At 36.7% G+C, this 72,089-nt stretch overlaps 4 protein-coding genes and 1 long non-coding RNA gene across 9 annotated transcripts in view; 4 read left to right on the forward strand and 1 right to left on the reverse strand.

Annotated features, from left to right (window-relative positions):
* The first annotated feature begins 17,192 nt into the window (after positions 1-17,192).
* Positions 17,193-20,760, forward strand: LOC130716563 (protein ANTAGONIST OF LIKE HETEROCHROMATIN PROTEIN 1-like). 5 transcript variants are annotated; one of them, XM_057566527.1, is made up of 5 exons: positions 17,194-17,287; positions 17,639-17,664; positions 18,007-18,362; positions 18,455-19,740; positions 19,810-20,760. In XM_057566527.1, exons 4-5 carry the CDS (start codon positions 19,198-19,200, stop codon positions 20,518-20,520), a joined length of 1,254 nt encoding a protein of 417 aa, XP_057422510.1. In that variant the 5' UTR covers positions 17,194-17,287; positions 17,639-17,664; positions 18,007-18,362; positions 18,455-19,197; the 3' UTR covers positions 20,521-20,760. The 5 variants fall into 5 exon arrangements, 4 of the variants coding, with proteins under 4 accessions (XP_057422509.1, XP_057422510.1, XP_057422511.1 ...); XM_057566528.1 differs by having other exon boundaries at positions 17,196-17,287; positions 18,056-18,362; XM_057566526.1 differs by having other exon boundaries at positions 17,193-17,287; positions 17,639-18,362.
* Positions 20,761-41,583: 20,823 nt separating this feature from the next.
* LOC130719671 (uncharacterized) lies at positions 41,584-43,471 on the forward strand. Its single transcript, XM_057570282.1, has 3 exons — positions 41,584-42,069; positions 43,006-43,204; positions 43,410-43,471. Exons 1-3 carry the CDS (start codon positions 41,584-41,586, stop codon positions 43,469-43,471), a joined length of 747 nt encoding a protein of 248 aa, XP_057426265.1.
* A 13,762-nt stretch (positions 43,472-57,233) lies between these two features.
* LOC130719672 (F-box protein CPR1-like) lies at positions 57,234-58,016 on the forward strand. Its single transcript, XM_057570283.1, has one exon. The coding sequence runs from the start codon at positions 57,234-57,236 to the stop codon at positions 58,014-58,016; it is 783 nt and encodes a 260-aa protein (XP_057426266.1).
* A 2,531-nt stretch (positions 58,017-60,547) lies between these two features.
* LOC130720560 (peroxisomal membrane protein PMP22) lies at positions 60,548-63,903 on the reverse strand. Its single transcript, XM_057571213.1, has 7 exons — positions 63,745-63,903; positions 63,461-63,559; positions 63,083-63,184; positions 62,861-62,936; positions 62,392-62,462; positions 62,221-62,306; positions 60,548-60,834 (listed from the first exon to the last, which is right to left on the reverse strand). The coding sequence occupies exons 1-7, from the start codon at positions 63,814-63,816 to the stop codon at positions 60,783-60,785; spliced, it is 558 nt and encodes a 185-aa protein (XP_057427196.1). The 5' UTR covers positions 63,817-63,903; the 3' UTR covers positions 60,548-60,782.
* Positions 63,904-71,053: 7,150 nt separating this feature from the next.
* Positions 71,054-72,089, forward strand: part of LOC130720441 (uncharacterized) — a 3,113-nt gene continuing 2,077 nt past the window's right edge. Inside the window, exons 1-2 of the long non-coding RNA XR_009013057.1 lie at positions 71,054-71,301; positions 71,392-72,089. The exon at positions 71,392-72,089 is cut by the window's right edge and continues 818 nt beyond it. This is a non-coding gene — a long non-coding RNA (uncharacterized LOC130720441). The remainder of the gene's footprint in view (positions 71,302-71,391) is intronic.

Below are 72,089 nucleotides of genomic sequence, written 5' to 3' on the forward strand. Positions count from 1 at the left end.
AAAGAAATATTATTTGATAGATAATGATGCATAGTACAAATATCACATAACAATGTGAGCAAAAGACCCTCCAATCCTACAAATTAAAGCAAAATCTAAAATCGAGCTCGTCCCATAAAACATTACAAGACAACAACATAACCTAGAGCCGCAACCAAAAGGGCCTAACGTTCTGATCAAGCACTAAAACAACCAACGAGAAGTGGCATCCGTCGAGGACCTAGATGCGGCGAGAGAAAGCCTCGCAAACCCAACAAAAAGATAAGCGCCCATCTCGGCATTGGGGGAAAGCGAATTAGCACAAGATATCGACCAAAGGTAGCAACCTAGAAAGCATGAGCAACGCGAAACTCACTGCACCCAAAACCATCGCCAACAAGCCCAACCAACACACCTCAAGCCCATAACCGCTAACGACAAGCACATAACACACCAAAAACCCCGAACAAGAACGCCCAAAACTGAGCAAAGAACCAGCTTATGCAAAGGGAGCATCACCCTTGCCATTAAATCTCTAGCTCATACAACCTGACACAAGAGAATCACGGCGCAAACCAAACAACGATGCATAGACTCATTTGTTTAAAAAATCCTTACATTAGTTTCTAGACCTAAACTTATTTGAACGAATAAATCTTTTAAATTGTTGATAGGGTCAAGCCCTAGGTTTTTTTACCTTTCTTAGGTAACCTTTTCCGCATAAACGTTTTTTCAAGTTAATGTATTGTTTCATATTCTATAGAAGCCTAGACAGAGTTTATTCTAAAAGTAAGAAAAAAAAAGGCTTGGATAGAGGATAGTGATAATTTCAGAAAATGGAGTTTTAAAAATCAGGGATTAGACTGTAAAAAAAAAACAGGGATTAAAAATCAAATAATGGTAATTTTACATGGATATTTTTGGGTACATATTCGTACATGGAATCCTTTTTTTTTTGAAACTCTTACTTGGAATCAAAAGATACGATTTCTAACTATCTGATTTTTTTTTGTGGTACCTGTATTAAGTAATTTAATAGATTATTATCATGTTATTCAAGGTAAATACTACATATTTTTAGATTTTACTTTACTTATCAATTAATTTTATCTCATGAAAGTCATTTTTTAATGAAAAATGAACGAGTGGTGGAAACAAATGATGGTGATGGAGATGCGCGTAAATTGAACAAAATCAAAATTTTAACTGACACATGAACCTTTATTATCGAATCAACTAATTTTGGGTACCTCGCCTTAATCTGGCTTAAGGTACCACAACAACCACCTTCCAATTTTATCATTAAATTGATTGATCGTAAGTTTAAAATTGATCCAATCTAAACCATCTCGATTTTAACTATTTTTTTTCAATTTAAAAATCAAATGATTCTTTTTTAGTTTCAAAAAAAAAACTATGATTCTTTTTCTTATATAATAACGATTGATTTATTTACTGGTAATAGGGAAGATGATAAACGTTTCGATTTGTTATAATTTCAAATGAAATTGGATTTGATTTGAATTTGAAAATTAAATCTTACATAATGATATTTTCTTAGTTAAATATTTTACATATATTTTTTTTTGTTACATAAGGAATGAAAATATTTTATATTTTACTAAAAGTAAAATATTTAAAGTTGTTCAATAATAAATTTTCCAAAATTAAATTGGATTTATCTTGAATTTGAATTTGCCTCAAAGAATTTGATTTTAATTTTGAATTTACCTTAAAATAAAACAATATCTTAAAAAAAATATAAACTAGAAAACCAAAAAAACTAGAACCCTTTTCTCTCAACAAGAGGAACGCTAATGGAAAACCCTAGTCTCCCCCACGAGTTAGTGGTAGAAATTCGATTGAGGTCGTCGGTGAAATCTCTTTTACACTTCAAATGCGTGTGTAATCCTCATTTCGCTAAATCCCAATTTGACCTAGCGGCTGTTGTCACCCACCGTGTTCTTCTTAGAAGAAATTTTTGTTCTTTTGAAATTGAATCTGTGGATGTAGAACCATCGCTTTATGATAATTCTGCTTTTGTAAATCTCAGACTTCCAGAACCCTGTAGAGACCCTTGTTTTCAGATATTTGGCTCTTGTAGAGGGTTTGTATTTCTAGCCCATAAAAGGTCAGGTAATATCACTGTATGGAACCCATCAACCGGTACTCACAGGAAAATTCTAGTGTCCGGAATGTACACTAGACCATCGTTTGATTTTCTACATGGTATTGGGTATGAAGAATCAAGTGATGACTATTTGCTAGTTGTTATAGGATTGGGTGACCCTCCTATTCAGGTTTTCTCATTGAAAACCAATGTGCCTCCGGTCATTCATGGTCAGTGACGGATTCAGAAATTTGATGTTGTGAGGGCAATATATACATATAAATTTATATAAAAAATTTAATATATACTATTATAAGTGAGTGCATTTTTTACCAAATGGGACACAAGTGATGACATTTTTTTACCAAAGAGATCATATAAAACCATATACTTTTACTACTCGAGTGAGAGCATTTAGCAATGTGGAATACAAGTGAGGGCATTTTGCAATATGAAACACAAATGAGGACATTTTTTTACCAAAAAAGACATAAAAAATCACATACTTTTACTACTCAATTTTTTTTCTAATGATATTTAAAAAAATCAAGTGAGGGCATTTGCCCTCATAACTTTGTACATACATCCGTCCCTGTCACTACTAGAAAAACTACTTTTAACATCAGGCCAAAATCACTTTTTACATCGGTTCATAACCGATGTAAGTAAGGGTGATGTAGTATGTCACCACCTTTTCACATCGGTTGTACAACCGATGTGAAAAGTAATTTTTCACATCGGGCGAATCAAATAACCGATGTGAAAAGTATACATTTCACATCGGTTGGTAGGAAATAACCGATGTGGAAAGTTAGACATTTCACATCGGTTCTTTTCGCAACCGATGTGAATACTCTTTTTTTTTTTTATATACATATTTTACATCAGCTGATTTTCTAACCGAGGTGAAATGTCCTTTTTTTTCCTTTTTTTTTTAGTTTTTTTACAGTAATTTGAGCTGAATATTCATTGATCATTAATAATTGATCATGCATTGCCAAATATTTTTTGGAAAAAACCAAGGAAACGGTCCAAAGCCAAAATACAAAGTAACCAAAACTAGCTAAGCTAAAGATAAACTAGCTAAGCTAAAGAAAAGACTAAGGTAGTAAAGTCTCGAACTACTAAAGCAATAAGATAGTAAGAACTCTAAAGCTACTAATCCAAAGGCAACAAACTGCCCAAATGTTACTGCCTATCCCAAATTTTACCAAGCCTCCAAGACCACCAATACAACAAAAAGAGATTCACTACCACTTGAAATTCTGAGCCACGCAATTCAGCAGAAAAAGTGCCTCATATGAATCCATTCAATCATCTCTCCACCAATCTACTGTCCATATCAGCAAAATTCCCAGCAATTCAATCAATCTAGCATAAACAAACTAATGATATGATCAGTATATCAGCTAAACAAACTCAACAAGCAACATATAGCCAAAACAAAGACAAAAGAGAATAAAAAACTAGAGTATAACAAGGTACGTACGCACGCATCAAGTGCAGCAAAGACAAATGCAGGTGCAGAAAAAAGCACAATACAAAGAGAGCTAAGGTTTTTCAGACAGTTTAGGCATAAACCTGATAAATTCTAAGGTTTAATCAACTCTAGAAAACAAGTTGCCCAACTGTTTCGCAAATCATACAACTCTTCTTCTGTTAATGTCGTTGGATCATTGAATACCTACAATTTGTACAATGGGTTAAAATACAAGGTTTGTGACATTTTGATGAAGAACTCAAACAGTGAGACAAACTAATTAAGAGACAAACATTTAACTTATCATAAAATTAAAATACCTCATTCCAAGACTTAGTAATATTAGCAGAGACAATGTCAAGCATATTCTTCATCACATAATATCCACAATCATTCCCATTAGGCTGCAACCTTGCCTACAAATGAATTCGATGTTTATACACTTAATATATATCAAAACAACAACAACAAGATGCAACCATAATCTACCCTACACTTACTTTGGGACGAACCAATTCAGCCCTTTTTTTACTACCCTCAGCCAATTGATAAATCTCCATAGCTCTATATCAAAAAAATTGAAAACAATCAACAAAGAAAATTAAACATTTCAGGGTAATAGGACATAAATATATAACAAAAGCGACATAAAATATACACTTACCTCATAACAATATCCTTCATTGGTGAATGAAGATCCTTGTGTAATGAACAAAGGAGTACTAAGGTATTGTGTTTAGGACAAATGATAATTAATTGCCAATGCCCATTGTAAGCGTTGAAGAACAATAAGTCTGTCAAGTAAGATATATTTGGATTAAAAAAAATAAAAGAAATGACAAATTTACATATACTTACTCAGCAAGATATGGTGCTAAGTAACACACTTTGTTGAAATCACGTAACTTAGATAGTATGTGTGTTTGAACTCTCCTTTTAGACTTTTGGATATTTGGACCTGCTAAACTCAAGATGACTGGGTCCAAAATTCCAAACACATCTGATTTGTTTCTTTCAATACATAGACGATGGATATACCTGAATAAATTTGAAATTAATATTGAATATTGCAGTTATAAAAGATAATAGTAGAAATGATAGTGTACTTACGTGCACCAAACTTGTAGAATAGAAACGTCAAGCCAAGCCGAACCCACCAACAACTCTTTAATACACTTTGGTGAAATCCAAAAGTTTTCTATCTCAGCTTCATGTTCTAATGGTAAAAATACATGTTTTTGCTCCTTCAAAAACATAAGTAACACTTTCTGAACATTGTCAGCGGTTGAGACTATCACAAACATTTTTCTCTACATGCATCAAATCAATACAATGTCTTACATCAAGACTTGACCAATATGGAAGATCAAAGAACACCGACCTCTTTTTCCATATATTTTTTTCAGCAGGCTTCTTTTGTTTCTTTCCAAAGACAACATTCACATGTTGTTGTCGTTGATAAACTTCCTCTCCAGTCAAGGGTTTTGGAGCAAGACCATGCTCTGCTTTTCCGTTGAAAGCTTTCTTCATTTTACGATATGGATGATAACGGTCTAAGAATTTTCGATGCCCAAGATAAACAGTCTTCCTTCCATTATTAAGTTGATGGTAACTTGTATCTTTCTCACAAATAGGACACGCTTTATGCCCTTTAACACTGTAACCAGACAAATTACCATATGCCGGAAAGTCGTTGATGGTGCAAAACAACATGGCACGCATATTGAAATGTTCACCGGAATACGCATCAAGAACATCAACTCCTTGCTCCCACAACAATCTTAAATCATCAATCAGTGGACTTAGATAAACATCTATGTCGTTTCCTGGTTGTTTTGGGCCCGGAATCATCATAGATAACATCATATATTTACGCTTCATGCACAACGAAGGAGATAGGTTGTAAATTATCAAGAGAACAGGCCATGAACTATGGTTACAACTTAGATTACCATATGGATTCATTCCATCGGTAGCAAGTCCAAGTCTAAGGTTTCTCGACTCTTTGGCAAAATTCCCATCAATATTCTTCCATTGCAAAGAATCAGCTACATGGCGAATTTTTCCATCATCAATTCTCTCTTCTGCATGCCATCTAAGGTTCTTTGCGTCATTTGCATTAGAGAACAATCTCTTGAACCTTGAAATTATTGGTAGGTACCATAACACTTTTGCAGGAGGACCCTTTGTGCTCACATCATCATTGGAATCACCATATTTCTTTTTGTAGCGTGAGGCCTTGCACTTCGGACAATGATCATAGTTTTCAAACTCTTTTCTGTATAAGATGCAATCATTAGGGCATGCATGTATTTTTTCATACTCCATGCCCATCGGACACAATACTTTCTTGGCTTCATAATGACGATTCAGCATTGTGTTACCTTCTGGAAGCATTTCTTTCAACAATCCAAGCAAATCAGTGAAACTTTTATCACTCCATCCATTTTTCGCCTTCAAATTAAACAATCTTAACACAGCTGACAACCGTGTAAACAATATACTTTTTCTAGTAGTGTGTTCATGGTGATGATGATGTTCAATTTGAATATCTGGATCTCGGATATGATTTCAGAGCTGGGATACTATTGAATGAGTCGCTTCATTGGTTGGTTTTCTCTCCGGCTACAAAGCTTCATGTAGTTCTTGCCTTTCATTTGATAGATAGAAGTTTATCCGAGATTCCTCTATCACCTGAATTGGTGGCGGAATTGGCGCGAAAGCCATATTATCCGTCACCTGAATTGGCACGAAGGCGATATCATTTGAATGTAATGGGAGAATACCTCTGTCTTTGTTATGAAGGTAGAGGTGATTTAGATGAAAAGGCTGAAATCTGGGTCATGAAAGAGTATAAAGTGGCGTCTTCTTGGACTAAATCTTTTGTTTTACCGGTTACTAGTATTGCATACAACCACTTTTTACCTACATGCTTCACTAGATGTGGTGGTCTTTTTGGATCAAGTGGCTCCGGAGAACTAATGAAATAAAATTTTAATGACAAGGCACACATTGTTGAGTATCGCATATGTTTGCCCTACAAAGGTTTTGTTAAACATCATGATTTGTACCGAGAGAGTCTATTACCACTACCACTGCCTAGTAACTTTGATGAAGCAAAGTATAAAGAGAGTTATGACCCCAAGAAGCAAAACAAGAAAGTAAACAAGAAGAGGTATTTCCCCTGGAACTGGAAGTGAAACAAGGAAGTTTGAGTAGAGGATTGAGTCCTCAATACTACGGGAGTGCTGAAGATTTGCTCGTGAAGATGACCAATGGTAGCGGTCTAAGAAAACAAGATGGAGATGCAAATGTTATTTATCACCTTTGTCGTTGTTTCCTGTTAATATTTAAGTGTGTTTGCATTTTGTCATTTTGTCTCTCCGATCATCTTTTACCTAGTTGATAGGATCAAGCCCTAGTTGTTTTTACCCATTCTAAGTAATTATTTATGGAACAACTCTTTTTTAAATTAATGTGTTGTTACATGTTTTGTCTATGGGTGTAATCAGATAGGATTGGTTCAGATTTAGGGTGATAAAATGTCTGAATCAATTAAACATGTTCGGTTTAGGTTGGTTTGGATTTCATGATTTATACTTTTAAATCCGAATCAAACCAACCGGATGTCAATCCGATTTGTTCGGTTCGGATGGTCGGATTTGAATTAAAAAAATATTATTTGGATATATGCACGAAAGTTATTCTAAAAACGTGAAAAATTATAAATAATATAGAAAAATTCAACATTTTTAAAGAACGAAACATTCGATAATTACATAACTCATATAATCTAAATAAAACTAACATCTCTAATACAAATATAAATATGTAATGTAATGGGCTGAAATTGTTTGAGCTTAATGTAAAAAATTCTCAGTTCATTGGGTTGGTTCGGATTGATCGGCTTTTCAATCCCTAAATCCGATACCCGAACCGATGGTGATTGGATTCAGTAAAAAAAATCTGAACCAATCCACTGATCCAATCCAACCCACCATAATGTGTTCGGTTCGGATCGGTTTAATCGGATTCACGGATCGGATCATACCCGCTTACACCCCTAGTTTTGTCAATTCTAGTGCCCTTGAAATCATTGGTGGTTAGAGGACTCATCGACAGTCTAAGCTGCATGTGCATCTAGCATATAACATGGTATTTTAATTTTTAACATGCCATGTATTGGTCTTTGTCAACTTTAGCTTATGCTAATTGATCAATGATTCATTGAATGACCATCTTATACAATAATTAATATGACTAACCCCCATATTTTTAACTTCTTTCCTACGACTCTACGAGATGCAAAATGATAGTTCACATAATATTCCAATATTTTGTTCTCATCTTCTCGGAAGTTATTTCTTAGTAAGTTATTCAATTTTATCAATTTGTTTTTTCGACCTCCAGCTTGTGGGAGGGTGTAAAAGTATAGGGACTAGAAATGCTAAGTAGGAAGAGTTCAAGGCTCTGAATGTAATAATACCTTGATTAGTTAGTGTCGGTTAGAGTAATTAGATGAGCTGGTGGCATTACAACTGGATAGTTAGTTAGGGAAAATGGAATAAGAAAGAGCATCTCCAATGCTAGTTCTTAATTCTTAGTTCTTAGTACTATATATTCATGTGGGTCTGTATTGCCACATGTGCTTAAGCAACTCTCAAGCAATTTTCCTCCAACCATGAGTTCTTAGTTCTTATCACTATTCATTTGGTCTCATCAACCACATTATTTATACTTTTTATTTTCATAAAGTAATAAAACGAACTCATAAAGTAATAAAGTAATTTGGATGAGAGAAAAAATAATTTTTTATGCTAAGAACTCAAAAAGTAAAACTCCTTATATAAGAACTGAGTTCTTATTTTTAAGAAGGCTTAATTGCACTTTTGGTCCCCCAACTTTGGTCTTCCTACAAAAATCGTCCCCAAACTTCAAAATTAGTAAAAAATAACCTTGATGTTTACACCCGGTTGCAAAATTGGTTTTCCGCTAAATTCCGTCTAAAAACTAACTGAAAATGATGACATGACATTTCTAAATTAATTTTAACTGAAAAAAATAATTTTTTAATTAAATGACATTTAGAATAGTAAATGATTAACACTATTTATAGTGTTCTTCCCCTGTAATCTGATTAGATTCATAGAGTAAAATTGATATTCAGTTGAAGGTTTCTTTCACCTTCCTTACTCTTCTTCTCTGAATTCTTTGAGTTCATAACTGTGCTTGTTTCTAATCGTAGTTCATGGGCATTGTTATCTGGTTTCACTTCGAGTGTTCACTCCGTCGCCGATGTAGACCCTAATCCTTTATTCGTCCTTCATCGTTTGCAATTGCATAAATCATTTGAGCCTTACTCCGCCACAAGAATTTTTTTATCTGATTAGAAGCAGTTCTGCGGCAAGCCCCTTGTGAGTTTTTAAAATTTAAGCCTAAATACTCGCACCTGATGCCTGACCCAGAGTTTTGAACTGCGATTGCGATTGCAGGTGCTGCGGTTTCAGACATTGCGATGTTGCGGCGTGAATAGCCTATTGCAATGACAAATATGTCTCACTCTCAATTAAACACTCAACTCAAACATATAAGTACAATCTGTAACATCCCACTTTGAGACCTACTAGCTTAAGAATAATTAAATAATAGTTAGAAATAATTTTACATATATTCAGAATTTATTTCTAATATTTTTATGACTTAAGCCCTTATTTTTGAGTTAGCAATTTCTTTAGGGACTAAAGTTTGAAACAAGGAAGAACGTAAGGACTTTTATTTGAAAAGTTCTAGAGTTCAAGGATTGAAACGTGAATGCAGCACCTAATCCTATTGTTCAACCTCACATCACCATACTTCTCTTCATCATATTTCTGAACATGGTGATATGCTTGCATGAAATTTTAATGGCCAAACTCATACTACAAGATCAAAAACTCTATTTTTATGATATGAGTTCTATTGTGGGATAAAGCTTGACATATAAGCTTGGGCCCTCTATATAAAGAGGTGTTGGGTGGAAAATTTTCCACACAATTCAGAAGCTTCCTCTTCTACTCTACTCAATCTGTTCCTCTCTCCCTCTCACACACTATTTTCCTTTCATCTCTCAAACTTCTCAAACCTGCAACTGCCTCTCTCTCTGCTCTTTGATACCCACTTAACGAGATCACCTCCATTGTGTTCGTGAGGAGGAAACGAAGCCAGTCCTACCCTCCACTCGCTCCACCGCCGCACCGGCCGCCGCACACCGCCATCTTCTCCGGCCAGCTTTGCCGGAGTTCGTCTTGGAATTCGGTAAAAAGACCTTCTCCTGACTCTATTCGATGCTCTGAGTCCGAATATGATGTTTATTTTGCGAAATTCAAAGCCTTTCCTAACGAACAGAGAGCTTTTATAAAATTCGAATTTTGCTCTCATGCATGTCCTTACCTTCATGACCAATGTATTCTAAATCATTTTTTGCATTACTGGACATGTATTGATCATGAAATAGGTTCTAGATTATGATTTTATGCAGCTTGTGGGCACAGACCTGGAAAAGAGGGTGTGATGAACAAGTTCATCACCTCCCTTGCTCTCTTTCACGACACGGGAAGGAGGAGCACGAACCAGAGGTTTAGAGTCTCTGGTAGCTCTATTTTACAGCCCACTAAGGTCTTAATATCCTCTGTTGCTGGTTGATTGTGTCGATAGATGAGTTATTGATAATTAATCAAACTTAAAAATGCTTCAATTTGACATAAAAATGAGTTAAGTTGCTGTATTAAGGTGTGTGCAGGTTTGGACCAGCATTAAGAGACCTTATTATGGTCTGAGAACCCCTGACTTCAGAGATTAATTGGCTAATCATGTTCAGACCTTGATGATTGATTTTTATATGACTTCAAAAAGGGCTTAAATTGGTTTAACATGGTTTAATTTAGCATTTTACGTTATGTGCTAAAGCTGGACAGATTTGGAACATGTTAATGGACTCACATTAGACTATCATATTAATGAATATATGGTTTAAGTGCTTGTTTATGTTATGACCTTGAAACATGACCTTTAAAATCACTTAAAGAGAGCTTAATTTGGACTTAAGTGAACTTTAGTTTGTGTGGTTAATTTAAGTATTGTGAATTGTGTATATTGCAGGTCAGGAACAATCCACTTCACTTCCTTTGGGTAAGGGGAGTTTACAGGCTACAAGGATATGATGATTATATGATTCTCTGGCAGGAGGATCGCGTTTAATTATATTTAATTAGCTATTAATTATCATTGCTATTCGATATGGTTGTAACTTTAATACAGGTGTTGTGTGTGAATGCTGGATACTTGTATGGTTGATTGATGCATTAGACAGGTGCAGGTTATGGCTCAGAGAAAAGAAATACAGGGAAATGGGTCTTGGAGGCATTTATGTGGCAGGAACCATGGAATAGTTATTCAGTGATCAACAGATCTATCTTTAGCTTTCAAACAAGGATTTTGCATTTAGGAGAAATTGATTAGAAAATAATTAGGTGATAATGGCTTAGAGTAATAATAAAATCGTTTATGCATGAATCTATATTTTTTTGTTGATCACTGAATAACAGGTATTCCAGGTGATGGTTCGATTACGAATTCAGAATGCCTCCAGGATAACTACTCAAATATGAGTAACCGAACCTTGTGTGGTTCCAGGCAGGATAAGGGGGAGATGGTTGAACGATGATTGAATAATTTTCATGCATCATAACATGAGCAGGTAGGATAAGGAGTAGGAACGAGCGGCAACTTCCACCTGAGACCCCGGATGTGCACCCGGTGTGGATGCCCGAGATACCTGAGGTGGCACGTAAGACCATGAGTGGCAGTGCAATTTGAAAACGCTAAAAGAGTATTCAGACTCGGTAAAGAGTGGGCCGGTGGCGCCATATTCCCGAGTGACGTTCCGAAGTGAGAGGCTTTGAGAAGCCAATGGGCCCAACAATCATATGTGATATGTGTTTGTTGATACGGTGGCATGCATAACATAAACTCATATTTGCTTATGTAATTTGTCTGTGATTGTGTGTGGTTGCAGGATGATGATTGATTGCTAACCGAATATAATTATTTGCCTTGCTTCTGACTGATATATTATATATGATTTATATCTAAGTCGTTCTGTAGCTCACCCTTACGCTTTATTTTTCTAGATAACACAGAGATAGCTGAGGGAGATGGACCTTCCAGTTGAGATGATACTAGCGGACTTTTCCTCGTCGGAGGGATGGTATATTGACCCTCACACCGGTATCTGTACATATGTAGGGATGTCGTTGTTCTGGTATCGCCATCTCGATAGACCTGTACCTGGTTACCCAGTTTCTTTTCCTCGGATGTTCAGTTTCATCATGCCCCCACACTTCCTAGCTCAGGAGATCTTGGAGGAGCCTCCGCTACCACCTATGCCAAACTTCGCCGCTCCTTTGGCAGCTGTACCACCACCACCGGAGCCTCAGCCTGACATGCCCGTGGAGAATGGGCATGTGAAGGAGGTACCCGGTAGGGACACGAGGAGGAGTAGAGAGGGACACCCCCGTAGGTGGGATGTGGGGCCTAGCGACTAGAGGAGGAGCTAGTGATGGTGTCTGTTTATATCCTGTGTTCTGTCTTTTTTTTGTTCTCTGATGAAGATGTACTCTTATGACCGCTGAGCTATTTTTGTGGTACCCTTGTATGATGAGCTAAGCTTAGTAGGACTCTGATGACAGTCGTGTGGTTTGGCTTAGTGATGTATGTTTTAGGTGGCGGCAGACTCTGCGATATAGTCGCTGCGATGATGTGTACTTGTTGTGATGTATATATTTGTGTAGGAGTGTGTTATCCCAAACCTAAATATTACCACTTACGCTTTATTGTTCCGCTACGCTTATTATTTCAGGCTTTGGAAGTCAATGCTTAGGTGAAAGTCACACGCTTGGTGTCGAGTAGCAGAGTAGCACCCAAGAGGGTAACTAAAAGTACCCCGCGAGAGAGTGACGGCGTATTAACATACAACGTGGGGACTCTCTCTCTAGCAGTGTGCTTGGAGTTGCGCCCTCACACAATCCATAGTTATCAAGTTCGCCATATACTTCGTGGTACGGGGTACGAGTACGCGGTACGCGATTTATAAAGTATGCAGTACGAAGGGGATATACAAAGTCAGTTGTATATATAATTTGATTTGAACTTAAGTTTTACGTTAAAAAATCAAAGACGGAGTGTAGTAGAGAGGATGCCAAAGAGAGTCTTATCACATTAAAAAGAGTCTTATCACATTAAAAATTATATATCACCTTTAACCAATATTAAATATATTAAAACTGAATTCAAAAAAAAATATTAAAACTGATTAAAAGTTAAAATTGTGATAAGAATGAAGGAGGTTAGTAAAAATTTGATAAGTTGCTTTTTTACTCAAACAAAAGATGAGGAAAAATTACAATTGTGTTGTCCCAATTGAACTAACATATACACTTGAAGGCCCAAACTAAACTAAAGATAAAACTTGACCAAAAAAAAAACTAAAGATAAAACAATTAGAAGAAACTAGAACAGTAGCATAGAAGCTAACATAGTTTATTTTGTGAATTTTATCTATAAGCCTATCCAATTGTGATTTCTAGTGAGGTGGCATAATAGCAAAGGCTTATCACTGACATAAACAACACTTCACACTTTGACGGTTTGACCCAACATTTCACTAACAGAAACAACATTTCCTTCATTGTTTCACTTCTTCTCTTCCATTGCAAAGTGCCCATTTATAAAAGAGTAAACAATCATTTTGGTCCCTGATTGTGTTCACTTATGACAGACCAGTCCTCATACTTTGGAAATAGTCTTTTTTCATCACTGAATTTATCGTCGTCGGTCAAGTTAATACTTGATTGAGTTTTCCGTTGGTCCCTCAAACGGAAAAGTTCAAATGTCACTATTTTTGCCACATTGGCTTGACATGTCATCAATGACTCATATCTTATGTCAATTTAGTCCCCTCAGAAAATTAAAAAAAACTCTGAATTTATTAATTCAAATTACAAAATACTAGTGTTTTTACCCGCGCGTTACACGGGAAATATGTCTATTGTATTTGATACATCAATTATGACTTTGATTATTATAAATATAATAAACAACAGATGAAATAGAAGAGTCAGAAATGATGAGCAAAGTGGACAAAAAATATTTTCTTCTAAGCTTGATTGAGATCAACGGGAACTCGTTTGACATTCTTCATGAACATGACGACAATAGCACAAATGATAGATATGAGGAATTACCAACATATTAAACAACAGATGAATTAGAAGAGTCTGAAATGCTAATTGGCTCAAGGTGAAATCCAACAGAGTTTCTGAATAGCAACAAAAACCCATTACACATGAGAAATTCAGATAAAATTAGTGAAACATGTTTCAATTCAATGCAGGTAAAGGATAACCATCTTCTTTGCTACTCTACTGAGTATTTTAAAAAAGAATGCCTAAGAGAATAAATTAGATGAAAGATAATACATGTGCTGCATAAAAGCGTATTATCCTCGAGACAAATCTGTTGGGAGACAAAACTCTGCTTCCTCCCAGCAATCAACAGTAGAAAGTAAAATAAAATGGGAAAGAAATGAGAAAATAGAGAATGATTGATGAGAATTAGCCTGAGAGAAGGGAGGAGAAGAAGAAATGGTGGAGAAGAGAGGAGAATAAATAAAAATGAAAAAATTCACAGCAACAAAGCAACCTATCAATGATATTGCTACAACACCCACTGCCACCACTTCCGGCTTATATAAAGATGAGATAGGTGCTAACACTCAATAAAATTTTCTCTCCATATTCTGATTTGATAAACAAAAATATATTCTACTTCTGTGAACCATAGGGTCATCAAATATTTTACTCATACTGCAGTTTTACAAACTCAGTTGAGCAGCACATACATAAATAACAACAAAATCAGTCAACCATTAACAACATAAGATGCCAAGAAGAATCACCAAAATGGTTAATATTGATTTGTCTATTTCCTTCCCCTAACAATTCTAACTCAAAATATCAACTGACATTCACAACTATGAAATAATCAGAACTCTAAAAGGATTTTACCTAGAAATTAAATTGTATAAATCCTTTAGCATGTATCATTCTCGTGAATCAGATTTCGTAGGTGGTCATAAACAAATCACAATGAAGCCTAAAGACATTAGTTCTGATGCAACTTTCTCTTTAAGCCCCAACCACCATCTTCCAGATTTATGAGATATTGGCATAAAGACATTAGTTCTGTTGCAGTTTTCTCTTTAAGCCAACTAAAATCTTCCAGATTTTTGTGAGCATAAACGACTCCCAAAAAACTCTTATATAAAATATCAAGCATGCACATGACAATTCAAGAGTAATATAGGCGCTTAGGAAAATAATTATACAAATCGATACTGATGATTAAATTTCAGATTTTTTTTCTCAGGTTTGAATTTCAAAAGGTAAAAAAGGGAAACATATTGAAAGAGAAACGTAAAACCTGCGATATGCACAGAATAATACTAGGTGATTTTAAACTTATCAGTCAAGAAATCAATTAATGAGGGGAGTAATTTATGGTCAAGAACAAATTTGAGTTCAAAAACACTAATTTCTTAGAGAGGAATTAACAAGAGATGATATAATATCTTTGAGAGAATAATTTTAGATGATACCTGCAAGTCATAACTGAGAAATAAACGGGATTTCGTTTTCAGCCACCAAGCAGTTCCAAAATCAGGGAAGAAGAGATAAGCTTGGCAGCTCAAAATTAGGGTTTGAAGTAGCTCTAAAGGACCATGAGGTGAATCAGTGAGCCTGTGAGTAGCGGCGACGGGGTTGCATTTTTCAGTCTCCAATCTGTTCGAAAATTAAACCCACAAATTTTGGTTAAATTATGTAATTAGTTATTGAAATAATAAATGAAAAAGAGGTGCACCTTAAAAAGATATTCAATTATGAAATTAGAACAAAATATCTTAATATATTTAGGAGTATTTCCAAAACCCTCAAACAACGGTTAAAATATAGTCTAGATTTTTTTATTTGATAGAATCAAATAAATTTTAAAAGTCGTTAGGTAAATTCGGTTTTCAATTGAACTAATTTAGTTGCTTTCAACATCTTCCAAAAACTCTGTTAAAAACGACAAAATTAATTTTCGGTTAATATCTCCTAAATTGATAGCTTTCTATTTTTTTTAAAAAAAACGGCTATGTTTTAAAAGTTAAATTTAAAAAAATAACACGATATCAGTTGATAATAGAATCTAATATACTTTCAAAAAAAAATAATAGAATCCAATATAGGTTAGCGGACTGTGATAACGACACGCGGAAAATGAGTTATGAAAATTAACCTTGTTTCGACACATGGAACAGAATGCATTAGGAGTTGACACGTCACTAATTTGCTCTTCTAACCCTTGTTCCTAAGGATGTCAAAACTCAAACAAATGTTAAAAATTAGTAGCAAGCATTGTGTCTTATTAGTGATATGTAATCAGAACTTAAGTTGTTAGAAAACCGAAGAAGAAGGTTAATTTCTGACGGAGAGATTATTAAGCATTTATCTATGAGGTACAAAACGATAAACTCCAAAAAATTAAAATCACACGTGGCTAATGTTTTCCCTTATATCTATGTTTCACCCCTGGATAGCTTCTGTTCAATTTTTATATTTTGATTTTGATGCGGTGGGTTGACTAATCAAATTACACGGAGCTCAGCCACTTGTATGAGAAATTCAAATCAAAAGGTTTGTTTTCTGTTTTGTGTCATAATCTAGGAAAATCTTAGATAATTAAGGAAAATCTTTTAAAATTTTAATATTTTATGAAAAAGTTTCTCAGATTTAAAATTACCTTTAAAAAATCGGTTTCAAGATTTGTTATGAGAATAAATTTTAGGTGAAGAAAAAGTTTATTTTTAGAGTATTAATTAAATTTTATGTTATTTTTATTGAATTTTCAAGATAAAATAACACAACATAAGAGAAGTTATATAATGGAATGACACGTGAATTTTTTTTTTATGAGAATTACCTAAGAATGACACGTCACTGAGAATTAACCTGAGAATGACACGTCACTATAGAAATTCTTCTTTTCTAATATCTATTGATATTGATATTGATCACTTAATCATCATCTTCAACCTCATACCGGTTCTCTCACCAGTGTTGGTCGAGACTTTGGGGATGCGATGGGCTCTGGGTATGGCGAAGGAGCTTGGTTTCCGGCGAGTTTAGGTCGAGACAGATTGTTTAGTGCTTTACAATTGTTGGGTGCGGCGTGAAGACGGTTTGTCGCACTTGAATGTCGTTGTTCGTGATTGTCGTTTAATGCTTTCTAATTTTGATGTTTTTAGTTTTACTTTTGTTCGTCGAAGTGGCAATGTTGCCGCGGATAAGTTGGCTTGTTTAGGGCCTGTTCGGGTGGTTGCAAGTTTCTAGTTTATGGTTTTAAAAAGTGATTTTTGAAACAAAACCTGTTCGGCTAAATTGGTGCTGAATTCAGTTTTAAGCCCATTTCAAAACAGTTTTGACTGTAATTTTAAAACAATAAAAATAGGTTTTAGGTTATTTGTTTTCTGTTTCCTCACTTTGCTCGCTGAAATCGTGCACGCATATCTCGCGCTCACGTATCTCGCTCCCTCCTTCTCTATATTACGCGCGGTTTTCCCCTTCTCGTTCTCCATTGCTGTAAGCTCCCGTCTCTCTACTGAGTGTCTTCTTCACCTTACTTTTCTTCGCTCCTTTTTATCTCTCTTTAATCCTCAGCCTTTTGTGTCTCTCTACTCTTTTCCCTCTTTTCCTAATCTGCGATATCTTCTTTGATTTTTTTTTCAACACAGAATCGAATGCAAAATATTGATACCAAGTTGATTTCAAGAATATCCCAAAAAAAATCTGCAATTTTGTATATATTCATGTATGGGTTAGCGTAATATTGATACCAAGTTGATGACAATAGAATAAGCTGTGATCTTTTTGAATAGAACTGTTGCTAATTTGGTTTTCATGTGACTTAATTGGGATTTTTTTCTGTTGCAGTTACATAGAGGAGATTTCTGCTACTGGTTAGTCTTTATCTTTTGTTCATAGTCTCTATATTAAGTTTACTTACATTAATAGAATTAGTCTCTTCTTTGGTTGAACATGCAATTCATAACTGATAAGGCATATTGAGAGTTTATTTGATCAAATTTGTGTTATGATGTCACTGATTGTAATTGTACTTTTAAGCTGCATAATATTAATGATAAGACATTTTTTACTGAACATTCAATTAGGGATATGATGATTTGCTTTCTTTTCTATTTCTAACTATGGTGATGAAACATAACGTTTTAGTTTAGGCTAGTTTCAACTATTCTTTTTTGTCTAGGCTAGGTTCTTTCTCTAAATTCTACTTTTGATAGATGGCAAATGAGAATGAAGGTGTTGGGGATGAGGTGGTTGAGGTTACAGGATGCAAAAAAGATATATGGCCTCCAAACATAGAATCCTACTTTATTGGTTTAATGGAGGAGGAAGTTAAGAAGGGTAATAGACAAACCACTACTCTAACAAGGGATGCATGGAGGCGTATCAAGGAGGAGATGAAAATCCAATTTGGCAAGGAATACACATATGATCAATTTAAGAAAAATTCAATCAACTAAGGGGAAAATGGAAGGATTTTAATAATCTGTTGAAAATGGAGACTGGACTTGGATACAACTCAGCCACTGGCAAAATTATCGCCACGGATGATGAGTGGAAGAAACTGTGTGAGGTATGTTCCAATTTGATATTTAGTTATTGTGATAAATTATTGTGTTATCATTTTACAATATACTAATGAAGTGATTTTTTTTTCTTTTTTAGAAGTACAAGTTTGCAAAGCAATTTAAGAAGAAGGGTTGCTTGAATTATGAAAAATTGTGTGTCATTTATGGGGACACTACTGCTACTGGTGCAAATCAGCACCCTTCTACCAAAAGTCCTTCAAGTAGTAATGATGATGATAGTGAAGGAGACTTTGACAAAGATGAAGATGACCAACAACCTAAAAAGAAAGCACATGTTAGTAAGGACACTAGGAAAAGGAATGCAAGAGAGAATGCTCAAGTGGCATTTGCTAATGCTATGGCAATTTTTGGAGAACATACTAAAAAGAAGATGGAGAGGATGGACAAGAGTCAGGTTGGACCATCAACTAATTCCACAGAAGCAGTTGGCCAGAGTAGTGAGCAAGATATGGAAAAAACAGTGACTTGTTAAAGGGTCCTTGAAGGACTTGAAAGCATTGATGGTGCTTCTTTTTCGAAGGCTTTGAAGTTCTTGAAAGAAGATGCTATGTGGAGAACTTTGTTTATGGAACTAAGTGATGACCGGAAGAAAGACTTTGTTCTGAATCTAGTTTAGTTTGTGATTCATTGTATTTTCTTTGCCTATGATCTTTGACATTTTGCATCTTTATGCTTTTCTTTTGATTTTGACATGTTGGATGATTGCTAGTACCTTTTGTGAACATGATGACATGGATTGTTAGAATTATTAATCTTATTTATTCATGGTGTCACTTTTTAGTTTAGACAATTAATAATTTGTATTATTCATGATCTGTTATGAAAATATTGTTTACTTGCAGGATTATGGTGATGGATGTGATAAATAAGAACTTTGTAGATGACTCTGATGATGATGAGGAAGAAGAGTTTCTAACTATTGTTGGTTTTTATATCAGCATGGAAGATAATAGTTTGTTTAAATCAACACCCCAACCTCAAAGGATTTCAAAATTGAAAGGACATGCATGGGTAGTTGAAGTATTAACTGGTCATCCAAGGAATTGTTATGATACATTTCGAATGACACCACCTCAATTCATTAAACTGTGTGATTTGTTGAAAGAAAGAAATAAATTGAAGGATACTAGGTTCTTAAGTGTTCAAGAGCAAGTTGCAATATTTCTACTCATCATCTGCCAAACAGTGCGATCTAGATTTGCAGCTGATCGATTTCAACACTCAGGGGACACTATTCATAGGCATTTCAAAAGAGTTCTAAAAGCCATTTGCTCTCTTTCCAAATACTTCATTGTTCCTCCTTCCTTTGATGAAGTTGCTCAAGAGATACGGTTCAATCCAAGATATTATCCTTTTTTCAAGGTAATTATACTAAATTATGTTTTAATGTTGTTTAAAATTATGTATTAATACTTTTTTTATTTTATAAAGCATTGTGTAGGAGCAATTGATGGTACCCATATTTCAGCGTGCATTCCAAAAGATGAGCAGATTCCATATCGTGGGAGAAAAATTGATCCGAATATCAATATGATGTGTTGTTGCTCTTTTGATATGAAGTTCACATTTGTTATGGCTGGTTGGGAGGGTACAGCAAACGACTCAAGAATTTTTTTGGAAACTATTTATAAGGCTGAGAATCGTTTTCCTTTTCCCCCGACAGGTAAATATTACATTGTAGACTCTGGATACGCCAATATGCCTGGGTTTCTCTCACCATATCGTGGAGAACGATATCACTTGCGTGATTATAGAGGTCAACGAGCACCGCAAGGACCAAAGGAGCTATTCAACTACATTCATTCTTCATTACGTAATGTGATTGAAAGGTGTTTTGGGGTCTTAAAAGCACGTTTTCCTATCTTGAAGTTCATGCTGCCATACGCATTGAAAAGACAAAAGTATATACCACTTGCATGTTGTGTTCTTCATAATTTTATTAAAATGGAGATGCAGGACGATCTTTTATTTACACAATATGCAGATGAAAATGTTCAATTAGAAGATGAAGCGGCAAATGGAAACAACAACACAGAGGAACATGTGCCACCACAGGTGACTACAACATCTTTTCGTCAAATGGCTACATTTCGAGATCGTTTGGCTCAACGATTATGGGATGCAACTAATGCAACATTGTAGCTATATTGGAGTGAATTTGAAAAACTATGGTATTTCGTTAGCCTTATGTACTTTTCTCTTTCTTGGATCGTTAACAGTTTATGAATTTCTTTAAGTGTCATTACAATAATTTATCTATAAATTTGAAAAGCAAATGTGGTAAGAAATATTCTATGAGAAGCAGTGTTGTGGTGGCTCTCGTGTAGACTAGAAATATTGGTTGTGTTGTGATTTATGGGCATTCAGGGTAGTTGATTTTTCCCCATTAGGAGGAATTTGTAGTCATATTATGTATGTCAATTACATAAAATCTTTGGTGTGTCCAATCATTTTATGATATCAGAAGTGAACTTCAGTACTGATATACACAAGTATTTGGTTCCCTTTAGATTTAATCACTAGTCTAGTATTTTAATGTGATGCTGCAAACTTTTCATGTACTATATATCAAGGCAAACCTCATAGGAAACTGTTCATATTTGTATTATATTTTGATATATTTTATAAACTTTATTATTAATATTATTATTTTTCATTTTTTATTAGTTTCTTTTGTAGTCTTTTTTTGCATTTCACCTTTACGTATTTTTTATTATTTCATAATATAATTTAAAATTTTTAGTAATTACATTGTTTAAATTGTAAATTATATAACTTATTTAATTTTTAGTATTTTTTTATTACTTTTATGTTTCAGTTGGTTTCTTAAAAAAATGTTTAATATACGATACTGTATGTAAAGCAGTTTCATCATCTCAAGTTTGCAACACTTTTTTGAATTTAAAAACCAAAAAGCTATCAATCAAAAAATCAAAACTAAAAACTGTTTTTGGTTTGTAGAAATTTTGAAACTCAAAACTGAAAACCACCCCGAACGGGGCCTTAGCTTTTCGTTTGGGTTGTATGGTTTGGATTGAGGAGGCTCCGCCGGAGATTGATGATGTTCTTGCCTCTATGGCTACTTCTTAATTTTATGAAATCGAGTTTTTTTAAAAAAAAAAAAAAACTCATCTTCATCTTCATCCTCAATCTCACCTTCTTCTATCATCATTTTTAAAAAACAAAACAAAAAATCTCCAAATCTTCATCCAAAAATAACTATTCCTATTTGTAACCAACATACCCCTAATTTTCATTCACATTCCAAAATTTCCCCCAATCTCTGAATCAATCTGTTACTTTCCATTGCCGCGGTGGTGGAGCCGGTCGAACTGGCGAAGGTTCTCAACGTGCGTGTCTTACTGTTCTGGATCTTTGCTCATTTTTATTTATTTGGGATTTGAAAATAGTTGTGTACAGTGCAATTTTCTTATCCATGATTGACTTGTTTTTTTCAACTTCTTGCAATTCAGATTGTACAGTGCAATTTACTTATCTATGTTGTTCTTTCGTGGAAGCATAAACTTGGGTCTTTGGTGACAGGGGAAGGTAATGATGACTGAAGGTTTGAATTTTGGGTTAGATTAAGATTTGGGTATTTTAATCAGATCTAAATTTGTGTATTTTTGGTTAGAAATTTCTAATTTTGGGGTTTTATTTAGATTTGGGGTTTTTGTTTGGAAAAGAGATTAAATGAAAAAGATGATTTGAGAGATGAATTTTTTTTTTTTCTGGGTAAGATGATGAAGATGGTTTCATTTTTTATATTTATTTTTTATGAATTCAGAGTTTTAAATTTTTTAGGGACTAAATTGACATAATAAAATGTTAGTCATTGATAACATGTCAAGTCAATGTGGTAAAAATGGTGACGTTTGGACTTTTCCGTCTGAGGACCAAGGGAAAACTCAATCAAGGACTAACTTGACCGACGACGACATATTCAGGGACGAAAAAAGACCATTTCCAAAGTATGAGGACTGGTCCGTCATAAGTGTACACAGTCAAGGACCAAAATTGACTGTTTACTCTTTATAAAAACTTGAACTTTAAACCTTTTCATTCACTCGCTTCTCTTTTTATAAACATACCATCTTCCATTATTTTGTCGGTATCTCTTGTTTCCGTGTCTAAATTCATCTTTCTTCAATTTCTGCTAGCTTCGTTTACTGTTGTGGATATACAAATGCTCCTGTGACCCTCAAAATTGCCCAGGGATTCTTCAATTTTTGGGTTTCTTCCCTCTCTCCAAAGGAAGGAGCCAGACCAGGAGCCGGGCGGTGGCTCAGCCGCTGATGTTTGGTACATGTGGGAATTTATAAGCACCTCAGCTATTGTGGGCTTTCTAATCCTATAGCATTGTTGTATTGTGGATCTAGGTTTCAATCATGGAGGAGGGATAGGAAATGCACCACGGCACGGACGAAGATGAACGTGGATGAGAGGAGAAATTAAGGATTAGATTAAAAAATTTGTCCCAAATCAACTTGAAATGTTTAAAATCAACTTCAGTAAGGTTAAAATTAATTTGAAAATCAGAAAGTATGGGACATATCATGTGAGAGGAGTGTGTTATTGCGAGAGGTGAGAACATTAAATTACAGCTGTTGGATTATTACATACGGTTCAGAATTCTTGATTTAAATAAACCTGGCACGTGACCTTTCTTTCCCGATGCTCCCTATTCTCCTTTGTTTCCCACTCTCTCAACCCAGCTTCATACACAGCAAAATCAAATGGTCAAAATTATCAAGCAAATACAATCTGCGAGTGAAGCAGTGGAGGAGAAATCGCAAAAGAACCCGGATATCCAGCAATAATCAAGATCTTGGAAAACAATTGGAATTCCACCTCAAATCCTAATTCTAATATAACGAGTGAAAGAAAAAATTATGCGAGACACAGAATAAGAGGATCAAGGTTCCGGAGAAGGGGTGGATGCAGTGTGCAATAGTGAGGATGAGGCACGGTTTGATGAGATTGAGATTGGATGGGTTACTAGGTGCGTTGCACTGTGAGAAAAAAAAGGTCACGTGCCCAATTTATTTGAATTAAGAAATCTGAACCGCATAAAATAATCCAAGGACAGTAATTTAATGTTCACACCTCTCACAATTACACATTCCTCTCACTTGATATGCCTCCCAGAAAGAAAACTTTTTCTAAAAAAGTAATTGTATTTTTAACATAAAATTTATAACATAAATATTTTGAGGACTAATTTAAGAATTTTATAAATTAAAATGACATGGCACATTTTTACACTTGTAAGAGAAACAACATTATAATCCTCTCTCCCCAACCAACGTGTAACTAGGGATGATTTCTGTTATTGGTTGTAAAAAAATTTATTATTTTCAATTCGTTGCGCTCTTCATGATAATGTTTTCGATCCTATTGTTTATAAATAATCCATATCAATGTTTGTGTTTATACTAATAATGAGATAATTCAATATTTATCAATAAGATACTCATCAAACACTGAAATTTAATATAGTGTTACAAATTGTAGTTTGTAATATGGGGTTGTCTAAATGATCCATGATAAAGTTTGGGTTAAATAACCCACCATCCAAATCACATTAGAGATAAGTGAGTTGGAATTGTAATATTCTACGAAGTTTCATCATTTGGTAATTACATAACTGATAACTACAATTATTTTATGATACTGAAAAGCACATGCATGCATTCATATGGGATTTGGATGAATGCAATCTATTATATTATCACGATGAGCGCAAAAAATTAAAATTGATTTTTTTTTCAACCAAAAATGCACTTTCTTCCCTAGTAAATGTGGTTTTTCTTTTCCGTCCCAGTAAATAATTTACTGATGGCTTTTACCGATGCCCTTAACCCATAGTAACATATTGACAGAATGGTTGTCAGTATTTTACCGACGGACAAGACCTTTGATAACGTTCCAACGGTTATATCCGTTGGTAAAATACCGACGTTTTCCCAAAAAATGTCCGTATATATTACCAATGAGTGTTTTAACGACGGATTATTTATTGTTAGTCATCGCCATCGTAATTTCTCATTACCAATGGTTTTACAATGTCAATTCATATTTTTCTTGTAGTGTCAACTCTCATCATTATCATTTCTCTTAAAACGATATGAGTTTTATATTTTAAGATTAACTAGTAAAATTAAAAATCATCTAATTTTGTAAACGGATCTTAATTTATTTAAAAGTGATTAATGAAAATATATTGAACATCCATTTTAAAAAGTAAATAATACCAATAATTTTGATGGTTTAATATCTATTTTGAAAAAGTTATTAAAATAAAAAATATTGACGGGAATATTATGATAATATGATTCATTGGAATAAAAATGACAAAATATCCAACCGAATACAAGAGTTAAAGCAAATGGGCATATTATAAACCCAGACCTCATCCACCAAGTTAAAGAAGACTCTAAGAACTTTGTTAAGGTATGAGCTACCTTATTTGCATCCCATAAACATGACTAAAAGAAACAGAGATAAACTCTAGAATCATGCTTCTGATATCCTGAATAAGCATAGCCTGGCCATTTAAAGCTCGAACCACACCTTCTGAATCTGACTCCACCCAAAGCGGCCTATACCCATGTTCCAACGCCAGTATCAAGCCCCTCTTAACCAGGGAACAAAAAAAATTTGCCTTTATTTTCCTATATAATTTTTTTTAACCCTCTAAAAATTTTAAATTATACTAGTAGACTAAGTTTTGCACTTATTTGCACCAAAACCCACTTATTTGTATGAACTATGACTTGTATACTTCCTGATGTATAAACATATTAGAGTTGTTTTTAATTATATTTTTATCGATGTGTTTATTTAAAAAATTTGAACCCCCCTGACCCCGGGTCCTGGATCCGCCCCTGCTCTTAACTCCCATGGCTTTTGAAAACTTGATACCCAAACCAAAGCAACAGTGTAAGGAAGAAGCAAGACACACCTCCCCGTCTGAGTTACGCAGCATAATACCATTCTTCCACTACCCATTCACTTCCGTTGCATCCACATTCAACTTCACCGTTCCTTACTGCGGTGGTTTCCACTGCTTATCCGAAGGGGGTTGGTGGCACACAGGTGTTGTCCCAGCGCAGATCGAGCCATGCACCTGAAAATCCTGGAGCTCCACCAACGCCGCTTCTGCTGATTTCCTCTCGTCCAACAGTCTCTCCTTAAAACAGAGAAGATTGCAAGCTCGCCATATATAGTGAGTAGCACAATGCACGAACCCATTCAGTATACTCTGTGGGAGCCAAAAGAATGATGGAGCACAACCATGAGACAAAATCAGCATCAACTTCAGCACTCCATACAATCCCAAGTCACGACCTAAACCAAAACTTCTTGCTCCAAAAACAATCCTTAACACACATGATCCACAGTCTCCTCTATACCATGGCATCTCGGACACCACCCCGATTCCATAACTTCTTATGCGCAGGGACTGCACCGTGAAGAATTCGCCAAATAAAATGAGCTTGACGCGAAAAAATACTCAACTTCCATAGATTACACGCGGTAACAGATGAACCACACGAAGAATCCAAATGCTCCCAATCCTTAATACACATATATGCCGACTTCACGTGGAAGAAACCAGTGCTCGTGGCCAGCCATTATCCCCCCGAGTACATAATAGAGGGATTTGTAAGATAATTTCAATGGGTGATTTTCATTGATAAAATACATTGTATATATAGATACAATAGAGTTGACCTAGGCTAGTAATTATAGATAAATCTAAGCCTAATTACAAGAAAATCATAATGACATAATATTCTATCACACCCCCGCAGTCGAAGCGGGAGGTTCACTGACGCTGAGACTGGAGCGAAAGTCATCAAATAGAACCCGAGGAAGGCCTTTGGTGAAGATGTCTGCAATCTGGTGACGAGAGGGAACATGAAGGATACGTGCCTGACCACGGGCGACCTTCTCGCGAACAAAGTGAATGTCCATCTCAATGTGTTTAGTGCGCTGATGCTGGACAGGATTGCCGGATAGGTAGATGGCACTAACATTATCACAATAGACCAAAGTAGCCTGAGAAAGAGGAATGTGAAGCTCTAAAAGCAAGTTGCGTAGCCAACATGATTCAGAAACCACATTAGCGACGCCTCGGTACTCAGCCTCAGCACTAGATCGAGAAAGCGTGGGTTGTCTCTTGGACGACCAGAAAATGAGGTTGTCGCCGAGAAATACACAGTAGCCAGAAGTAGACCGACGAGTGTCGGGACATCCACCCCAATCTGCATCGGTGAATGAAATAAGCTTCTCGATAGGAGAAGGATAGAGATGCAAGCCAAACTGTAAGGTGCCCTGAACATAACGCAGGATGCGCTTCAGTGCTAGCATATGCTCGGTGCGGGGGGCATGCATGTGAAGGCACACCTGCTGAACAACATAAGAGATGTCAGGACGGGTAAATGTGAGATACTGTAAAGCCCCAGCAAGACTCCGATATAAAGTAGGGTCATCACACGGAGTACCAGCGGTGTGTGGCTGCAAGCCTGCAACACAGCAAACACGAAGGGGACAGGACCTGGAGGGGACCGACGGCGCGGGCTGCACTGGGTTGGGCGGCGGCGCGGCGGAGGAACGGTGGTTGAGCGGTGGACACGCGAGCTCGGGAGTGCGATGCGGAGGGAAGATCTGCACAGGGAGAGAGAGAGCTCGATAGTGAGGGAGAAACCCAGCACGCTTGGGCTCGCAGCGGTGGTGCGAGCGGCCGGCGGCGGCTCTGGAAGAGAGGAGCGGCGGCGGGCGGCGCGGGGGAGACAGCGGCTGACGGTGGGGAAGAAAAGAGAGGGAGGCAGCGGCTGCTATAGGGAAAGAAAGGAGAGAAAGAAATTAGATAAGGAAAAGAAATTAGGTTAGGATCTTTTGTGCTCTTGATACCATGTAAGATAATTTCAATGGGTGATTTTCATTGATAAAATACATTGTATATATAGATACAATAGAGTTGACCTAGGCTAGTAATTACAGATAAATCTAAGCCTAATTACAAGAAAATCATAATGACATAATATTCTATCAGGATTCTCAAGATTTTGTCAGCTTCAAAGGGAAGGAAGATGCTACTCACCAGATCAGAATTCCAAGATAAATTGTCCCTATTAATAAGCTGGTACACATGAGAAAAGTCACAAGAAACCGGTTTAGGAGACCAAATTAAGTTTGTGACCACTTTGGGCTGGTAACCAAGGGTCTTCCCACACACGTATTTGGAAATTGGAAGCCATCACCAACCGTCCAAAAGCTCCCCCTCTTGATACCCAAGCTAGCCTGTTGGATGCTTCTCCATGTGTAGCTAGGCATCAAAAACCCGGTTGAGCATGCATCAAATGTGTCCTTGGAAAATAGCGAGCCTAATTCAAATACCTAGCCATCAAGGAAGTGCATGGAACTTCATGAGAAAAAAAGTTAATCATGAAATACAAGATTTAATATTCTAATTTTTTTAGTGTATTAAATAACTCTCACAATTCTGACATGGGTGTGGTGGAGGGCAAAAGTCTTTTCAAGAGTGCGTCTCATAAAAATTGAACACGCGACCTAAGTGTTCAAACAACCACTCTACTACTATATGACCGGAACATGTTGGTTTCAATACTCTAATTTAATAGTATGTTATTATATATCGTCATATTCAATTTTTTTTAAGTTATATTGATTTTAAAATCTTATTATTGAAACAATTTAAATTTTAATACAATTTTATTTTGAGTCAAATTGGAAATATTATTGGGAGTATATTAATATCTTTGAATTCAAATAAAATTCTTTCCAATTTTACAAATATTATTTAAAATAATTTCCTATTTTAAAATAATGTTATTTGGAGTCAACATTGTTGTTGCAATTAATTTCAAAAAATATAGTTTTTTTTTGAAATCATCAAAAAATATTGTTGATGTAATTATAATATGTCCTCAAATTTAGGTCGAATTCTATTGTATGGTATACGAGTTTATTTTTTTAAATTAATCTTTGTTTTTTAAATACTAGGTGTGATGGAGTGATAACTCTCCGCATCACTTTCAAAAATATAAAAATTACTCTCCGCATCCTTTAACCATTATGTGAGGTTTGATTTTCACTCTTGAGAATGAAACATATTTTGTGGTAAGTTGTCAGCCGCTTAGTACGAGCACTCTTGATATCAATAAAATTAAAATCAAATCAAATTTTTTAATAAAAAGTTGATTAATCTCCTAATTTCATAAAAAAACAATATGTCTCTGTCTCTTCCACTGAGACAATCATGTTTCAAACGGTAGGACAACTATGGCTATGTTTGGCACGCCTAGCTGATAGCTGAAAATCTAGCTGAAAGTTGATAAGCTAGCTGAAAACTCAAAATCTACATAATTGGAACAAAAGTGTTCGGCAAAACTGGTTGTTGAATAAGCTGAAATTGTAAAATGACATAAAATGACATACTTAACATTACTTTATTTTCACATTAATACCTATATGATATTAATATTAAAATTAGGCTTATATATGTTGGAGGTCCCTCTAAAATAGGGGTACTTTGGTTTAGGCCCTTACAAAACATTTTCTTTGGAATACACCCTTATTTTGAAAATAATAGTTAGCTTTAAGCCCCTGCCGTTAACAACCATTTAAAAAAAAATGTTAAGTGCTGAGCTGGCAATGGATGGTCACTTCTCTCTCATACCTAGCTATCCATCTCATATTCCACCTCATATATTATTTTCCATTTAATTTTAATTATTAAATTAAATTTTAGAAAGGAAAAAAATTCCAGCAGCCACCGAAACCCTCTTCTTCTCGCTCCCTCTTGTGCTCATTGTCCACGGCCACCACATTGTCTCCTCCATCATCCATCGCCCCCTCCTCTTCTTCACCATGGCCACTTTGCTCAAAATTCCATAGATGGTCACGACTTCGTTCATAATCTGATCAAATTTTGTAGAGATCCTTCAAGGCCACAACCCAGATTTCAAGATCCCCACTCATGCATCTCATAGTCGATCATCACCATCATCACGCACACCATCATCGAAATCGTCATCATCATCGAAATCGTCGATCTCCAACCCCAAATTGCGGAGTCGTCGATCTAGAACGCCATCGTCATGTCGTTGGCTTAAAGGATGGTGAGAGGCGTTGTAGATCCTATTTCTCTTGATTGATTTTGGATCAGAGATTTTCAGGGGTTTGTTGGATTTGTGGGGTTGTTGTTTTTGAATTTTTCATCTTCAACCTTCTCAATCTCATTCGAGTCTCCTTAAGGTGGCGGTTGTGAGAAGATGCAGAACGAAGTGTGGTGGTTGCTGCTAGGGTTTCGTAAGAGGAATGGACGTAAGTATTAAATAAATATTAAACTCAGGACAAATATTCACAACTAAGCTTGGGGGTGGCGAACCTGAGTTCGAATCCTACCCAGGATATATTTTTTTATGATTTTTGACATTTGCACTATATGCCTCCATAGTCTGCCACGTCAGCGTCCGTTAGCTGAGTCAGCATCATTTAGACGGAACATAACGACAGGGGCTTACAGTTTTTAGGGAGACCTCCAACATATTTAAGCATTAAAATTATTATAAGTATTTTAATTTCACTCAAGTTATTTATCATCTTAAAAATATATTATCAATATTTACTTATTTAACTTTCTATATTTTTATTAAATTAAATAGAATAAAACAAATAATTTGTAATATAAAATTGTTTTATTCCAAAGATGTGCGGGAACGGTGAGCATATGAGACAAGTGTGATAACTGATAAGTAAATAGGTTTAGGCTATGTTTGGCACTCCTAGCTGATAAGCTAGATGAAAGCTGAAAAGCTAGCTGATAGCTGAAAAGCTAGCTAAAAGCTTAAAGTTGAAAAGCTAGTTGAAAGCTAATAGCTGAAAGCTGAAAAGCTACCTAATTGGAACAAAAGTGTTTGGCAAAACAAGCTGAAATTGTAAAATGACATAAAAGGACATACTTATATAATTTATATTTAACATTACTTTATTTTCACATTAATACATATATGATATTAATATCAAAATTATTATAAATATTTTAATTTCACTCAAGTTATTTATCATCTTAAAAATATAATATTAATTTTTACTTATTTAATTTTCTATATTTTGATTAAATTAAATAGAAGAAAACAAATAATTTATAATTTATAATATAAAATTATTTGTGTTATTTTAAAGTAGTAATTATTTGTGTGCGGGAATGGTGTATATATAAGACAAGTGTGATAACGGATAAGTAAATAGGTTTAGTAAAAAATAAATAAGGCTAAAGGTGGAATTTTAATAAAATAATAAGGATAAAAATGAGAATATATTTAATAAGCTATATGCTTTAAGCTACCTGAGATAGCTTATAGCTTAAAGCTTTAAGCTACTGAAATAAGCTCATTCACCAAACACTTTTATAGATCTTTTAAGCTAGTCAAATAAGGTTTAAACTAGTCAAATAAGCTATAAGCTAGCTGAAATGACATGTCAAACATAGCCTTAGTAAAAAACATATAGGCTATGTTTGGCATGTTTAGCTGATAAGCTAGCTGAAAGCTGAAAAGCTAGCTGAAAGCTTATAAGCTAGCTGATAGCAGAAAGCTGATAAGCTAGCTGAAAGCTGATAGCTGAAAGCTGAAAAGCTACGTGATTGAAACAAAAGTGTTTGGTAAAACGAACTGTTAAACAAGCTGAAATTGTAAAACGATATAAAAGGATATACTTGTATAATTATTTTTATATTTAACATTACTTTATTTTCACGTTAATACATATATGTTATTAATCTTAAAATTATTATCACTTTAAATATTTTATTAACTCAAGTTATTCATCATCTTAAAAATATAATATTGATTTTTACTTATTTTTATTAATATAATATTTTTAGTACTTATGATGCGCAGCGGTGTGGCGGGAACTGTATACGTAAGTGTGAGGGGAAAATATGTTTAGTGTTTTTATAAATATACAAGGGTAATGGTGGAATTTAAATAAAATAATAATGATAAAAATGAGAATAAATTTAATAAGCTATAAGCTACCTGAGATAGCTTATAGCTTAAAGCTTTAAGCTACTGAAATAAGCTCATTCACTAAACACTTTTGAAGAGCTTTTAAGCTAGTCAAATAAGCTTTAAGCTAGTCAAATAAGCTATAAGCTAGCTGAAATGACATGCCAAACATAGCCATAAGGCTAAAGGAAGAATTTTAATAAAAGAATAAGGATAAAAATGAGAATATATTTAATAAGCTATAAGCTTTAAGATACCCAAGATAACTTATAGCTTTAAGCTTCTGAGATAAGCTTGGAATGGGCGGGACATAAAGGATACTTATTAACAATTGCCCGCCCAAATCGAGTAATCAGATGAACGAAAGACACCTTGACGGGATTCACGGAACAACATCGAATCCCGCCCTTCCTTTAGACAGGCCCACACGCCAGCTGGAAGATTCATTTAGATTTGTCTTATATGCATAAAGACTTGGGCACCGGTTGTCAGGTCCAAGTACAGTAAAAGTCCACATCATGATCACTTCCTCTATAAAAGGAGAGGTCAACACCTTGTAAAAAGTACCTTTTGAACATTTAATGAGAATATTCCTTTTATGATATTTTTAGTACTCTGCTAGGGTTTACTTTCTGTCAGTCTTCTACGTCAGATCTCCCTAGTATAGAACATTGGCGTCGTCTGTGGGTCTTACCTCGATCTACAACTTGACGTAAACGATGAGCTCTAAGATCCATGGAAACCCGTTCGTGTGGCGTGGGCCGCCGAGATCATCGCCGGAGGGGGGTGGTCGTCACGGCGGCCGCGGCGGCGGACGACACAACAACCATGCAGTACCTCAAGAGCCGGAGCAGGAGGCTTCTTCGAAGGGGTTCACTCGGTGGCACAGTCACCGGTGTCGTTGGTGAATGCTGCTCCGGGAAGACCTTCAGATCTGATCGCTAGATCAGATCCTGGAGTCAGGCGATGATCAGCGCCGCCTGAATACGTGAATCAGGACGACTTCAAAAATAGCGTTCCGAGAAAAGCACCAGAAGTAGTGACGGGAATCACTCCGGCGGCCTTGCAACAAATGTTGGATACTTTGCAAAAAGTACAAAGCCAGAACGAGCAGTTGCAAGCCCAGGTGGAGTATTTAACCCAACGACAAGACTATAAGCAAGAACAACGGCTCGAGGCTGAGGATGTTGTCGAGTTCCAGCCTTTTGTTCCCGCCATCACACGGGTGGGTATACCAAAGCACCTGCAGACCATGGCACTGGACGCCTTCTCTGGCGACGCTGATCCTATGGAACACTTGAGATATTTCAACACTAAAATGGTGATCGGCGGGGCAACGGATGCGGTAAAGTGTCGATTGTTGCCTTCTACGTTTAAAGGCATGGCGATGCAGTGGTTCATTAGACAACCTCCCTTCTCCATCGATAATTTCACCGATCTATCTACTAAGTTTCTGACTCAATTTTCCGCCAATAAAACCACAAAAGCAACAATGTTTGATCTTATCAGCATACATCAGCAACTAGGGGAAAAGTTAAAAACCTACATGGCACGCTTCAGCAAGATGGCAGTTCAGTTGGAGGAGGACAATCTGGACGTATGTTTGGCATCTTTCAAAAATGGTCTCTGAGCGGGTGATTTGAATCGGGACTTAACGAGGTGACCAGCAAAAGACATGATGGACCTTCGTGCCCGTGTTCAGGAATTCATATTAATTGAGCAAGATGATCAGAAAAAACAAGAAAGAGAGGAAGGACGCAAGCAAGCCCAATCCGGCGGGGTGTCACAGGATAAACCTAAGGCGGGGAAGGAAACCAGGGTAGCACAAACCCCCCGTGTACCAAGACCGGGACCATATCAAAACTCCAAACCAGGATTTCAAAATACATGGCACAGAAATTCTCAAGGTCCCACTGCAGCCACAACTGGTCAGCATGGTGCTTCGCCAGCTCCAGTTCCACTTACCAAGTTGAATGCACCCTTAAGCACCATTTTAAGGGCAGTTGGGCAAACAAACGTTGTGCAGTACCCACCACCACCACGGCGGCCGCCAGCTAATGTAGATACCAATAGGTGGTGCGAGTACCACAAAGCGTTGGGGCATACGACAGATAATTGTTGGAACTTGAGGCGGGAAATTGATCGTTTGATTAAGGCTAGCCATTTGGCAAATTTCGTTAAAGACACAACAACGCCAGAGGCCGCTAAGATGACTCAAGGGGACAAAGGCAAAGGGAAGGAGATAGTTGAAGAGTTGGGCGATCCTGTTGGGGAATGCTCATCTATTGCAGGAGGATTCGACGGGGGTGCAATTTCAAGTAAGGCTAGAAAACGCTATGTGGCGACAATACACTCAGTACAGGAGGCGAACGAAGGTGAGTGTTGGGTGAATCATTCCCCTATTATATTCACACCTCAGGATTTTGCGCATGTGATCCCCCATGACAACGATCCAATTGTGGTAACAATCAGGGTTAACAATTATGTGACGAAGAAAGTATTTTTAGACTAGGGATCTTCGGCGGATATCATTTATGGAGACGCATTTGATCGCCTGGGGTTAAAGGAATCCGATTTGAGGCCATATAAAGGAACCTTGGTAGGATTTACAGGGGACCGTGTCAATGTGCGGGGATATGTGGAAATACCAACTGCTTTTGGAGAAGGGGAGTTTGTTAAGAAATTTCAAGTAAAGTACTTAGTCTTGGCGTGCAGAGCCAACTACAATGTACTCTTGGGGCGAGACACCCTCAACAAGATCTGTGCGGTCATTTCAACTGCTCACTTAACTGTCAAGTATCCAGCCTGTAATGGGAAGGTCGGGATACTGCGCGTAGACCAGAATGCAGCAAGAGAGTGCTATTTACGAAGCGTGACGCTTTATGGACGAAAGGCCGCCAAGGAAAGTCATCGAATTACAGAAATCTTTCCACAAGAAGGATTTAGTTTAGATCCAAGAGATGATGTTGATGATTTTCGCCCACAACCTCTGGAAGAAACCAAGCAGGTGCAAGTTAAGGACAAGTTCTTAAAGATTGGTAGCAGTTTAACAAAAGAGCAAGAGGAAAGAGTAATCACCCTTCTAGGTGATAATTTGGATCTCTTTGCATGGACCATCAATGATGTGCCAGGGATTGACCCCAATGTGATCACTCATAAATTGGTCATACGACCAGGGGCGACCCCAGTCATCCAACCAAGGCGAAGAATGAGTGATGAAAAGAACAAGGCCGTACAATTAGAGGCTGAGAAACTAATCAAGGCTCGCTTCATCCGTGAGGTACAGTACCCAAAGTGGCTCGCCAATGTGGTAATGGTCAAAAAAGCCAATGGAAAGTGGCGAATGTGCACGGACTACACAAGCTTGAACAAAGTGTGCCCCAAAGATTCGTATCCACTTCCCAATGTTGATAAACTTGTGGATGGAGCTTCCGGGAATGAACTTTTAAGTCTCATGGAGGCTTACTCGGGCTATAATCAAATTATGATGCATCCCTCGGACGAGGAAAGTACAGCATTTATGACCAATCATGCGAATTATTGTTACAAGACAATGCCTTTTGGTTTGAAGAATGCAGGAGCTACGTACCAACGGCTCATGGATAAAATTTTTTCAAGACAAGTGGGCAGGAATATGGAGGTATATGTGGATGACATGATTGTAAAGTCCGCCAAGGCTGGTGATCACGGCGGCGATCTTATGGAGGCATTTACTCAATTAAGAAAATATCAAATGAAGTTAAATCCTGAGAAATGTTCGTTTGGGATTCAAGGGGGAAAATTTTTGGGCTTTATGATAACATCAAGAGGGATTGAAGTAAACCCAGATAAAGGCAAGGCGATCTTAGAAATGAAAAGTCCAACAAGCGTCAAGGAAGTACAGCGATTAACAGGACGCATGGCGGCTTTAGCACGTTTCTTGCAAATGGCGGGAGACAAAGCGGCTCCTTTCTTCAATTGTTTAAAAAAGAATTCCAAGTTCCAATGGACAGAGGAATGCGAGCAAGCTTTTTCCAAGTTGAAAGAAACATTGGCAATGTTGCCAGTACTATCCAAACCTACGCCAGGCGTTCCTCTGATGCTCTACCTGGCTGTCACAGACAGGGCGGTCAGCACAGTGTTACTTCAGGAAGAAGGAAAACAACAGAAGATTATATATTTTGTAAGTCACACCCTGCAAGGCGCTGAACTGTGATACCAAAAAATTGAAAAGGCGGCTTTGGCGATTCTGAAAACAGCAAGGCGCCTCAGGCCTTATTTCCAAAGTTTCCAAGTCAAAGTTAAAACTGATGTTCCCTTAAGGCAAGTACTTCAAAAGCCTGATTTATCCGGGCGATTGGTTAGCTGGTCAGTTGAATTATCGGAATACGATATACAATATGAGCCAAGGGGCCAAGTCACAGTCCAAAGTTTGATCGACTTCGTGGCGGAATTAACGCCCACAGAAGGCGAAAAGACTCAAGGAGAATGGGTCCTATCTGTGGATGGATCCTCAAATAACACTGGAAGCGAGGCTGGGATAACAATTGAAAGTCCAGATAAAATGATCATTGAACAGTCTCTAAAATTCGAGTTCAAGGCGAGCAACAATCAATCTGAATATGAGGCTCTGATCGTCGGCTTAAGACTAGCCATTGAGTTGGGGGTCAAGAAGTTATTTATCAAAGGAGATTCGCAGTTAGTGGTTAAGCAGGTGAAAAGCGAAAATCAGGTAAAGGATCCGCAACTTTCCAAATACTTGGAAGTGGTGCGCAGATTGATGATGGAGGTCAAAGATGTTAAAATAGAACATGTCCCGAGGGGACAAAATGAGAGGGCTAATGTGTTAGCAAAATTAGCAAGTACAGGGCGATTGGGCAATTACCAAACAGTCATTCAAGAAACCCTGCCTCGCCCAAGTATTGATTTAGTGGAAGTGAAGTTCAAAGCAGTGAAGTCAATAAATGAAGGCGAGCCTTCATGGATGGAATCAATCAAAAATTTTCTACAGAACCCTCCACAGGATGACGATTTGAACTCAAGAGCAAAACGTAGAGAGGTCACTTTCTACACACTGGTGGATGGGGAGTTATATCGGCGAGGCATTATGTCTCCTATGCTGAAATGTGTTGACACCAAAGATGCCCCGGGAATAATGGCGGAAGTCCACGAAGGAGTATGCTCCAGTCACATTGGTGGGCGATCCTTGGCAGTAAAAGTTTTGAGAACAGGATTCTACTGGCCCACATTGAAGAAGGACTGTCTGGAATATGTTAAGAAATGTGGAAAATGTCAAGTCTTTTCTGATTTGCATAAGGCCCCGCCGGAGGAATTAACCACCATGATGGCACCTTGGCCATTTGCTATGTGGGGGACTGACATTTTGGGACCATTCCCGGTAGCGAAGGCACAAATGAAGTATATCATCGTGGCGGTTGATTACTTCACCAAATGGATAGAAGCTGAAGCAGTGGCGACTATCACGGCGGTCAAGGTCAAGAATTTCCTGTGGCGAAGAATTGTGTGCAGATTTGGGGTTCCCATGGCTTTGGTAATGGACAATGGGACCCAATTTACAAGTAATGTTACCCGGGAATTTTGTGCAGAAATGGGAATCGAGATGAGATTTGCCTCGGTAGAACACCCACAAACTAATGGACAGGCTGAGTCAGCTAATAAAGTTATTTTGAAAGGCTTAAAAAAGAAATTGGATGAAGCAAAAGGGTGTTGGGCGGAGGAATTACCAAGCGTTCTTTGGGCATATAACACTACTGAACAATCAAGCACAAAGGAAACCCCGTATCGTTTAACCTATGGGACTGACGCCATGCTCCCAGTGAAAATAGAAAACCAAACTTGGCGAGTGTCTCGGTTTAATGAGAATGACAACGGGGAAAATCTGATAGCAAATCTAATTATGTTGCCAGAGGAACAACGGGAGGCACACATAAGAAATGAGGCGGGAAAAGTGAAGATTGCAAGAAAATTCACAACGAAAGTAGTGCCAAGAAAGATGAGGGTAGGAGACTTAGTGCTCCGAAAAAATACAATACCCGACAAACACAACAAACTTTCACCCAATTGGGGCGGGCCTTACAGGATTATAGGTGATGTTGGAGGAGGAGCTTATAAGTTGGAACAACTTAATGGTCAGAGGGTCCCACGGACATGGAACGCCTCACATCTGAAGCAATATTTTAGTTAAAAAGACAAAAAACAACAAAGGTGAATGAAGTCGTACTCTTTTTCCCTTTCTTTGGAAAGGTTTTTAATGAGGCGACATATGTAATGAAGGGACAATTGCTCCCATGTGTGAGAAAATTAATGAAAAGATCATTTCAACAGAATCGCCTATATTTTTTAATTTATATTACGAGTTCATGCAATGCAAATCGTATCAAGGTATGAAATACCGCGAGTAAACCTTTCGGAATAAGAAAGTATCGCCATCAAATGTTAAAAGCCTTGGCAATTCTAGTGGCCACTAGAAACCAAGCCTCGTCGAAAAATCGACTAAGGTATACAGACCTAAATAACAACAAAATCTGGTAAACAACATCAAGGTAACAACATGGAAACAACATAAGAACTTAAACAAACTTTGTTAAAATGTAAGGAAGTGGCGAAGCATTACATGATCGGAAAGGACAAACAAAAGGGCAAGGCCCAAAGATAAAATTGACTTAACAAAATAAAAACAAATTATAAATTCAAGCTACGTTATCATTGTTGGCGTTGTTTCCCTGGCCTGCAACAACTTGAGGGTCTTCCTTTCCTTGGTCCTCACCCTTGTTCTGGCCATTTCCATTTCCGCCATCTTCTTCTTCTTCAGGCTCACTTTCATCATCAAATTGAGGAAGGAGATCGAGGCTAACGTCATCCTCGCCAACAACTTGGCCGTCCTTAATCTCCTTCAAATAGCCAATGCAGGAAAGATCAAAGCCTGGCTCAACTACACTTATCTTCTCTTTGGCCGCCAGAAAGCCTTGAGCATATTGGAGGGAGGCGCGCCCTAAAATAGATGCATTCAGACGATCATATCTCTTTTCCAGCCTTTGACACTTGGCCTGAATAGCAATATGTTTGTCATTGATGGCTTCTTTCAAAGACTTGGTCTTTTGAAGAAGCAGGTCCGAAGCCGCCAAGTCATCAGTTAACTTAGCACACTTCTCCTCAGCAGATTTCAGCTTTTTGTGGGCAGTCTCAGCATCAGTCTTAGCCCGCTCATATGATGTCTTGTAATCGGCCACCTTCTTCTCAAGACGGTTCTTGGCTGAAATCAACTCCTTTACACACTGAGCCATCCCTGCCACAGTGCTGGCGGCAGAAAGAGCGTGATGGATCGCCACAGAAATAATATTGGGGGGGCCTTGACCGGAAACATCCTTATGGATTCGGTTGTCAAAAGTACGAGTCATAAAGTCCAACCCGTTGAAGTGAGGATCTGATAAGCTCAGCAAAAGGGGAGGAGCCTCGCCACCAGTGGCTGAACTAGGGCCAGCTTGGCCAAACGGAGTTGGCGGGCGGTTGATAATGCTTGAATCTTGGTGGGGTGGCGGGACGTTGTCGTTCCCTTTCTTTTTTTCCGCCGGATTACTTTTAGAAGCTAAACCGCCTGGATCAAGTGTGGATTGATGAAGAGGTCTGCTGCCAGCAGCGCCTGAAGTCTTTTGGCGCTTTGGGTCCCTGACGTTGTCAGAGCCCGAAGCGCCGTCATTTTTCTTCTTTTGCTCAGCTTCGGCGACCCTTCATCGAGGGGGTTCGCGTCAACCTTGCTTTTTCCCATCATGGCTGCATGGAAAGCATCAATTAGGCGAGGTACATGAACAAAAAGAAAAACAAGTTACGTGCAAAAATTATAAACTTACTAAAAAATTGATTTAAAGTGTCGGATTTCGACGCCTCAATCAAGTCATGACTAGAGATTACTGGTAATGTGCGAAGGTAATCGGCGATGGCCTGCTCAGATTCATCCAAGGCGTCGTATGAAACGAATATTTTTCGGCGAGGGTTTTTTGTCCAGTAAAAAGGGAAGAAAGGGTTATTATCGGAATCTCGAAATAAGTTATTCATTTCAGGTGACTCCATAACTTTGAAGTATTTTTTCTGCCACACTTTGTAATGGCTTTTAAGGGCGGTGAATCGGCTCAGGTTCTTGCGGGCCAAAAGGGGAACCCACTTGACAGATGTAGGTTTTGTGGTGACTGTCTTATAGAAAAGGAAAAACAAGGGATAGGTGAGAGTGCAACTCAAATGTTCACAGAGAATTTCAAAGCAGCGAATAAAACCTCAGGCGTTGGGCTGGAGTTGACAAGGCGCCACGTTCAAAAAGGTAAGAATGTGACATATAAAGGGCGAGAAAGGGAGTTTGATATTCAAATCCAAGAAGAAATAACCATAAACAAAAAAGAAGTCGGGCGATTCATCAGAAGGTTCCTTGCGTAAAAGAACACAATCATCCTCGCCACATGGAAGAACATTTAACAGGTGATCTTCGTTATTAGAGGTGGCGGGATTTATCTTTGTAAACCCTTGGGAAGATATTCGAAGCGAGTTGATGCTTCCAATACTACCCCAGATGGAGCGCCAAAGACATTTATCTTCGACCAAATGCGCGTTGGAACGCCATTCAGGTGAAGACAAGTCTCCATTGGAGGAAAGAATAGAGTCTACGGAGCCGGCGGGACCGGAATCCTCGTGGGTGGAAGGCGAGGAATGAATTTCAATAACAGTGGGGGCAGAAACTTCCCCAAGGCGGGACCGGAATCCTCGTGGGTGGAAGGCGAGGAATGAATTTCAATAACAGTGGGGGCGCACCGCGCAATGACGACGGCCGGGGTGGTGGAGGTTCGCCGGAGTTCAAAGAGGAGAAGGTGAAAATCGCAGAGGAAGTCTGAGGAAAAAGGTTTTCAGAAAAGTGAAAAAGTGAAAAGTGAAAAGGGTTTTTATAGAAGAAAAGGGAAGAGAGAGAACGAGTGGGAAAGATCGTGAAGAGTCGTGGGATTTGAAATTTGAAAAGGTACGAAGCGAAAAGACATAATTCCTCGAGACGCACAATTAGAAACTGCATTCATGATCAATGATGACGAAATCCCGGAAAACAAGGATACGTGCGGCAGTTGAAAAGACGTGACTGACGGTTATAATGATGACGATATATCAACGTAATAAGGGACGCGAAAACGGCAAGGCATATTGGCGAACAGCAAAGTGGCGATTAATCCATAAGCAAGAATGCGGTAACAGGTCCACGACTACAAAGAATGGCGATATACTATAAGGCAGCGCATTAAAGACATCTCGACTCAAGGAACCTAAGTCTCATGTCTTGGGGGCATGTGGAATGGGCGGGACATAAAGGATACTTATTAACAATTGCCCGCCCAAATCGAGTAATCAGATGAACGAAAGACACCTTGGCGGGATTCACGGAACAACATCGAATCCCGCCCTTCCTTTAGTCAGGCCCACACGCCAGCTGGAAGATTCCTTTAGATTTGTCTTATATGCATAAAGACTCGGGCCCCGGTTGTCAGGCCCAAGTACAGTAAAAGTCCACATCATGATCACTTCCTCTATAAAATGAGAGGTCAACACCTTGTAAAAAGTACCTTTTGAACATTTAATGAGAATATTCCTTTAATGATATTTTTAGTACTCTGCTAGGGTTTACTTTCTGTCAGTCTTCTACGTCAGATCTCCCTAGTACAGAACAAAGCTCATTCACCAAACATTTTTATAGAATTTTTAAGCTAATCAAATAAGCTATAAATTAGCTGAAATGACATGTCAAACATAGTCTATATGACAAATCTCTCTGAGTATTTAATGCAATTGCATTCACATGAAATCAAGACAAAAATAATTACGTTCAAAAAAAAAAGACAAAAATAATTAATTTTAACAAAATCTTAAACATCTCATTTGATTCTTTTTTGGATTATCCGTGCAAACCTTTAGATTTACCTACAAAGTTTATTGGATTATCATCAAATCAAATCTAAAACAAAAAAAAACAAAAAAAACAGAACCCTATTTTATTCTCTCTACATTGATTCTGCAACAAGAGGAACGTTCCTACGGAGAAGGAAATGGAAAACCTTAGTCTTCCCCATGATTTGGTGGTAGAAAATCTGTTAAGGTTGCCTGGGAAATCTCTGTTGCGCTTCAAATGCGTATGCAAGTCATGGCTGCAGTGATTTCTGATCACCAATTCGCTAAATCCCAATACAACCTAGCCGCTGCCGTCACCCACCGAGTTCTTGTTAGAAGCAATTATTGCTATTCTGAAACTGAATCTGTTGATGTGGAAGCATCACTTTACGACGATTCCGCTGTCGTAAAGCTCAGAGTTCCAGAACCATGTAGAGACCCCAGTATTCGGATATGTAGTTCTTACAGAGGGTTTGTATTTCTTGCCCCTGAACGGTTTGGTGATATCACTGTATGGAACCCATCAACAGGTGCTCACAGGAAAATTCCAGTGTCCGATGCAAATTGGGACGATGATCGATCAGTATCAACTCCTTATATTAAAGGACTTACACTATGTGCTCCTGGATTACTACATGGTATAATTGGTATTGGGTATGAAGAATCAAGTGATGACTACTTGATAGTTATTATACAATTGCGTGGCCCTTCAATTAAAGTTTTTTCATTGAAATACAATGTATCCTCTTTCATTCATGGTGTTGATATTCAATTTCGATATCTAAGTCACAGATATGATTCCAAAGCTGGGATACTATTGAATGAGTCGCTTCATTGGTTGGTTTTATCTCTAGCTACAAAGCTTCATGCAGTTCTTGCCTTTCTTTTTTTTGATAGATAGAAGTTTATCCGAGATTTCTCTATCACCTAATTTGGCGGCGGAATTGGCACGAAAGCGATATCATTTAAATGTTATGGGAGGATATTTCTGTGTTTGTTATGAAGGTAGAGGTGATACATAATGCTGAGATTTGTGTTGGGGTTGACTGTCAAGTCCCACATTGCCCAAGTTTCTAAAATAAAGAAGGAGGTTAAAAATTAGCTATTGGAAAAGTCCCACATCGCTTATTAAGGTGAAGCAAGGGGAAGACCAAGGCTATATATTGGACCTAGGTTCTTTGTTTTTAGATGCACCCGTCAGTAGCACTTTAAGCTTATATCTGACTTAGTTTAATATTTGCTTTGTGAGAGTGTGGTTGTACTGGGGCATTGGGGTGAGAGTGAGAGAAGTCTATGTGTTGTAACAATTTTCACATAGTGATATTTCTCTGGTTGTCGGTTTAGACAACGGTCGTGGTTTTTTATCCGGTTTTGGAGTTTCCACGTAATTTTCTTGTGTTGTGATTGTGTTTTATTTTTCTTCAGCTGTGTTGTTTCGCAACAGTGGTATCAAGAGCTTCGGTTCGATGAGATATCACAATTCTTAGTATGCTCTGTGGTTGCAGTATTATCTAATCTTCCACACCAGAAAAGAAGTGTGATATTGTGGAGGTGCTGAAGAGGAGTTTTGCAGCTGCTATGTCTTATGGAGGCTGACAAGTGGGAGGAACTAAATTTGAGGGCTGCAAGTGCAATTCGTCTGTGTTTGCAAAAAAATGTTCTTGCAAATGTGCAGAATTTGTCATCAGCCAAGGAACTCTGGGAGAAGGTTGAAGGGTTATATCAGGCAAATGGCATCTCAAATCGGTTGTTGCTAAAAGAGCAATTCCACAATCTACGCATGGATGAAGGTACGAAAATATCTGATCATCTGAGTACTTTGAATAATATTATCTCCGAGTTGGAATCTATTAAAGTAGAGATTGATGATGAAGGTAAACCGTTAAGACTCATTTTGTCCCTTCCATCTTCCTATGTTCATTTGAAACCTGTTTTGATGTATGGGAAGGAAAGTTTGAGTTTTGAAGAAGTTGCAACTAAAATTATTTAGAGGTGGGGCTAATGGGAAGAAGATCCTTGTAAAGAATCTGGCGTGCTGAAAGTGTGGAAAGTCTGGGCTTGTGAAGAGAAATTGTCCAGGTGAAGCAGTATCTGAAAAAGATGTCTCCCTTGTTCTGGGAGATGATGGTGATCTCATATAGAAGATAAAGTTTGTCCTTATGGTATTTCCGCTATACCATGGAAAAGGACAAGTTATTGCTAGCAGATCAGAAACATCACATGAGCATTGGTTGACATTGATGCAAGGTGTGTGGTGAAAGGTGTCGATGGGTGAAGAACTTCTTGGAAGCCAACATGGGAGTTGCACGATTAAATTTCAGCAAGGTTTCGACATGTGGAAATTCTTTGAATGGTTTAGTTCTAAGTGAAAAAAATTCTTGGGATGGTTTGTTTCCAAGTGAAGTGTACTCTTTTATGGTGGAGTATGATTGCCGGTATAGACAATGCAAGCGGAAGATGTGTAACTCTTAAAATCAAGGTGGAGATTGTTGGGGTTGATTGTCAAGTCCCACATTGCCCAAGTTTCTAAAATAAAGAAGGAGGTTAAAAATTAGCTATTGGAGAAGTCCCACATCCCTTATTGTGGTGAAGTAAGGGGAAGACCAAGGTTATATATTGGACCTAGGTTCTTTGTTTTTAGATGCGCCAGTTAGTACTTTAAACTTATATCTGACTTAGTTTAATATTTGCTTTGTGAGAGTGTGGGTGTACTGGGGCATTGGGGTGAGAGTGAGAGAAGTCTATGTGTTGTAACAATTTTCACATAGTGATATTTCTCTGGTTGTCGGTTTAGACAACGGTCGTGGTTTTTTCTCTGATTTTGGAGTTTCCACGTAATTTTCTTGTGTTGTGATTGTGTTTTATTTTTCTTCAACTGTGTTGTTTCCCAACAACTTGGGTCATGAAGAGTATAAAGTAGCGTCTTCTTGGACTAAATCTTTTGTTTTACCAGTTACAAGTATTGCATACAACAACTTTTTACCCTCATGCTTCACTAGATGTGGTGATCTTTTTGGATCAAGTGGCTCTGGAGAACTGATGAAATTGAATTTTAATGACAAGGCACACATTGTTGAGTATCGCACATGTTTGCCGCCATATAGAGGTTTTGTAAAACATCATGATTTGTACCGAGAGAGTCTATGACCACTACCACTACCTAGTTACTGTGATGAAGACAAGTATCAAGAGTGGTATTTCCCCAAGAAGCGGAAACATGAAAGTTAACAAGAAGAGGTATCTCCTCAGGAAGCGAAACAAGAAAGTTTGAGTAGAGGATTGAGTCCTCAATACTACGGGAGTGCTGAAGATTTGCTCGTGAAGATGACGAATGGTAGCAGTCTAAGGAAACAAGAAGCTATATATATAATTTTTTTTTCTGCATCGGAAAACTATATACTCCCTCTGTTTCTATTTATAAGAACCAAATAGAAAGTGTAGTTGATCGTTTTTATAAGAACCAACTTGGAGTTTGTGGAGAATTAATTATTTTTAGACATGAATACCCTTATTTAATTGAATTTCTCTCTCTTTCCACTTGCTATGACATTAATGGTGCATAAAAATTAAGAATAATGAGTGGAGGGTAACTTTGGAAAGTTGATATAAATTGAGAACAAATTTAATGTCATTATCTAAATTAACTAAATTTCTTAAAGGGTGAGAAGTGGTTGCTTGGTTCTTATATTAAGGAACGGAGGGGATATAATTTAACTTTATTTTACCCTTTTGGTTTTTGTTCATATTCCTCTTGCATTATAAAAAATTAAAGCTATATGCATGATGGATGCATATGCTCTTTATCACCTTTATCGTTGTTTCCTCTTACTAATTAATTGTGTTTGCATTTTGTCTCTCTATCATCTTTTACATAGTTGATAGGGTCAAGCCCTAGTTGTTTTTACTCTTCTAATTAGTACTCCCTCTGTCTCCTATTATAAGTCACTTTTAACTACTTATCTTAGATTAAGAAAAATACTCCCTCCGTTCCAATTTGTTTGTTGTTTTAGCATTTGCACACAGTTTAAGAGCTAATCATTAGATTAATATTTTCACCAAAATACCCCTATTTATTTCTATTCATCTCAATCATTCCTTCCTCATTTTCCACACTCACACTACTAATTTCACATCTTCTCCATTGAAAATATAAGAGAGAGAATGTGAATTCAAAATTTGAGTTACTACTACAAGAGAGAAACTTGACTAGAATAATAGCTTACATTTTCGTAAATAGGGACAGTAACTAATTGAGATAGTGGGGATAGTTAATTTAGGTGGTAAGTTGGTTTATTGAGAAACTTTGAATTAATTATTCAACAAGGGTATAAAGGGAAGAAAATGGGAAAAAATGCATTGAATATATAAAACAACAACCATTTTGGAATTTCTAGCAAAAGCTAAAATAACAAACAAATTGGAACGGAGGGAGTAGTTAAAAGCAATAAATTTGTAAGACAAAAACATAGCATTTCCAATGTCACCCTTAGAATTTCTCTCTCCAAATTAAAACTTTTCAAATATAACTACCTATTTCATCTTAAATATGAGGTTAGTATTGAAAACAAATATTAAATGTTGCATTGGTACGTATCACAAAGTGACTTATAATTAGGGACAAAAAAAACTCAAAAAATGTGACTTATAAATGGGGACGGAGGGAGTAACTTTTATGTAGTAACTCTTTTTTTTTAAGCTAACGTGTTGTTACTTGTTTTGTCAATTTTTAATCATATGGATATAGAAGGTAGAAGCCTGGATAAAGTTTATTCCGAGAGTAACATAAAAAAAATATGCCTGGATAGAGGATAATGACAATTTCAGAAAATGGAAACTAATATAGAGTTTTAAAAATCAGGGATTAAAAACACTACAATTTCCAAGAATATTATCTCTTGCATATATGAGGCCTTTGCCCTGTACTCTTTGGCACATATCTAATTTCTTTCTTAGTAAATTACTGTAACTTCAACATCTTAAGAACATATCTAATGGTGCTTTGATATCTTCCTTATCTAGCTGATTGTAGCTTACCATGCACTTATTATTGGTAGTTTTTTGGAGGTATTATTCCAATTTTATTGCTGGTAGCCAAGGAATGTCAGCAGTGAAAAAGTAAGTTGGTGCATCAGCTTAAATTAGCAGGGAGGGTCTTTAGATGTAATAAATGTCCTTTTTATTTGGAATTTGTAGATTTCTCAAGAACTCAGAGCCAGTGTTCATTAAGAGGCTGGTCTCACATGTATTGCTGGTGTGGCACCAAAGTGCTTACTTGCAAGTGTTGCATGTTATTTGCCAAACATCTTTCCCATCGTTATGTTAGTTGGCGTGTTACCAGCTTTCTTGCTAAGGTTTTGCATGTTATTTGCCTACCTCGATCGGCCTCATTTTGTAAGTTTATTTATTGTTTCTTACAATATTTTTGGTTGGGTAGCATGTTGGATTGTTGATCCTCTACGGCTCTACATATATCCATCCATAGTAGCATCGGTTGAACACGAGAAGGTAATACCTCTACCCACATCACCTTTTTCTATTAGTTAGGTTGAAACTTCTGAGTTTCCCCTTCTTTCGTGCATCATGTGTGACTTAATAGCATACAATTTTTTAGCATAATTAATTACTTCTTGTTTTAAAGCACCCCAGCACAGATCGATGCTTAACATTGGGACTCATGTTATTATCAATCAAAATCTCAGTGGTTTTGGATTTCAAATGCAGTTCCAGAGGTATGTTTTTCTTGTAATAAAATGATCGTTATTAAATATTGGAAAAAGAAGTAGCTAGCAGATAAACATTTGAGTGGGCAATGGGGAAGACATCGGAGCTAGCTATACAATTCATGTCAAATAATTTTTTTTAAAATAATAAGAAATTAAAGGATTTACCACATGTTCAAAGTAAAGATTGATGGCATTAAACAGTGCCATTTACATGTTCTAAGTAAAGATTTATGGCATTAAACAGGGCCATTTACCACATGTTCTAAGTAAATATTGATGTTTTGCATTGTTTGTATATGAAAATTACTACATTTTTGGTTGGTTTCTGGGGTAGATTCTGGTTGGAGAGGGTGTAAGGTGTTGCTGCCTCGAAGATAAATGCGCTGTTTATAGCTATTATAGTCAAAGAGAATATAGGATGAAAAGGAAAGTACTTGAGTAAACCAAATGAAAGACTAGAAAGAGGGGGGGGGTATAGTGATGGATACCACAAAGAAAGTGATGGAGGAAATGAGATATAGAAAGCTGGACCCATTAATTAGCTGTAGTACAGGGTCTTTGTTATATGTATGCAATTAAAGTTTGGTCCTAGAGAAACAGAATGGAAGGAAAGAAATAGAAGAGATAGAGTGACTGAAATTAGCAACCTTCTCATGTAGGATAAAAGTAGCCAACTAAAAGCCACCAACAGCAAAAGCAACAACAACAAGAAAAGAAAGCAAGAGAACTATCCCTAAAACCACTGAAATTAATAATACTATAATGTAGTAGAGAATTTAATACTCACACATGTGCATTACTTTGATAGTAATATGATTTAAAGAGAATTTAATGGCGGATTCTTTTTTTGGTACATCGGAAAGATAAATTGCACCGGCCAGGAACCGATCCCGGGACTTCCCCTACCCAACCCATATTCCCCCAGCTCCTACCACTTGAGCTATCCTACAGGGACTTAATGGCGGATTCTATGGTACAGGAATTTGTTTGGTTTGATTTTATTTTTGGAGAAGTTACCAGATTAGATTTGAGGGTGTTGGTTTGGTTTGATTAGCTTGGTTTGATTTTTGTTGGATTCGGTGATGGTTTTGTTTCTTCAGGCAGGGGCTTCTCATCCTGCTCTTATTTTTCAACCTCTAATATTCTTCTACTACTAAATATTTAATCTTGTTTACCCTGTTTAATAATCTGATTATCCTGGTATAATCTAATCGAATGTTGTTCTATGGCAAGGGATGAGACTTCAGCGGCAGCTATGGAGAGAGCGTTGTGTTGATAGACAGAAGCAACATGTTTGTAACTGAGGATGAGACACTGAAATCCTAATGTTCAAAGAATTACCCCTGGTTGAAATTTTTGATTCACTAAGTTACCTAACCAAATCAGGGTTTAATTTGGAAATATAAAAAAGTGAGAGTGTAAATCATAATTATTACAAAAGAAATTAAATCATTTATAACATGTACACATCAGCTTAAAATGTATTAATTTTATTGGGTCAACTCATTCAGGTAGCTATGCTCATATGAATTTCTGGGCATCGAAGCAAGCACCGAATTTAATTGTTGAAGCAAATAAGAGTCCAGTGGACATTATGCACTTGTTACTCAACAACCTCTTAAAGGAAGGGCCAAGCAAGGAGGACAGCGGGTTGGCGAAATGGAGGTTTGGGCTCTTGAGGGACTCGGTGTTGCCCATATTTTACAAGAGATGCTTACTTATAAATCTGATCATATTAAAGCTCGTCAAGAAGCGTTTTTTTTTTATTAGTTGCGATGCGAACTGGCGTTTACTTATGAGATTCGTTGAGTAGACTTGCTTGAGTTGTCTGCTATAAGATAGCTAGTTTTGGGGCTTTCGACATAAATCAAAAAGCCTATCCGGCTTGGCTTGCGGCGGGATTGAATACCTGGATCGAGTCAGAGTTTGTAACATCCCGATCTGACGACTGGCCTCACGGTAACAACACAAGTCTTTTCAGTGCGCTTTGTCCTCACTCACGCACTTCTCGGGAAAACTTCCCAGGAGGTCACCCATCACGATATTGCTCCAAGGCAAGTACACTTAACCATGAAGTTCTTATCAGTTGGGCTCCCGAAAAGAAGTTGCAACTTGTTGTCATGAGTAGTACCAATCAAATCTTTTATGCCCTCCTCAACTGTATAGTCCATCCCTATACAATCTCGGAATACCTCTTGTTCGGGTGTGAGATCGGTTCATTCATGTGCCCCTCCGCCTAGAAGCCTGCCAGAAGCCGCTCCTTGTCCGTGCCTCACTGCACCGGCGATCACTCCCCGCCCTCGTCGGCCCCGGGCATCATAGGCCCACCAACTTCCGCTTGGTTCGTCCCCGAACCACACCGTACTGGGAGAGGTCGGCTCTGATACCACTTGTAACATCCCGATCTGACGACTGGCCTCACGGTAACAACACAAGTCTTTTCAGTGCGCTTTGTCCTCACTCACGCACTTCTCGGGAAAACTTCCCAGGAGGTCACCCATCACGATATTGCTCCAAGGCAAGCACACTTAATCATGGAGTTCTTAGCAGTTGGGCTCCCGAAAAGAAGTTGCAACTTGTTGTCATGAGTAGTACCAATCAAATCTTTTATGCCCTCCTCAACTGTATAGTCCATCCCTATACAGTCTCGGAATACCTCTTGTTCGGGTGTGAGATCGGTTCATTCATGTGCCCCTCCGCCTAGAAGCCTGCCAGAAGCCGCTCCTTGTCCGTGCCTCACTGCACCGGCGATCACTCCCCGCCCTCGTCGGCCCCGGGCATCACAGAGTTCACGCCGCCCGCCCTGAACAAATAGGAGGCGTGGGCCACAGGTCGCACATAAGCCGCCTTGTTAAAACATTGTGTGGCTGGTGAAGTGACGGTCATAACACACAAGAACTCAAGAATAAGGGTTCGATTGTGTCTTCAAAATTGTTTTATAGAAAAACTACTTTTGTTAGTAGCCACAGATAAGTAAGAGTTATAATAAAAATAAACGAAAGAGAAAAAGAGAACAAAGATTTATCCTGATTCACCATAATTCCGGCTAGTACAGTCCTTGGCGTCAACGAAAATTTTCACTCAGTCAATGTATTTTTATTAGGATTTGTCCTTATAAGTATTATCAAGAATTTCTCTTAACTAAGTATTGTCAATAACTTCTTTTTATTAAGTATTGTCAATGACTTCTCTTAATTAACCACAATCTTATCTAAGAATGTGATTTTCATTCTACTTTTTAGTTCTCTCAACAGAGATGATAGTACTAGACTCTTTAAACTCAACAAGTCATGAAAGGTGCTTATGTGATAAGACAGTGAAATCATGAGTTTTACAAGAAAGAAGAACTTAAGCACAAAAGATAAATGATAAAGTTGTAAACCTAAAAGTTAATAGAAGTCATAGCAAAGAGTAAAGGTTTACATTGTAAAAAGTTAATTGAACATTACAAAGACACTGATACTTATACACAAGACTAACTCTTCTAACTAACTAGGAAGTATTTGAAGATTTAGTCCTTGCACTCTAGCTATATTCTAATAATAAAGACGTTTTTGTACAATGAGTTTTTCTTGAAAATATTTGTTGTTCTCTTTTCAAACTTGTTACTCTTTTACTCTCGGAATTGATTCTATTAATTCTCCGATTCTCCAATGACGTTTGATGTTGGATTCATGGCTATTGAGGTCTCTAGCCTCTCAATCTTGAAACTTTTATGGCACTGTTTTGTTTATTGTAATTGATCAAATTCTATTGTATCATATATTGTAATAAACTTAAAACTTTTTTAACCACGAAGTTAAGTGATAGTTCCTCACTTGGTCCTTAACCACGAAATATGTCTTGATTCTCATTCATGCGAATGATGTACAATTTGTGATACTAATTTATCGCTTAGTGTAAATACTCACGATAAGATAAACTTTTTTTATCAATAAAATCATAATCAAAATAAAAAATTAAGGGTCTGTTTGATTGCAGTTCTAGGGCATGTTTGTTTGTTTGTTATTTTGAAAACAGTTTTCAGAAGAAGAAAACAGTTTGAATGACATGTTTTCCAACATTTAGAAAACTGATAACTGAAAATTAAAAACAGAAACTGAAAACATCTTTTAGTTGTTTTAGTTTTTTAGTTTTAAAATGAAAATGAGAGTTTTTAAAAACAGGTCGTACAAACAGGTTTTCAATTTTTAAAAATTGAAAAATTGTTTTGAAAACAGCAAACAAACAGACCCTATTTTTTTTTTTTAGTAAGCCAAATTTGAATTAGAAGAAATACTAGGAGTATTTCATTCCATGTTCAAGAGAAATATACATAGGAAAGATAGGAAGAGAGAAGAACAAAAGAAATAAAGAGCTATAAGAGCTACTTTCAACATCTGCTACTATACAAGCAGGGTCCCAAAAAGCCAAAATCTGCACTAAAAGTACAACTAGTACTAACATCACCCTTCTATCCCTGCAAGTAATACGAGAGCATCATGGCAGATATACACATGGCCTCACAAGCACAAATCAAAACAAGGCCAATTAGAGAATCATGACTGCTCCTAGGAATACTCTGGATGACTGCAACACACATTTTCTGTGACCACCAGACAGTAAAATCATTAGCACCAGCACTAAATTAAATTGCAGGAACCCATCACACTATTCCAATTCAGAGATACTCCAAAGAGCTTCTAGGATTGGAGATCCAATCGCACATAGAGGCATGGAACTTTTTGCTCCTAGCTTTCAACCAATTCCAAGCTTTCAATTGTGCTATTTCCCAAACTCTTGCTTCATCCTTCACCCCATCCTTGAAAATGACACTGTTTCAGCATAGCCAAATTGACCATATCACCGCTAGCCAAACTGATTTCGCCCCCCTTCGTTGTTCTGCAGTCCTCAAGTCCCCACCATGTTGCAAGAAGTGGTCTTGACATCCTTGGGGTAGAACAGTAGTTACACTCAACCACCTATAGCAAGAGTCCCACACCTTGGAAGAGAAGGAGCACGAGAAGAAAAGATGCTCTGATGTTTCAGCTGTATTCTCGCACAGCACACATGTCACAGAATCTCCATGTGAGAGTGCTCCTCTCAAATTCAGGTTATGCTTCGACTGTACCCTCCCCCTCAAGACCTTCCAGGCAAAAACTAAAACGTTTGAGGGGGCAAGCCCTTTCCATAAGTGCTCGAAAGCCATGATTGACTCCTCCAATTCAAATCCCTGCATAAAAACATACGCTGATTTTACAGTAAAAGATCCTGAACTATCTGCTAGCCAAGTCCATTTGTCTCCCTTGTCTTCCGTTAAATTTGCCTGCTGTAAAACTGTGAGTAAATCCCCCACTTTCTCTTCCTCACGGGCCAAAAGGTTCCTACGCCATAGCAGATTCCAGCTCCACACTTCTTGTTCCCAGTGCCCCATCTCAGAGATACATGATGATTGCTGTACAGATAGGATATAAAGGCGCCTAAACCGTTCACAAAGCCTTTGGTGTCCCACCCATATATCTTGCCAAAACAGTGTCTTGAGACCATCTCCAAGTTCCTTTCTCAACCCATTGTTAAACCAACAATCCCCTTCTCCTTGAAAGCAAGTTCGGACGATATCCTTCCACCAACTTGAACAATTTCCAGCCTCTATTACTTGATCAAACTGGGTTGGTATTTTGTACTTTGCTCACACTACACGACCCCACACACTTTGATGATAAACAAGGAGCCTCCATCGCCACTTTCCTAGAAGAGCCTTATTAAAGACATCCCAATCCCTAAGACCCAGACCTCCTAACTCCTTAGGCTTGCATACCGTATCCCATTTGACCCAAGCTATTTTATTCGCTCCTTCTGTCCCTCCCCACAGGAATGTCCTCATGATCTTCTTACACTCTTTTAGTGCACCTTTTGGCATCCTAAAGAACGAGAGGTAGAATAGAGGTAGTGATTGCATAACACTGGCGATCAAAGTTAGACGCCCCCCAAAGGAGAGAGTCTTCTACCTCCACCTTGATAGTCTTCCTTTGAGCTTGTTTACCACAGGGTTCCAAAAAGAAAGCCTCCTCGGGTTTCCCCCTACAGGTAGCCCAAGATAAATGAATGGTATTTTCATCACTTTACAATTAAGGAGACTTGCTAGGCGCCACGTTTCCCTCGTCTCAATCCCAATCCCCGCTAGCTTACTTTTATGAAAATTGATTTTTAGCCCTAACACCATCTCAAAGCACCGCAGAGCACTCTTTATGGTTAGGATGTTTTGCATCGACGCCCTTCCGAGAAAAAGCGTATCATCCGCGAATTGTAGCATGGATACTCTTACCTCATTTTCCGATCCAAAGCCATACCCTTCAAACTTTCCGGACCTCACTGCTTGCTTGAACATCCCATTAAGACCCTCGGCTACTATTAGAAATAACAATGGCGCCAAAGGATCTCCTTGATGCAAACCTCTCTCCATTTTGAACTCTTCCCCCGGGCTACCATTGACAAGAACGGAAACACTAGCTGACCTCAAGCACCCATCAATCCAACCAATCTATTTCTCGCAAAAGTTCATGCGCCTCATCATATAAAGAAGAAACCTCCATCTAACGGAATCATACGCTTTTTCAAAATCAACCTTGAAAATCAATGACTGCTTCTTTCGACACTTGGCATCATGAACCATCTCATTTGCCACGACAATGCTATCCATCATACTCCTTTCTGCTAAGAAAGCGGATTGTTCTACCCCAATGACCTTATGAAGCACCTCTTTGAGCCTATTCACAAGGATCTTGGCCACTATTTTGTACATGCAACCAACCAGAGATATAGGCCTATAATAGTTTAAGCCTTGCGGAGAATCACATTTAGGGATCAAAGCAATGAACGACGAGTTGCTCCCATGCGGCCAGGCGCTATTAGCATGAAATTCATTGAGTACCCTCTGAATATATCCATGCATAAGGTGCCAGAATTCCTTGATGAATTTGAAGTTAAATCCATCCGGGCCCGGACTCTTGTCTCCTTCACAATCCCATACTGCCGCCTTAATCTCCTGAGGATCAAAAGCATCGCACAAGAGGGCATTATCATCACAAGATATGCTGCTAACCGGGACACCATCAAGATTCAAACTCGGGCACTCTACTTCTTTGAAACGACTCTCAAAGAAGATCTTCACCTCCCTCCTTATGTTTTCCGGTTCCTCTTCCCATATACCATTCACCGAGAGGCCCACTAGATTGTTTGTTCGTCTTCGCCAATTCACACAAGAGTGGAAGAACTTCGTGTTTCTATCCCCCTCCTTCAACCATCTAGAGCGAGCCTTCTAGCACATGATTGACTCATTCAACCTAGATACCTTCCAAAGGTCACCAAGAAGCTCCTTACTCCTCAAGTACTCCATCTCTGATAATCCCACAACTTCATTCTTCTTATCTATGTTTGCCATCTCCTCAATTATTACCTTCTTTTGCTTCTTCAAGTCACCAAACACTTCTTTATTCCTAGCCCACAACCTTATCTTTGGCAATTGAGATTTTTTGTTTTTGAAGAAGTTTTAGTTAGCAAGAAGTTTTAGTTAGCTGAGGTATCTATAGTTCTGGGGATTTCTGTTAGGATGAGGAACACTTGACTTAAGTACGAATTATTTGTTGATATTTTTGAATTTGTGATCTATTCTTCTAGTATATGACCCGTTCCTTGCACGGGGGAATTGAAAATTGAATGTATTACAGTTTTGAAAACTGTATTTAAAAATTGTTTTTGAAATTTTTTTTTCAAGAAAAAACCGTTTGAACTAGAAGTTTTCCAACATTAAACACATTGTGATCTAAAAACTAAAAACCGAAGCAGAAAACATCTTTTAATAGTTATAGTATTTGAGTTTTAAAAACTGAAATTGAGAACTGTTTTCGAGAACTATTTTCAAAAACAGTTTTTGAAAACAAACAAATTTTTTAACTTTTTATTTTTAAAAAGAGAAAACAGTTTTCAAAAACTGTAATCAAACATGCCTTAATTCAATTTAATTATCTTTTTTTTACTAAACCACATGTATCTCCCACTGAGACAATGACGTCAAACCCGATAGAACCACTATAAATACTAATACTTTTTCTACGAGGTATTTAATTATTTATAGTAACTTGAAACTGAAACCTAAGGCTCCGTTCGGGGTGGTTTATGGTTTTATGTTTTGAAATTTTTAAAAACTAAAACTAGATTTCAATTTGATAAATACTATTTTTGCTTTGTTTGGTTTTGAGTTTTAAAATACTTGGTGTTAACTTTGTAAATCCACAATAGTCACAACAATTATCAACTTTGTGAATTCACGACAATGGGTGGTAGTGGCGACACGATAATAGAGGTGCCAGATAGCAGCGGTGGTAGAGTTTTGATATTACCTAATGACAGTGACAGGGGCGGTTATGGTGGTGGAGGGTGGTGGTGACAGAAGCGACAGTGGTGGTGGAAGGTGGGGGCAGTGGCCGTGTTTGGGGTGGTGATGCCAGTGGAAGTAGTAGTGCAAGTGGTGGTGCCAACGCCGAAAGAGGTAGTGGTGATGGTGGAGGTGATTGTAGTGGAAATGAAGGTGTGGTGGTGGAGGGGGTGTTACCTGGTGTTCGTGATGATGATGGTGGTGGCAGCGATATGGTGGTTGTGGCGGTGGCGATTGTGGTGGTGATGGTTGTAGTGGAGTCGGCGATGGTGGTGGTGTTGAAGGGTGGTGGTGGTAGTGGTGGTAACAGTGGGGGTGGTGGTTGCGCACGTGACAATGTGAAGGTCGTGGTGGCGGTAGTGGCATGGTGGAGGATGCATGTGGAGATGGTGGCGTGGAAATTGGTGGTGGAGGTTGCGGCGGTGGCGGAGATGGTGGCGACGACGATGGTGACAATCATGGTGGTGGTGACGGTGGTGACATGCGTGGAGGATGCATGTGGTGGCGGAGATGGTGGCGGCGGTGGTGGTGGTGGTGGTGGTGGTGGCGGTAGTGGTGGTGAAGGTGGTTGTGGTGGTGATGGCGGTGAGTGGTGATGGTGATGAAATTACATGTTATTGAAACTAAAAACCATGATCACAAAACCATATTTTGTGGTTTTGAAAAACTAAAATGATTTTAAAAAACGATAAGAACTCACTTAAGCTCCATTTTTACTGAACACGTTTTGTTTTCAAAATTGCATTTAGAAACCAAAAATTGAAAAACTCGCAACCACCCCAAACGACCCCTAAAATAATCATTTTTAGGAGTTCAAATTGGAGATAATATTGAGTTAAAAAAAAATAGGAAATAAGATTTGGAGGATTTTTTTAATATTTAAAGGTAAATTAAAAAACAAAACTAACTTTTGAATGAAATCTTTATTTTTTATGCATCGGAAAATATTTAATGAATTTTTTTTTTATGAAAATGAAATCTTTAACCTGATCTCCTTTTATTCTTTTTCAATAATTATTTATTCACACCTCAAAATGAGGTGGAATGAGGTGGAGGAAAAGAGAGATAGGAAGAAAAGAAAAAGTAAGAGTGAGAAAGTATAAGATGTGATAGATGATAAGAGGAGAGAGATAGAAATAAAAATAGGTGGAAATGAAGTGTATAAAAAAAGAGGTGTGTATATATCATTACCCATTCTTTTTTGATTACCCGTGCAATACTTTTTTTTTTTGAAACGGTCCGTGCAATACTTTTTTTTTTTTGAAACAATGCAATACTTGAGATTGCCTACAAGTTTATTTGATTATCATCAAGTATTTTATGTATAGCATAAATTTTTTAAAATATTGAATATGTAAATATTTAAAATTATAAAACAAATAAAACCGAATACTTTTCAACTCTATATATTTTACTACAAAAGAAATGTTCTTACGAAGAGGAAAATGGAAAACCCTAGTCTCCCTCAGGACTTGGTGGTAGAAATTCTGTTGAGGTTGCCGGTGAAATATCTTTTGCGCTTCAAATGCGTGTGCAAGTCATGGCTCGCAGTGATTTCTGATCCCCTATTCGCTAAATCCCAATACAACCTAGCCGCTGCCGTCACCCACCGAGTTCTTATTAGAAGCGATTATAGATATTTTGAAACTAAATCTGTTGATGTGGAAGCATCACTTTACGATGATTCCGCTTTCGTAAACCTCAGAGTTCCAGAACCATGTAGAGACCCATGGTTTCGGATATTTGGTTCTTGCAGAGGGTTAGTGCATGTTTCTAGCCCATAAACGGTTTGGTGGTGATATTACGGTATGGAACCCATCAACTGATGCTCACAGGAGAATTCCACTACATGGTGATAGTTTAATGTTTGATCATCTATATGGTGTTGGGTATGAAGAATCAAGAGATGACTACTTGATAGTTAAAATCCGATTGGATGGCCCACAAATTCAGGTTTTCTCACTGAAAACCAATGTTGCCTCCTTCGTTCATGGTGTTGATGTTACCAATGTGGATTACGGTCATAATCCCATTGCTGGGGGTGGGCTGTTATTGAATGAGTCCCTTCATTGGTTGGTTTTCTCTCGTGCTACACAGCTTCATGTAGTTCTTGCCTTTGATTTGATACACAGAAGTCTATTCGAGATTCCTCTGTCACCTGATTTGACAACAGAATTGACACAAAAACAATATCATTTGAACGTAATGGGAGGATACCTCTGTCTTTGTTATCAAGGTAGAGATGATAAATGTGAAAATGCTCAGATTTGGATGATGAAAGAGTATAAAGTGCCGTCTTCTTGGACTAAATCTTTTGTTCTACGATTTGCAATTATTTCATACAAGTACATACAGTTTTACCCCATATGCTTTACTAGATGTGGTGGTCTTTTTGGATCAAGTGGCTATGGAGGATTAATGAAATTTAATGACAAGGTACACATTGATGAGTGGCGCACATATTTCCCATACAATGATTTTGTAAGCCCTCATGATTTGTATAGAGAGAGTCTATTATCACTACCTAGTGGCGTTGATGAAGCAAACTAAAGTAGGTACTATATTCCCAAGAAGCCAAAACAAAAAGATATCTGTAGAGGATTAAGTCTTCAGCATTATGAGAGTATTGAAAATTTACTCATGAAGATGATCTAGGAGTAAGTGTCTAAGGAACAAGAAGTTATATTGTCCAATTTCTTACCTTTTTTCTACATATTCATCTAGCATTTTAAATTATGTAAAGCTACATGCATAATGCAGCTATGCTATTGTCAGCAACTGTGTTTGCATTTTGTCACTCTCTTACCATGAAGCACGGATTTTGACACAAACACTAAACACGACACCGGTACCGCGACAGGGTTAAAGTTCAAAAAGCAAGACACTAGAACACTGTGTGTGTATATATATATATATATATATATGGGGGCGTATTAAGTGAGAATAATATTTATTGTGATCAAATCGTGACCATTAAATCTAACATGAGATGGGGATGAGGATGAAATTGCTGCGAGAACCATGGTTCCAAAGCTCTTGTTTGGGTGGCTTTACCCTTAGGCGGGCCCTGTGATAAATGAGAGCAAATGTTTTGATTGGAGGATATTGGAAAGTCTCATTCACCTTTGATAAAAAAAAAGAATATTGGAAAGTCTAATATCAAATTCTGAATCTCCATAAAGAAAGAGCATGGAAATACATCTCTTTTTTTTTTCTGCATTGGAAAAACATGGAAATACATCTCTGATCATAAAACTTACTCTATTAGTAATTAACAGTCTAAAAATATACAGTTTCTAAATAAAAGATAGGGTTCAAATATATACTATAAAGAATCTCATATTAGGAGAGAAGTATGCTATTTCTTATATTAAAAAAAAAGTATGCTATTCCTTTTTTTCATAAAGTATGCTATTCCTAATTATAAAAGATACAACTATTAATTATCCCAATAAGCATTAATCATCCAATACTTCCCCTCAAGTTGGAGCATAAAGATTGTAAGTGTCCAACTTGCACAAAGAAATTGATATTGCTACTTCCCAAGACCTTGGTAAAAATATCTACGAGCTGGGTACGAACATGAAAGGTTGAAATGTTACCAGCTTGAATTTGATCTCGTACAAAATACAATCAACCTCAATATGCTTTGTGCGAACATAAAAAACAGGATTCCCAGTAATGCGTAGTGCCGCTTGACTGTCGTAAATAGACGCATAGGAGCTGAATGATAAACACCAAAAGACTTAGGTAAGGACTTAAGCCATGTAAGCTCAAAATGTTTTATGGCCCCATGAAACCATCTTCTTTATTTATTCATTATCTTTGGCTTTCAAAAAAAAAAAAAATTTGTCACCAAAACCGCACCATGACTCCTTTAATAACCTCATTGCACTCCACCTTTTTACTCAACCAGAGTTGTTCAAACTGGAAAAGCCACTCGCTCCCTTTTCCTTTTTTTAACCGAACAAACCTCAATCAACATTGTAAAGTGATCAAAACGGTGCCTTGGAAGATGAAACTAAAATAACAGGCCTCATCTATTTCCATAAATCATTAGCCAATGAAAAATCCAATTGTTCCTCAACTAAGAATGGCTCACTTTTGACCAAGTTGTGCTTTGAGTTGTATAATGAATCAAACTGAACAAAACTGAGGATCAAATAATGTTCAGATTCATATTATCCAGTAAAAAGACTAGCCTCAATAAGAAAATAGCTACAAGAGTGAAGTTTAAAAGCAGGACTCATTTCATTCATAACTTGAAGATAGAGTAAATTACATAAAGATGGTGCCTACTTTACAATCTGAATCTCTTAATCATAGCCTAGAATCGTATAGCACCTATTCTACAACTAACAAAAAACACTATCTGATGTAGAGGCTGATATTGTTCGGAAGAGGCAAGCTCATATGCTCTAGGTCCTCATAACTACAGCAGCAAGAGCTGCTAACCAAGACCACTATTTTTCAAGGGTCGTTTCCCTCCTCAGAACGTTGGGGTAAAGATGAAGAGGTCGGCGTCAACACAACCTACTGGCGTATGGATTCTTAACTCTTTATTTTCCTCCAGGTGACCAGGAAGAGGGAATTTCCCCTTGGCAGGCAGGCAACTTCCCACCAAGTGCACTCTCATCTTTAGCTGTTCAAATCACTCCAAAAAAACTAGGGAAGTTGGTTTTGTTAGTTGTCCTATCAACCTAACCTTTCCACGTAGAGGAACTAGGTTAGAGCGATTTGGACAGCTAAGGAAAATAAATCCCCTGGAATAACGAACCGGAGGATTTAGAATTTTGTTCATGTGAGAATACAGAAAAATGGAAAGAAGAGCTCAAGTGCAAGGGCTTTCCAAAAAGGCACTCTTTATTAGAGAAATGGATGGACACAAGCCTGGCTACAACAAAAATACTGTCCAAGAAATGATACTAAAATCCGTGGTGGTTTGGTTCCAAGCATAATGCCCTTGAAATCAATGGTAGTTAGAACACTTGTTGACAGTCTAAGCTGCATGTGCATCTAGCATATAACATGGTATTTTAATATGCCATGTATTGGTCTTTGTCAACTTTAGCACATGCTAATTGATCAATGATTCATTGAATGAGCTTTCAGCTTTATACTAAGTTCTATTTTACAAGAATTAACATGACTGACTCCATATTTTTAAACTGATTTGACTACTCATGCAAAAGTCCACATAAGTTCATAACAACCAATGAAATATTAAAAGTATGAATAATCCAAATAGAAAACAAGTTAAAACAAGAAGGACTAAAAATCATCCAGAAGTATGAAAACTGAAGGCTCTGTTCTTTCCTAGGCCTTCTTTATTGCAACAGTCCTTGCTCTCAGATTCAGAAAGATTCCCCTGATGCAAGAAAGTAAATCAGAGATCCATTAACTATTACATATTCATATTGCACATGTCACAAATAAGAGAACAACCTAACACACTTGTAATCCAAAAAAAAAACCTGACACATACTACTACCAGGCAAGTAATTTGACTAAATCAAACTACAAAACAAAGGAGAAACTTTCAAAGGCTAATAATGCCAATGTTTGAAAAAAAATAGATTGATGGGGTCGGGAACCATAGTCCATGATCATAAATCAGTACAACTATACATGATTTGGCTTTGCAAGAAATACACATTTTGAGTAGGATGGAATAATTCAAAATTGGTGGGAATCAATATAACCTGTTAACCACCACATAGCACACTTCAAATTGTGGGAAACAAGAACAAGAACAAGAAAATTGTTTCCACATTTCATCATGGATTTAGACAATTTTAAGTTAAGTGAGAAATATGTGGGAAAACAAAGCGATCAGAGTGTGTGCTGCAAAATGCCTTCGTTAGAAACCTACTGTGGCACTTTAACTTCAAGCTGAAACTTAATTGAAAATATCAGTGACTTAGTAATGTTCTAACATCATTTAATCAGACTACAGGTATCTGGTTTTGGGAGTTAGCTATTTAGCATATTTGGTGAAGAACAAGCTACATAAAAACTCTCAAAACTATACAAAGAAAGGAGTTCCCTGAAGATATTTAACAGCATTTTTTCCGGTCTGAAAGATTTCCTTTAGTAAGATCTCATCCATAAAGTCAAAACCAAACATGCTTCTTTACCCTTAGGAACACACTTCTTAACATTCTTTTCAACATATTTTTGGTTATTGATGAAATTCACATAGATCCGGTCAAATACGGAATGAGACTTCTTAGAATTTGGGTTAAGCCAAACTCTACTCAAAAGCTAGCTTAGATGTGAGGATTGCTCTACTCTTTGTAGGGACTTATTTGGCTCTCTAGCCTTTACCTTTCAACATATCCCCCCTCACACCCAAGGCTCCATCTGAAGCGTGAAGTTTGCAGGTATGGATATCTGCAGGTGGACCATTTATGGGTGGCCTTAACGAATCTAAGATAGGCTTTGATAGCATTTTAAAATTCGGGTTGGGCCTAACTGAACCCCTAAAGCTAGCTCAATGGTGAGAATTTCTCAACCAAATTGGAGGTTGGACTCATATTTTTGTGGATGCCACATAAGTTCAACCAATAAACAAAATGTGTTGCTAGCATTTCTCTTACTCAATAAGAACCATTTGTAACTTACAATGCAAGCCTATCTCTCACAGTACTACGAACAGGCAATTCTTATTAACTAATTTTTGAACAAATGAGAGATTGAATGAAGTAATCATAGGAGAGTAATAAATGAAAACTTGAAAGGCGAAGGAACTTACCAGCATGCAGCAACAAAACTGTGAAATATAACACGGAACTGCATAGGCATATATTGGTAGTTCACCCAGCCAACAACAGGCCAAAACTGCAAGTTAAAAACAACTCAAATAAACGAACTTTCCAAACTGCCCCATCAGCCAAACAGCAGAAAATTGTTCTCATTGCCATACCTTCCATGCAGTCAACTGAACAGAAGGGTAGTCCTTTTTAACTTTATTTATGACCATACTCCAAGGTCTTCCTGCAAACCAGTTGCACACTTTACTACTATGCAGTGCAGAAGAATTAGCTGGTATATTTTATTTGCAAGTTGCATGTACTATGTAAACACCATTTGTATGATCCATTAGTCAGAAAATGTATTAGAACACTTAATTATTCCTGGATTGATGAATAAAAATCAGAAAGAAATGTGTAGTGTGCTTTCTAAGAAGCTCAATTTTATCTATCATTCCATGTCTCTGGGTAAATTACACATTAGTGATGAGGAAGCCTTCACTTACAATTTGTTTCTCTGTGGTTTTTCATTTCCAGACTCACAACAAAAGCTGACATTATTCTTTATTCACTTAATCACAACCCTTGTGTCTAAATGATGTCTAACATACAATAACAGAATAATTCTTTTGATTAGCATACCTTCTATAACCAAGCCATAGTACATCATGAAGAGAAAGTTGTTCCATGGGGAACTAGTTATCTGTTCAAGAATCACCTAGTAATAGAACATTTCATTGATTAGAGTATTTCTAATAAACATTACCGAGGCTAAGGATTTTATTGAAGCTAAAACAAAACAAAATATCATCTCTAGAAGTGTAAAGAACAGAGAACAAACAATAACACGGGCTAACAACATACCTTCTTAGCAACAGTCTCATTGCCTGTCTTCCCCTTAAAAATTTTATCCATCAATTTGTGGAGAAAATGTCCAAAGGGTCCTGAGTAGGCGAAACCATAGAGCTGCAAAACAATTAGATTTCAATTTGCACTGTGCTTCACAATTTCATTACAAACTATAGTTTCTACTTCATCTTCTCAGAAAAAGTGACTCATTAAGCACAAATTTTGATTTTTTATCTTTTTCTAAATTGCTCCTTGATCAAGAGTCAACGCAATGGGGAAAAGACAAAGTTTCATGACAAAATCTTAGTCTATTTAAATTGATCCAGACATGGATAAACTCCAGATTGTACATGCAACTGAAAATTGAGAAGAATCATAATCAAATGGACATACCACGAAAAGAAGCAACCTTCTCAACTGAAGCTTTTTGGCCCCAGCCATCTTCTGTGCCACTGCATCACTAAAACCAGCTAGAAATGCTGCAGTAAATGCCTAAACAAAAACAACCCACAAGTTATAATTTTTTGAACAACCCCATTAGTCTATAACAATGAAAAACGATTCTTTCAAAACCCAATGAGTCTCTGACAAACAAAAATGAAAAAAGAAAAAATGGGTTAAATCAAAAACTTGAAAAATGGGATCATCTCATATCATCTGGGGATTGAAGACCAAACCTTGGTTCTGAGAGGATGAAGCTGAAGCTGGCGGAGATATTTCTTCAGAGCATCGTTGACTATGTCAGACATGGCGATTGATCAACCTGCGATCTTTCTTCTCTGTCTCCGAGGTTGTAGTTTGTGTTAGTTTATGATGTTATATATGTAGTGTGAGAGTGACAGAAAGAAACATGGGAAATTTATAATACTATATAGAATGAGTAAACAAATGCATTTAGAAAATGACTCAGAGCGAGGATTTCACACCCCACCCATTAGAAATGTCACCCCACTTAAAATAAATTCTGAAAATGTAATTTTTGAAGTATTTCGAAAATTTAATTTCCGAAGTATTTTCTCACTCAAAAGTGAGATGTTATGTTGTATTTCGCACTACTAAGTATGTAAATTTCGGAATATTAAATTCTGAAATAATTCGGAATATAAAAATCCGAAAATTGGGGGTGTGAAATCCAAGTAGTGGGGTGGGAAATCTAACCCCAATGACTCACGAAGGGTAGCTCAATTGGGAATGCATGTCGAATGTGGGGAAGAGTTTTTAGGTTCGATCCCCACACAATACAGACTGGTGGAGGGATGAAATACTTTAACTATAACTAGATCCCGAATCTGACGGCATCTAAAGGTGATCGGTTACCGGATGTAAATAATAATAAAAAAAAGGGTAGGCAATGTAGAATAATAAGACAAGGAAGAGTTTGGTGTCAACAATAAGAAAAGCTCTTGGACATGAATCACAATTCACCTCACCAGATACAAATAGAGGCGCTGGCTGGTGTCTGAAATCAACGTCAATGGGGTACTTTCATCAGAAATTCCCGTTATTAATGTCTTTTACCATAATAAAGATTCCAATTTTGACAAGAAAGAGTTTTTTCCCAATAGACTAGCTTTTGTTTATGGAAGGGGCATATATATATCCTCCAATCTGTCCCCGAGTGTTAGCTCAAGTGGTAAGAGCTATGAGACATAAAGGTTGGGAAGGGGAAGGTCCAGGGTTCGAATCCTGGAAGAAAAATTTGAAAGAATTTTCTAACTTACTAACAACTAACCACTAACATTTGCTTATAAAAAAAGGCTTAAATACTCTAGAGGTCCCTGAATTGTGTGGCGTACGAAAATAAGTCCCTGGAAAAAAAAATTCCGATTCCGAATCCGAATCCCAGGAAAATTTTTTTAATCGAAATAAGTTTCTACCCATGTTTCATGCCTATGTGGCTCATTTTTTACACAATCACAATTTCTAAGTGGATTTTTTTTTATGCCAAGTGTGTTAATGATTTACAAAAACTCAGAAAAGCATAATCAAAAACCCAAAAAAATCATTTCCTCCTTCTTCATCTTGGCACAGTACTGAAGAAGCACTAAGACTGGTCAACAAACTCATCCACCATATCCCAAAGCCATTGATTCGGAAGCTGCAATTAACGACGCCGTGGAGGACGACCTGGAAGTGGGAGCAGTAGTTATCCCAGGAATCAATCCGTTAAAGGTTGAAGGTTTTTGGAAGTACTACCTCCGGTCCTATTTATAAGCAACAAAAAAAAATTCACATAGTTTAAGAAATGTAGTTAAACTAGATAAAATGCATTAAATATGTCTTGAATCAAAATAAACTTCCAAAATTACCCTTTGTTATTAGTGTTGGAAAGTGGAAAAGAGAGAGAATAATTAATGAGACACATTTAACAAGTTAGAATTAATAAGGGCATCATGGGAAAAAAATAATTAATATAGTTCAAACTTTCATTTGGTTCTTATAAAAATGACCAAAAATTTTCTTCTCTTTCATGCTTATAAATAGGACCGGAGGTAGTATGAAGAAGAGGATTGAGGAAGATGGAAAGTTAAAAGAAAATTAAAAGAAGAAATGCATGTGGAAATTGTGATTGTGTAAAAAATGAGCCACATAAGCATAAAACATGGATAGGGACCTATTTCGATTAAAAGAATGTTTCCAGGGATCCGGAATCGGAAGAAAATATTTTAGGGACTTATTTTCGTACGCCACACAATTTCAAGGATATATATATATATATATATATATATATATATATATATATATATATATATATATATATATATATATATACCCTCCAATGTTGAATTTTGAATTTTGATAATGGTTGATGTGCTCTGGTGTGGACACAAGTGAAATAGAAACGTAAAAATAGCATAGATGTGATATATGCTGTGATATGATGAGAAAAGAAATATATTCATAAAAACAAATGTACAGAAAGTGGCGTTACTCTTAAGTGAATTGTGGATTATTAGTGTTAATTTTTTCAAGCGTTTTTCACTTTTTCTTATCCTAAATTCAAGGAATTTATCTATATCTATAATCTATCTATAATCTATATAAAAGAAAAAATTTTGCAACCTTGAGGGTAAAATAGTAATCAAGAATTTATTACACTACATTGCAAATTTGACTGGTTATTTTGATAAAAATGCACATTATTCTCCCAGATTCAATCACAGTCGTCCGTTTCATAACAATATTATTGTCCTTTTGCGTTCCCAAATGCATTCACTAAAACTTTATTGTAGAAATCAATGCATTCATTTATAGGGGGTCCATATAGAGACCTTCAATATTATTCCGTTTTTTAAACTTTCAATCTTCTTCAAAGCTTAAACTATGGGTATAAATACCCCTTTGCTCCATACTTTTTTTTCCGATTTTATTATATGATTTCATAGGTTTGTTTCTTTATTGATTTGTATGTGCTTCTCTGCGAATTTTCTTTTTTTCATTATTATATGCTTTTGTTATGTTTGGATTCTGAACCTTTCGTTCTCAGTTTTCTAGAAATCCCTATCACTTTGAATCAGTCGTCTTCGAATTAAAGTGCAATCATGTTGGATTGAGGTGTAATCTTCTGGATTTCCCCCTCCGCGTGTTATTTTCATGATTTTGTTATCTTCATTTTCTTTTGAATTTGTAGCACATACTTGGTGGATCGGTTCCTTTTCTTCTTCACAGATTCGATGATTTTCCTTTGTTTGACTTTCTTATTATTTTATCTCTGTTCTTCCCTCACTTTGAACTCATGTTTTATATTTTACAAATAGAGTTTAAAATTTATGTGTCATTGCATCTACTAGAAGTCAGGGGTTGATATTAATATATCGTGAAACATTGCATCTACTAGAAATTCTCAATGATTTTACTAACATGGATGAGCTATGTAGCATACAGATTAAAAAGGGGTACTCGAGTAATTATCATATCTTTATCTTCTCTCCGTTCTGAAATTTGTAACCCTTCTTCATCTCTTATAATGTAACCAGATATCTTATCATATTTTTAATGTAAGGTAATTCTGAAAATTTTCAAATAGTATTTTTTAATGTCTGATTCGTGATGGTTGCTTCAAAGAATCTCTTCCGCTCTTTCTTTCTTCTTTTTTATTCACCTATTTTTTTCTTCTATAATGTTTTTTATCAACTACTTTATGTTCTCTCCTTTCTTCTCCCCTTGAATAATGCTTCTGATCTAACTCTATCTCTGTATTCACTTATGTGGTGTTGGTTTGTCTTTTCAGGACAACAATGCTCATTTGTTTATGAACAAAAATATAAGGTAACATCTTTGTCATTCCATATTTAACTAGCTATCATGTATAATTTTTTTTGTCTTCAATGGGGTCTTGAATCAATTGGGGAAAGTGGTGAGAAACTTTAGCATAACCAACACGATGAGTGTAGAAGTGTGTTTGAACAGAAACTCATGTGGCAAAAGCAAGATGTTAGGCATTTAAAGGAGATTTCATTTTGGAACTAGACCTTTGATAAGGTGTTAAGTTGTTGTTCATGACAGTGTGTCGTTATATATGCTAGGATTTTCCTGATTTTTTGGTGACTCTGTAGGGAGTAAGCATAGCCTTGGGCTTGGTGGAGATTCACCGCAAATGCAAAAATGAATGTGGAATGGTAATCGACCAGATTAATGTTCAGATGACTTTAGTCTTCAGAGTTGTTAAGCACAATCATAGCAAGAAAAATGGTAACCATTTGGGTTCAACAAGGGGATCTATTAGTATTTAGTAAGTCTCATATAGATTTGAGCAAAGGTGAGTTAGCATATCTTCTTCAGCTTGAAGATCTTGATTTTTCATGTAGTACAAATATAAGAGACTTATCATGGAATGTCTAAGTTTAAGCAGTGCAGTTTCAAACTTTGGTGGTAATGATGATTGTTATGTTATTGATCAAGAGGACTTTGCAATAGTTTTAAGAAAAGAGAGCAGATGTGCCTTTTCGGTAAGTTTTTTAAAATCATAGATATTCATCTTTGATTTTGTACAACTACAATTAAAAATTGTGATGTAAAAACAACACCTTTTGTTTTAAATGTGAAGGTGTGCATTTTACTTGATTGTCTATTTATCTTCTACAGGGATCGGTTTGATTCTATATTTGTCAACTCAACTAAAATTATTTTTAATGTATTTACTAGTATTTAGTTAATATGAGTTATGAAATTTCATAGGAGATGATTACTTAGTTTGGATTTGAAGAATATATTAATCATTATTAATATTAATCTTTAAAAATTAATGTTGGAGTTTTAACATTAGTGTGATTGATTGATTTGATTGTCTTAGGTAGCGTTTGGTGACGGAACAGAACAGGACAGAACAGAACGGAATGGGACAGAACAGGATGGAACGGGACAATAATGTTCTATGTGTTGTGTTTGGTAACTCCAAGTCAATAGAACGGAACCATGATTTTAATTACATTTATAACCCTGCATGTTTAATATTTGATTGAGGAAAACAAATTGAACTCAATTGAACATTTTGCATAGAAACCGTTTGTTATTGCTTACTTCATGAAATAATCACTTATTTCTTTAAAATAATCACTTATATATTGTTTAAGTTGTTTCAGTATGCTATTGAAAAAAGCAGAAACCTAATTATCTATTTAAGCTATTTTAAGTGCGTTTATTTAGATTAAAAATATTGATTTTTAACTATAATTTTTTTAAGAGATTTTGAGAAAAGCATAAGTTGATTCGTGTTCGACTAGTCTAATTAAAATCACTTTTTTTTAACTCCCCTCATCTATCATCATAGATTTTCATTATAAGCTAAAGTAACTGTTTCAAATATTTGTTTTCAGCTTCAGCGGTAACAAACATAAAAAGTGATTTTTCCAAAATAAGTTGAATTAAACGCATTCTAATTGACTCGTTTATCATTGCTTACAAAAACTGATTTTACTTTTGAAAAAATAATTGATTTTATTTTAATTAAGTTGATTCGAGTTTGATTACTCTAATTAAAATAACTTTTTTTTATCTCCTCTCATCTATCATCATAGGTTTTCATGATAAGCTAAAGTAACTGTTTCAAATAATCTGTTTTCAGCTCCAGCTGAAACAAACACAAAAAGTGATATTTGATTAAAAAAGTGATTTTTTTGATTTTAAAAGTGATTTTTTGATTAAAAAGTCATTTTTCCAAAATAAGTTTAATCAAACGCACTCTAATTGGCTCGTTTATCATTGCTTACAAAAAGTGATTTTACTTTTGAAAAAAATAATTGATTTTATTTTAAGTGATTTTTTTGAAAAAGTAGATTTTTATTTAACTTTGTCTACAAATATAATAAGTGTTTTCAATTTTATAAGTGATTTTAAACTGTTTAGATACATAAAATTTCAAATATAAATTAGGAGTATTTTTGAACTTGCAAAAATTTTAAGAGAGTGTTCCGTTCCGTTCCCTTCCGTTCCACCTTTTTCAGGGAACCAAAGTGTCCCGTTCCTGGAGTCTTTTGTCCCGTTCCTTTCCATCTTAAAAACACGACAAACACAGAACGGAACTCATGTGTCCTGTTCCGTTCCCTTCCCACCTGTCTACCAAACGCTATCTTATTGTCTATTTGTCTTCTATGAGGATAGGTTTGATTCTCTATTTGTCAACTCAACTAAAATTATTTTTAATGTATTTAATAGTATTTTGTATTTGTTTTTTAAAAGAGTAATATATGAGTTATGAAATTTGATAAGACGTGTTTATTAGTTTGGATTTATAGAATGTATTATTCATTATTAATATTAATCTTTAAAAAATAATGTTGGATTTTTATCATTAAATTTGATTTCAATTACGGTTCTTATTATTGTCCATATATTGTGTAAACATTGTTTTATTAAAGTCCACATTTAAATTTTAAAAAGAAAAAAAATGACATCACATTTAAAACAATCATGTAAACATTGTTTCTTAATTTGATTATTTTAAAATTTGAATTATTTGATTGGACAATATAAATAAAAAAATACATTAATACTTTTCTTAGTTTTTTAAGATTAACAATTCTTCTCTTAAGAGTGAAAAATTATAGCAATCACCATTAAATGCGCAATTAGACATTTGAAATTGTTTAAATCAAAGTCATCATGCAAAAGTTATTCCCTTCATTCTCACTAAAAAGTTGATTGTAAATGGACACCAATTAAGAAAAGAACCTTAAATTCACAAATTTATGTTCTCTTAAAATTAATTGTGAATGAAGGCTCATTAAGTTAAATTTTAGAAAAAAGAAGTTAGATTTTTAAACAAATCCAAGATTTCATCTCACTATAAATTTTATAAAAAAATCATTCTTCTTTTTTCCAAAGCACGAAAAAATTAATTGACATATCCTGAAACTATTTTAGTTTTAGGTTGATTCGCAGACATAAAAATAGTACCGACTACTATGAGACACCTCACTTTTGTAACGGTTTTAGATTGCCTACACACTTTTCGGCGTTCTAAAATCATCATAAATGTAGGATGTAGATGTCCAATAGTGGATTTTACTGTTTTTATGTTCACCAATCTTTTCTGTTCGTTTTTTTTTTGGTACATCAAAAACAAAATACACCCTCTATGGATCGTCTGGACCTTCTCCTCCCCAACTCATATGTCCTCAGATCTTACCATTTAAGCTATCATTCGGGGACTCAGTTTTTTTCCTTAAATACATATAAGTAATTAATCACTTCGCATATTAAAAAAATCTTCACAGTTTATTTTTTGAAACTCTTCACATTTTCAAACGTTAAGTGAATTTCTTTTTATAGTAAGTGGATTAATTATTATATGGAAGACATCTATCTATCTATCTATCTATCTATAATCTATATAAAAGCAGAATTTCTGCAGCCTAGAGGGCAACTTTGGAATTCAACAATTCAATGCACTACCATCTAATTTTTAGGATGGACATTTGTGTAAAAATGCTATTTATTTCTGTTAGATTGGGTATGGGCCGTTGATTGCATCTACCATGGGTTGGCTTTTGCCCTTCTGAAACGACCTGTGAAACGTTTTATCCTCATTTTTCCGTTAGCGTTCGTTCATTTTGTCTGTTCGTCGGTGAATTACTTCCTGTGTAACGTTTTCCTCAGTTTGATTTTCTTTCTTCCATATACCACCATTACTTCTTCCTCAGTCGAACCATCGCTGCTACCGCTTCCTTTTTCCCATCTCCATTCCAAGTGATGCACATCCTATTGCGTTCTTATCCTTCATTATTGCAACACCGGTAAACACCTTTATTCTAACGCTTTCTTTCTGCAATTTGAGTTCTTCCTTCTAATTTCTCCCTATTTTCTTCTTCTCATTTGGTTCTTAGGTGGCAGAATTCTTCAATTTGAGTTCTTCTTTGATCGTTCTCTCATTTCTTCCCCATTTTATTTTACCTTCACACAGCAAAGATTTGGATTTGGAAATGGGAACTGGATTCGAACACCCATTTTCAAGCATCCGAGAATGTCATAGGAATTGAAAGTGTCCAAGAAACTGAAGCGGCGAGAGAGTGGACAAATATCCATCGAAGGCAAAGGTGGAAGGCCAGACGGGGATGGCGGCGGAGTTCCTTTTTCATGGAAGGAGCAATCAAGCGCGTCACGAAAACAAATACGGAGGTTAGGGACATGCTTTATATTTCATTCTCCAAGTGTTTGAAAGAGTTCATTGTTAAAGAAGGTATGGAAAGCACTCCATTTCCTTTCCCATTCCCAGTTCTTCTTAGGTTAGGATTGAGAGCTTTCATCTCCTGGCAGTCCATGGACAAGATCCATGTGTGGATCTCTCCATCAGGATAGATAGGTTCTGTACCCATTTTCTGTTCTTTATTTTTATTTCTATTTTTATTGAGCTTTCTTCCTTACTTTTTGTTCAATTTTCCCTTTCATAGTTTGATTCATTCATCATATTTAACATGGGTTGATCATATATTAAGTGACCGGATTCTAAAAGGAAACAAAACTGGAAACGAATTTGTTGCAGATGGGAACGAGAATGCCCCTACAACTATCTTCATTGATGTAG

The sequence above is a fragment of the Lotus japonicus genome, chromosome 5 (assembly GCF_012489685.1).
Source record: "Lotus japonicus ecotype B-129 chromosome 5, LjGifu_v1.2".
NCBI lineage: Eukaryota > Viridiplantae > Streptophyta > Magnoliopsida > Fabales > Fabaceae > Lotus > Lotus japonicus.

Coding starts and splice junctions, on each gene's coding strand:
- LOC130719672 (XM_057570283.1), top strand. CDS start 57,234: ATGTTTCTAGCCCATAAACGGTTTGGTGGTGATATTACGGTATGGAAC.
- LOC130716563 (XM_057566526.1), top strand. CDS start 19,198: ATGAAAATATTGTTTACTTGCAGGATTATGGTGATGGATGTGATAAAT. Junction 19,741..19,809: donor GATATTATCCTTTTTTCAAG/GTAATTATACTA, acceptor TATTTTATAAAG/CATTGTGTAGGAGCAATTGA.
- LOC130720560 (XM_057571213.1), bottom strand. CDS start 63,816: ATGTCTGACATAGTCAACGATGCTCTGAAGAAATATCTCCGCCAGCTT. Junction 62,463..62,860: donor CTATGGCTTGGTTATAGAAG/GTATGCTAATCA, acceptor ACTGGTTTGCAG/GAAGACCTTGGAGTATGGTC. Junction 60,835..62,220: donor AGTTTTGTTGCTGCATGCTG/GTAAGTTCCTTC, acceptor TTCTTGCATCAG/GGGAATCTTTCTGAATCTGA.
- LOC130719671 (XM_057570282.1), top strand. CDS start 41,584: ATGGCTGCAGTGATTTCTGATCACCAATTCGCTAAATCCCAATACAAC. Junction 42,070..43,005: donor TTTTTTCATTGAAATACAAT/GTATCCTCTTTC, acceptor GCAAATGTGCAG/AATTTGTCATCAGCCAAGGA. Junction 43,205..43,409: donor AGTAGAGATTGATGATGAAG/GTAAACCGTTAA, acceptor GAAATTGTCCAG/GTGAAGCAGTATCTGAAAAA.